The 66,465-nt window shown below is 48.7% G+C and overlaps 1 long non-coding RNA gene across 1 annotated transcript; it reads left to right on the forward strand.

Annotated features, from left to right (window-relative positions):
- The first annotated feature begins 16,150 nt into the window (after positions 1-16,150).
- LOC135977749 (uncharacterized) lies at positions 16,151-56,089 on the forward strand. Its single transcript, XR_010595196.1, has 9 exons — positions 16,151-16,274; positions 21,207-21,330; positions 22,716-22,834; positions 24,582-24,705; positions 30,096-30,219; positions 42,339-42,462; positions 43,962-44,084; positions 45,549-45,667; positions 55,776-56,089. It is a non-coding gene; the product is annotated as an uncharacterized LOC135977749 (long non-coding RNA).
- The last annotated feature ends 10,376 nt before the right edge of the window (positions 56,090-66,465 follow it).

Genomic DNA, 66,465 nt, shown 5'->3' on the forward strand with positions numbered 1-66,465 from the left:
TTCTCCCCATATTGTGCTGCCCAGTGCAGCAGTCTGGGAGCTGACCTTGTTCGTGAAGACAGAGGCAAAAAAAGCATTGAGTACATTAGCTTTTTCCACATCCTCGGTCACTAGGTTGCCTCCCTCATTCAGTAAGGGGCCCACACTTTCCTTGACTTTCTTCTTGTTGCTAACATACCTGAAGAAACCCTTCTTGTTACTCTTAACATCTCTTGCTAACTGCAACTCCAAGTGTGATTTGGCCTTCCTGATTTCACTCCTGCATGCCTGAGCAATATTTTTATACTCCTCCCTGGTCATTTCTCCAATCTTCCACTTCTTGTAAGCTTCTTTTTTGCGTTTAAGATCAGCAAGGATTTCACTGTTTAGCCAAGCTGGTCGCCTGCCATATTTACTATTCTTTCTACACATCGGGATGGTTTGTTCCTGCAACTGCAATAAGGATTCTTTAAAATACAGCCAGCTCTCCTGGACCCCTTTGCCCTTCATGTTATTCTCCCAGGGGATCCTGCCCATCTGTTCCCTGAGGAAGTCAAAGTCTGCTTTTCTGAAGTCCAGGGTCCGTATTCTGCTGCTCTCCTTTCTTCCTTGTGTCAGGATCCTGAACTCGACCATCTCATGGTCACTGCCTCCCAGATTCCCATCCACTTTTGCTTCCCCTACTAATTCTTCCCTGTTTGTGAGCAGCAGGTCAAGAAAAGCTCTGCCCCTAGTTGGTTCCTCCAGCACTTGCACCAGGAAATTGTGCCCTACACGTTCCAAAAACTTCCTGGATTGTCTGTTCACCGCTGTATTGCTCTCCTAGCAGATATCAGGGTGATTAAAGTCTCCCATGAGAACCAGGGCCTGCGATCTAGCAACTTCTGCTAGTTGCCAGAAGAAAGCCTCGTCCACCTCATCCCCCTGGTCTGGTGGTCTATACCAGACTCCAACCACGACATCCCCCTTGTTGCTCACACTTTTCAACTTTATCCAGAGACTCTCAGGTTTTTCTACAGTTTCATACCGGACCTCTGAGCACTCATACTCCTCTCTTACATACAATGCAACTCCCCCACCTTTTCTGCCCTGCCTGTCCTTCCTGAACAGTTTATATCCATCCATGACAGTACTCCAGTCATGTGAGTTATCCCACCAAGTCTCTGTTATTCCAATCACATCATAGTTCCCTGACTGTGCCAGGACTTCCAGTTCTCCCAGCTTGTTTCCCAGGCTTCTTGCATTTGTGTATAGGCACTTAAGATAACTCATCGATCGTCCCTCTTTCTCAGCATGAGACAGGAGTCCTCCCCCCTTACGCTCTCCTGCTTGTGCTTCCTCCCAGGATCCCATTTCCCCACTTACCTCAGGGCTTTGGTCTCCTTCCCCCGGTGAACCTAGTTTAAAGCCCTCCTCACTAGGTTAGCCAGCCTGCTGGCGAAGATGCTCTTCTCTCTCTTCGTTAGGTGGAGCCCGTCTCTGCCTAGCACTCCTCCTTCTTGGAACACCATCCCATGGTTGAAGAATCCAAAGCCTTCTCTCCAACACCACCTGTGTAGCCATTCGTTGACTTCCACGATTCGACGGTCTCTACCCCGGCCTTTTCCTTGCACAGGGAGGATGGACGAGAACACCACTTGCGCCTCAAACTCCTTTATCCTTCTTCCCAGAGCCACATAGTCTGCAGTGATCCGCTCAAGGTCATCTCTGATCGCTCACCTTCCACATCACCGTCTTCTTAAGAACTTCCTCAACTGTTGCAGGAACTACTCAGAGAAACCTGCAGATGTAAGCCTCAGTGAGCTCTCCCCAAGCGAACTCCCAGTCAAACTCCCGCTCTTAGCCTCTGCTGTTCGCCGCTCCTTCTCCAAGTCTCTCTTTGAGGACTGAGAGAGTATTAGGGTTCACGTATTTGAGTGCGAGCAGGAGCCTCTTTCGAGTTTTTTCCTTTCCTTTTACTGATTTTATTAGAAAACAGACGTCCCTGTTGAGAAGGTAAGAGCCTCCAAGAGGTTTTGGAACCTGCTCAGTCTGATCCATCTGGTGCCAGCTGAATTCTCGGCATGGAAAACAGTAGTTTAAGGTGGCAGAATTTTATTCCCTCCCTGGAATTTTGTCCCGTAGAATCACTGGGGACACTAGGGTTTGTCCTTTTCATTTTACCTTTTCCTCCATCCCTCCTTCCTTTCTCTTCATCTCTTACTTCTTTTGTCCTTTCTCTTGTTCCCCTCCCACCTACAGGAGTGGTGTGTGTGTTGCTGGGGGTGCTCTTCACCTCCCCTTGTGTGAAATTGATCCAAAACTGTCGGGTTCAAATAGTGCTTGGACTCCACTGACACTAGATGCTGCCATCCTGTAGCTTGGCATTAGTGTCTGGGATAACTTGGGGCAAGATCTCAACTTCCCCGCAACCCACTTCACTGCTGGCAGAATCCCTCCTGCCCCCCCTGCTAGGGCCGCCTCCCTGCGCAACCTGGGTTGGGGTGGAGAAGAGGGTTCTGATAAGTTGAGCTGTGGTTTGGAGGTAGAACAGCTGTCAAGGGTACTGAGGGGGAGGTAGCAGGAGCTCACCCTACAAGGTGGTGGGTTGGCACTGGAGGTTACTAGAAAGGACAAGAAGACTCCATTCTGGGGTTCAGGAGGTGAATTCATCCCTCAGTGGTGGGCAGGTAGTCAGTTTAAATACTGCTGGTTCCAGGTGCCCTTAATTCCCCCTGATTCCTCGGGGCGTTTGAGTCTCTGACAGGTTTTCGTTCCTTTGCAGGAGGAGGACGTCACGGCCAAAGTGATGCACCCGCATCATCCGCCACTTGCGCCATGTGCCTGAGACACTGCAGGGGCTGCGCCTCTGAGGCCTTCAGCAACTCCCGCTCCCTGCTGCAGGTACTGCTCTGTCTCCCTGTAAATGGCGAGCTAGTGGAAGGGGAAATGGAGCCCCCTGGCACTCACTAAAAGGGAAAGTGGTGGATTCTCCATCTCTTGATGTCATTGAATGAAGACTAGATGCCTTTCTGGAATGTGTGTGCCCAAAAAGTAACTATTGTACTATACAGGAGGCCTATGATATGCAGGGGCTTAGATGAGATGCTGTAAAGGTCTCTTGTGGCCATAAAGTCTACTAATTTTGGAAACACTGAGTGTAGTATTGGGAGCAGCGTCTGATGTTTTACTGTCTAGCTGGCTTGCTTCCTAGAATGAAGACGCATTGAGTGGGGTGATCCACAGAGAGTACCTGTGTCAAGGCTGTATCCCCACTTTGAAGTTTAGGGTACAAATGTAGGGGCCTGCATGAAAACTTGTAAGCTTAACCACCATCCCAAGGCTAATTTCCTCCCCTGGGTAGCCTTGAGAAACCTTTCACCAATTCCCTGGTGAATACAGATCCAAACCCCTTGGATCTTAAAACAAGGAGAAATTAACCATCCCCCCTCCTTCCTCCCACCAACTTCTGGTGAATACAGATCCAACCCCCTTGGATCTAAAAGAAGGAGAAATTAACCATTCCCCTCCTTCCTCCCACCAACTCCTGGTGAATCAAGATCCAAACTCCTTGGATCTTAAAACAAGGAAAAATCAATCAGTTTCTTAAAAATAAGGCTTTTAATTAAAGAAAAAGGTAAAAATCATCTCTGTAAAATCAGTATGGAAATTAACCTTACAGGGTAATCAAACTTAAAGAGCTCAGAGGACTCCCCTCTAGTCTTAGGTTCAAAGTACAGCAAACAAAGATAAACACTCTAGGAAAAGGTACATTTACAAGTTGAGAAAACAAAGGAAAACTAACACGCCTTGTTTGAAATAGGAGAGACTTGTTTAGAAAGATGTGGAGAACCTGGATTGATGTCTGGTCCCTCTCAGTCCCGAGGGCGAACACCCACACAAACAAAGAACACAAACAAAAGCCTTCCCCTCCCCAAGATTTGAAAGTATCTTGTCCCCTTATTGGTCCTTTAGGTCAGATGCCAGCCAGGTTACCTGAGCTTCTTAACCCTTTAGAGGGAAAAGGATTTTGGAGTCTCTGGCCAGGAGGATTTTATAGTACTGTACACAGGACAGCTGTTACCCTTCCCTTTATAGTTATGACAACCTCAAACCTTCAAAGTGTCAGGCCAGCAGCAGGACATTAGCACTTCAGGGTTTGGTTGGGTGTGGCAGTGACATCACAAAGGCCTTTTGCAGGATGTCAGCTTATTGGTCAAATGTGTTAGGGAGGTGGTGACCTCAGAGAGAGACGCTGACATCAGCCTGGCAGGACAGGAGCACAGGGCCAGGGAAACCTCAGAGACCCTGTGGCTTTGCTTCAGCAAGTCTCCTTCTCGAGGTCTTTCTTTGAGGACTGAGAGAGTATTAGGGTTCACGTACGTGAGTGCGTGCAGGAGCCTCTTTCGAGTTTTCTCCTTTCCTTTTACTGATTTTACTAGAAAACAGACGTCCCTGTTTAGAAGGTAAGAGCCTCCAAGAGGTTTTGGCAGCTGCTCAGTCTGATCCACGTGGTGCCAGCTGAATTCTAGGCATGGAAAACAGTAGTTTAAGATGGCAGAATTTTATTCCATCCCTTGGATTTTGTGCCGTAGAATCACTGGGGACATTAGGGTTTGTCCTTTTTGTTTTACCTTTTCCTCCATCCCTCCTTCCTTTCTCTTCATCTCTTACTTCTTTTGTCCTTTCTCCTGTTCCCCTCCCACCACCAGGAGTGGTGTGTGTGTGTGTGTTGCTGGGGGTGCTCATCACCTCCCCTTGTGGGAAGTTCATCGAAAACTGTGGGGTTGAAATAGTGTTTGGACTCCACTGACACTAGATGCTGCCATCCTGTATCTTAGCATTAGTGTCTGGGATGACTTGGGGCAAGATCTCAACTTCCCCGCAACCCACTTCACTGCTGCTAGAATCCCTCCTGCCCCCCCCTGCTAGAAAACCTGTCGTATGAAAAGAGATTAGAGGAGCTCGGGTTGTTTAGTCTGACAAAACGAAGGCTGAGGGGGGATATGATTGCTATCTTTAAATATATCAGAGGGATAAATACAAGGGAGGGAGAGGAATTATTTCAGCTGAGTACTAATGTGGACACGAGAACCAATGGATATAAACTGGCCGTGGGGAAGTTCAGGCTTGAAATCAGACGAAGGTTTCTGACCGTCAGAGGGGTGAAATATTGGAACGGCCTTCCGAGGGAAACGGTGGGGGCAACGGACCTGTCTGGTTTTAAGATTAAGTTGGATAAGTTTATGGAGGGAATGGTTTAATGGTAAAACATAGTAGCCGAGGAAAACCAAGCAATGGTACGTAAATAGCATAATGGCAAACAAGGGTCAGGCTAGAGACTCTTGCCTACATGCTCGGGGTATTACTGATCGCCATATTTGGGGTCGGGAAGGAATTTTCCTCCAGGGTAGATTGGCTGAGCCTCTGGAGGTTTTTCGCCTTCCTCCGCAGCATGGGGCAGGGATCACTAGCAGGAGGGTCCCTGCCGATTGAAGTCACTAAAACACAGGATTGGGGACTTCAACGGCACAGTCCAGGGAAGGGTCTTGTGGCCTGCAGCATGCAGGGGGTCAGACCAGATGATCATAATGGTCCCTTCTGACCTTAAAGTCTATGAGTCTATAAGACCAAATACCATCCCTGATAGACATTTATCTAACCTACTCTTAAATATCTCAAGAGATGGAGATTCCACAACCTCCCTCGGCAATTTATTCCAGTGTTTAACCACCCTGACAGTTAGGAACTTTTTCCTAATGTCCAACCTAGACCTCCCTTGCTGCACTTTAAACCCATTGCTTCTGGTTCTATCCTTAGAGGCTAAGGTGAACAAGTTTTCTCCCTCCTCCTTATGACACCCTTTTAAATACCTGAAAACTGCTATCATGTCTCCTCTCAGTCTTCTCTTTTCCAAACTAAACAAAGCCAATTCTTTCAGCCTTCCTTCATAGGTCATGTTCTCAAGACCTTTAATCATTCTTGTTGCTCTTCTCTGGACCCTTTCCAATTTCTCCACATCTTTTTTAAAATGCGGTGCCCAGAACTGGACACAATACTCCAGCTGAGGCCTAACCAGAGCAGAGTAGAGCGGAAGAATGACTTCTCGTGTCTTGCTCACAACACACCTGTTAATACATCCCAGAATCAGGTTTGCTTTTTTTGCAACAGCATCACACTGTTGACTCATATTTAGCTTGTGGTCCACTATAACCCCTAGATCCCTTTCTGCCGTACTCCTTCCTAGACAGTCTCTTCCCATTCTGTATGTGTGAAACTGATTGTTCCTTCCTAAGTGGAGCACTTTGCATTTGTCTTTGTTAAACTTCATCCTGTTTAACTCAGACCATTTCTCCAATTTGTCCAGATCATTTTGAATTATCTGTCACCCTGTCCTCCAAAGCAGTTGCAATCCCTCCCAGTTTGGTATCATCCGCAAACTTAATAAGCGTACTTTCTATGCCAATATCTAAGTCGTTGATGAAGATATTGAACAGCGCCGGTCCCAAAACAGACCCCTGCGATACCCCACTCGTTATGGCTTTCCAGCAGGATTGGGAACTATTAATAACAACTCTCTGAGTACGGTTATCCAGCCAGTTATGCACCCACCTTATAGTAGCCCCATCTAAATTGTATTTGCCTAGTTTATCAATAAGAATATCATGCGAGACCGTATCAAATGCCTTACTAAAGTCTAGGTATACCACATCCACAGCCTCACCCTTATCCACAAGGCTCGTTATCCTATCAAAGAAAGCTATCAGATTGGTTTGACATGATTTGTTCTTCACAAATCCATGCTGGCTGTTCCCTATCACCTTACCACCTTCCAAGTGTTTGCAGATGATTTCCTTAATTACTTGCTCCATTATCTTCCCTGGCACAGAAGTTAAACTCACTGGGGTCTGTAGTTTCCTGGGTTGTTTTTATTTCCCTTTTTATAGATGGGCACTATATTTGCCCTTTTCCAGTCTTCTGGAATCTCTCCCGTCTCCCATGATTTTCCAAAGATAATAGCTAGAGGCTCAGATACCTCCTCTATTAGCTCCTTGAGTATTCTAGGATGCATTTCATCAGGCCCGGGTGACTTGCAGGCATCTAACTTTTCTAAGTGATTTTTAACTTGTTCTTTTTTTATTTTATCTGCTAAACCTACCCCCTTCCCATTAGCATTCACTATGTTAGGCATTCCTTCAGACTTCTCGGTGAAGACCGAAACAAAGAAGTCATTAAGCATCTCCGCCATTTCCAAGTTTCCTGTTACTGTTTCTCCCTCTTCACTAAGCAGTGGGCCTACCCTGTCTTTGGTCTTCCTCTTGCTTCTAATGTATTGATAAAAAGTCTTCTTGTTTCCCTTTATTCCCGTAGCTAGTTTGAGCTCATTTTGTGCCTTTGCCTTTCTAATCTTGCCCCTGCATTCCTGTGTTGTTTGCCTATATTCATCCTTTGTAATCTGTCCCAGTTGCCATTTTTTATATGACTCCTTTTTATTTTTTAGATCATGCAAGATCTCATGGTTAAGCCAAGGTGGTCTTTTGCCACAGTTTCTATCTTTCCTAACCAGCGGAATAGCTTGCTTTTGGGCCCTTAATAGTGTCCCTTTGAAAAACTGCCAACTCTCCTCAGTTGTTTTTCCCCTCAGTCTTGATTCCCATGGGACCTTACCTATCAGCTCTCTGAGCTTACCAAAATCTGCCTTCCTGAAATCCATTGTCTCTATTTTGCTGTTCTCCCTTCTACCCTTCCTTAGAATTGCAAACTCTATGATTTCATGATCACTTTCACCCAGGCTGCCTTCTACTTTCAAATTCTCAACGAGTTCCTCCCTATTTGTTAAAATCAAGTCTAGAACAGCTTCCCCCCAGTAGCTTTTTCAACCTTCTGAAATAAAAAGTTGTCTCCAATGCAGTCCAGGAATTTGTTGGATAGTCTGTGCCCCGCTGTGTTATTTTCCCAACATATAGCCGGATAGTTGAAGTCCCCCATCACCACCAAATCTTGGGCTTTGGATGATTTTGTTAGTTGCTTAAAAAAAGCCTCATCCACCTCTTCCACCTGGTTAGGTGGCCTGTAGTAGACTCCTAGCATGACATCTCCCTTGTTTTTTACCCCTTTTAGCCTAACCCAGAGACTCTCAACGTCTCCTATGTCCATCTCTACCTCAGTCAAAGTGTGTACATTTTTAATATACAAGGCAACACCTCCTCCCTTTTTCCCCTGTCTATCCTTCCTGAGCAAGCTGTACCCATCCACACCAACATTCCAATCACGTGTATTATCCCACCAAGTTTCAGTGATGCCAACAATGTCATAGTTGTATTTATTTATTAGCACTTCCAGTTCTTCCTGCTTATTCCCCATACTTCTCGCATTTGTATATAGACATCTAAGATACTGGTTTGATCTTTCCTCCCAGTTTTGTCCTGACCCTCCTTTCTCTCTGACAATATAGCCCACACTCCCTCTCGTTTTTGACCCATCTCCCCGGTCTCCATGTTCCCCACTTACCTGTGGGCTTTGCTCACCTGTCCCCGTCGAACCTAGTTTAAAGCCCTCCTCACTAGGTTAGCCAGTCTGTGTCCAAAGGTACTAATAACTTGAGCTGTGGTTTGGAGGTGGAACAGCTGTCAAGGGCACTGAGGGGGAGATAGCAGGAGCTCATCCTTCAAGGAGGGGGGTTGGCACTGGAGGTTACTAGAAAGGAGAAGAAGACTCCATTCTGGGGTTCAGGAGGTGAATTTATCCCTCAGTGGTCGGCAGGTGCTGGGTGGAAATACTGCTGGTTCCAGGTGCCCTTAATTCCTCCAGATTCCTCGGGGCGTTTGAGTCTCTGACAGGTTCTCGTTCCCTTGCAGCAGGAGGACATCACGGCCAAAAGTGATGCACCAGCTCCGCATCATCCGGCACTTGCGCCAGATTCCTGAGACACTGCAGGGGCTGTGCCTCTGAGGCCATCAGCAACTCCCGCTCCCTGCTGCAGGTACTGCTCTGTCTCACTGTAAATGGGGAACTAGTGGAAGGGGAAATGGAGCCCCCTGGTACTCACTAAAAGGGAAAGTGGTGGATTCTCCATCTCTTGATGTCATTGCATGAAGACTAGATGCCGTTCTAGAATGTGTGTGCCCAAAAAGTAACTATTGTACTATACAGGAGGCCTATGATATGCAGGGGCTTAGATGAGATGCTCTAAAGGTCTCTTGTGGCCATAAAGTCTACAAATTTTGGAAACACTGAGTGTAGTATTGGGAGCAGCCTCTGATGTTTTACTGTCTAGCCGGCTTGCTTCCTAGAATGAAGATGCATTGAGTGGGGTGATCCACACAGAGTAGCTCAAACCTTCAAAGTGTCAGGCCAGCAGCAGGACATTAGCACTTCCGGGGATGGGTGGGTGTGGCAGTGACATCACAAAGGCCTTTTCAGGACCTCAGCCTATTGGTCAAAGGTGTTAGGGAGGTGGTAACCTCAGAGAGAGATGCTGACATCAGCCAGGCAGGACAGGGGCTTAGGGCCAGGGAAACCTCAGAGACCCCTGTGACTTTCATAGAATCATAGAATATCAGGGTTGGAAGGGACCTCAAGAGGTCATCTACTCCAACCCCGTCCTCAAAGCAGGACCAATTCCCAACTAAATCATCCCAGCCAGGGCTTTGTCAAGCCGGGCCTTAAAAACCTCCAAGGAAGGAGACTCCACCACCTCCCTAGTTAACGCATTCCAGTGCTTCACCACCCTCCTAGTGAAATAGTGTTTCCTAATATCCAACCTGGACCTCCCCCACTGCAACTTGAGACCATTGCTCCTTGTTCTGTCATCTGCCACCACTGAGAACAACCGAGCTCCATCCTCTTTGGAACCCCCCTTCACGTAGTTGAAGGCTGCTATCAAATCCCCCCTCATTCTTCTCTTCTGGAGACTAAACAATCCCAGTTCCCTCAGCCTCTCCTCATAAGTCATGTGCTCCAGACCCCTAATCATTTTTGTTGCTCTCCACTGGACTCTTTCCAATTTTTCCACATCCTTCTTGTAGTGTGGGGCCTGTCGGAGAAAAACAGAGTTCTCACTATTTGTTTAGGTACAGCAAGTCAGATGCTTTATTAACTTTCACAATTGCCCAGAGGGAGAGAGCTAAGCAGGTCTCTCCCAGGTAACTAATTACAGCAAGCATTTATACCTTTCATTACAGAAATAACGAGGGACAGCTGCGTTTTGTTTCTACATAGGCCATCTTGATATCTCATTTCTTCACTTGTTTTGACTCTTGCCAACATACAATATTTTCTATACCTTATCTACACAAGGTCTTCTACACCTTATCTATACCAGGTCATAATGACTTCTTACACAGTTCTTTCTCACCCGCCTCACACATTCCTCGCTTCTACAAATCTCGCGTTATTAGGGTTACAGTTAGCCTAACTCTTGCTAACGAACTGTCATGCATTGCATCCCCTTCCTGTGAGCTCTTTCTCTGCTTCCACAGGCCCAAAACTGGACACAGTATTCCAGATGAGGCCTCACCAATGTCGAATAAAGGGGAACGATCACGTTCCTCGATCTGCTGGCAATGCCCCTACTTATACAGCCCAAAATGCCGTTAGCCTTCTTGGCAACAAGAGCACACTGTTGACTCATATCCAGCTTCTCGTCCACTGTGACCCCTAGGTCCTTTTCTGCAGAACTGCTACCTAGCCATTCGGTCCCTAGTCTGTAGCAGTGCATGGGATTCTTCCGTCCTAAGTGCAGGACTCTGCACTTGTCCTTGTTGAACTTCATCAGGTTTTTTTTGGCCCAATCCTCTAATTTGTCTAGGTCCCTCTGTATCCGATCCCTACCCTCTAGCGTATCTACCACGCCTCCTAGTTTAGTGTCATCTGCAAACTTGCTGAGAGTGCAGTCCACACCATCCTCCAGATCATTAATAAAGATATTAAACAAAACCGGCCCCAGGACCGACCCTTGGGGCACTACTCCGCTTGAAACCGGCTGCCAACTAGACATGGAGCCATTGATCACTACCCGTTGAGCCCGACGATCCAGCCAGCTTTCTATCCACCTTACAGTCCATTCATCCAGCCCATACTTCTTTAACTTGGTGGCAAGAATACTGTGGGAGAGCGTATCAAAAGCTTTGCTAAAGTCAAGGAATAACACATCCACTGCTTTCCCCTCATCCACAGAGCCAGTTATCTCATCATAGAAGGCAATTAGGTTAGTCAGGCACGACTTCCCCTTGGTGAATCCATGCTGACTGTTCCTGATCACTTTCCTCTCCTCTAAGTGTTTCATCATTGATTCCTTGAGGACCTGCTCCATGATTTTTCCAGGGACTGAGGTGAGGCTGACTGGCCTGTAGTTCCCCGGATCCTCCTCCTTCCCTTTTTTAAAGATGGGCACTACATTAGCCTTTTTCCAGTCATCCGGGACCTCCCTCGATCGCCATGAGTTTTCAAAAATAATGGCTAATGGCTGTGCAATCTCATCCGCCAAGTCCTTTAGCACCTTCGGATGCAGCGCATCCAGCCCCATGGAGTTGTGCACGTCCAGTTTTTCTAAATAGTCCCGAACCACTTCTTTCTCCACAGAGGGCTGGTCACCTTCTCCCCATATTGTGCTGCCCAGTGCAGCAGTCTGGGAGCTGACCTTGTTCGTGAAGACAGAGGCAAAAAAAGCATTGAGTACATTAGCTTTTTCCACATCCTCAGTCACTAGGTTGCCTCCCTCATTCAGTAAGGGGCCCACACTTTCCTTGACTTTCTTCTTGTTGCTAACATACCTGAAGAAACCCTTCTTGTTACTCTTAACATCTCTTGCTAGCTGCAACTCCAAGTGTGATTTGGCCTTCCTGATTTCACTCCTGCATGCCTGAGCAATATTTTTATACTCCTCCCTGGTCATTTCTCCAATCTTCCACTTCTTGTAAGCTTCTTTTTTGCGTTTAAGATCAGCAAGGATTTCACTGTTTAGCCAAGCTGGTCGCCTGCCATATTTACTATTCTTTCTACACATCGGGATGGTTTGTTCCTGCAACCGCAATAAGGATTCTTTAAAATACAGCCAGCTCTCCTGGACCCCTTTGCCCTTCATGTTATTCTCCCAGGGGATCCTGCCCATCTGTTCCCTGAGGGAGTCAAAGTCTGCTTTTCTGAAGTCCAGGGTCCGTATTCTGCTGCTCTCCTTTCTTCCTTGTGTCAGGATCCTGAACTCGACCATCTCATGGTCACTGCCTCCCAGGTTCCCATCCACTTTTGCTTCCCCTACTAATTCTTCCCTGTTTGTGAGCAGCAGGTCGAGAAAAGCTCTGCCCCTAGTTGGTTCCTCCAGCACTTGCACCAGGAAATTGTGCCCTACACTTTCCAAAAACTTCCTGGATTGTCTGTGCACCGCTGTATTGCTCTCCTAGCAGATATCAGGGTGATTAAAGTCTCCCATGAGAACCAGGGCCTGCGATCTAGCAACTTCTGCAAGTTGCCAGAAGAAAGCCTCGTCCACCTCATCCCCCTGGTCTGGTGGTCTATACCAGACTCCAACCGTGACATCCCCCTTGTTGCTCACACTTCTCAACTTTATCCAGAGACTCTCAGGTTTTTCTACAGTTTCATACCGGACCTCTGAGCACTCATACTCCTCTCTTACATACAATGCAACTCCCCCACCTTTTCTGCCCTGCCTGTCCTTCCTGAACAGTTTATATCCATCCATGACAGTACTCCAGTCATGTGAGTTATCCCACCAAGTGTCTGTTATTGCTTCAGCAAGTCTCCTTCTCGAGGTCTCTCTTTGAGGACTGAGAGAGTATTAGTGTTCACATGTGTGAGTGCGAGCAGGAGCCTCTTTGGAGTTTTCTCCTTTCCTTTGACGGATTTTACTAGAAAACAGACGTCCCTATTTAGAAGGTAAGAGCCTCCAAGAGGTTTTGGAACCTGCTCAGTCTGATCCATCTGGTGCCAGCTGAATTCTAGGCATGGAAAACACTAGTTTAAGGTGGCAGAATTTTATTCCCTCTGTGGGATTTTGTCCCGTAGAATCACAGGGGACATTAGTGTTTGTCATTTTCGTTTTACCTTTTCCTCCATCCCTCCTTCCTTTCTCTTCATCTCTTACTTCTTTTGTCCTTTCTCCTGTTCACCTGCCACCACCAGGAGTGGTGTGTGTGTGTGTGTGTGTGTGTGTTGCTGGGGGTGCTCTTCACCTCCCCTTGTGGGAAGTTGATCCAAAACTGTGGGGTTGAAATAGTGCTTGAACTCCAATGACACTAGATGCTGCCATCCTGTGGCTTAGCATTAGTGTCTGGGATGATTGGGGCAAGATCTCAACCTCCCCGCAACCCACTTCACTGCTGGCAGAATCCCTCCTGCCCCCCCTGCTAGAGCCGCCTCCCTGCCCAACCTGGGTGGGGGTGGAGAAGAGGGTTCTGATAACTTGAGCTGTGGTTTGGAGGTAGAACAGCTGTCAAGGGTACTGAGGGGGAGGTAGCAGGAGCTCACCCTACAAGGTGGTGGGTTGGCACTGGAGGTTACTAGAAAGGACAAGAAGACTCCATTCTGGGGTTCAGGAGGTGAATTCATCCCTCAGTGGTGGGCAGGTAGTCAGTTTAAATACTGCTGGTTCCAGGTGCCCTTAATTCCCCCTGATTCCTCGGGGGGTTTGAGTCTTTGACAGGTTCTCGTTCCCTTGCAGCAGGAGGACGTCATGGCCAGAGTGATGCACCAGCTCCGCATCATCCGGCACTTGTGCCAGGTGCCTTAGACACTGCAGGGGCTGTGCCTCTGAGGCCATCAGCAACTCCCGCTCCCTGCTGCAGGTACTGCTCTGGCTCACTGTAAATGGGGTGCTAGTGGAAGGGGAAATGGAGCCCCCTGGCACTCAGTAAAAGGGAAAGTGGTGGATTCTCCATCTCTTGATGTCATTTCATGAAGACTAGATGCCTTTCTGGAATGTGTGTGCCCAAAAAGTACCTATTGTACTATACAGGAAGCCTATGATATGCAGGGGGTTAGATGAGATGTTCTAAAGGTCTCTTCTGGCCATAAAGTGTAGTAATTTTGGAAACACTGAGTGTAGTATTGGGAGCAGCCTCTGATGCTTTACTGTCTAGCCGGCTTGCTTCCTAGAATGAAGACGCATCGAGTGGGGTGATCCACAGAGAGTAGCTGAAACCTTCAAAGTGTCAGGCCAGCAGCAGGACATTAGCACTTCAGGGGATGGGTGGGTGTGGCAGTCCCTGCACAAAGGCCTTTTGCAGTGTAGTAGTTCCGGGGTGGGGCTCGTCCCTTCCTGGGGTACCTGGGAGCCAGGCCGCCCCGCTACAAAGCGAATAACAGTCTAGGTCCCAGACCTTTGGGTAGGGGCTGAGCACACAATTAGCAGTTCGGCGCTCAGGCCTTTGTGCAGGGACTGAGCACACAATCAACAGTTCAGAGCTCAGGCCCTTATGCAGGGACTGAGCACACAATCAACAGCTCCGGCCCTGGGTCAGGGCGGGGAACAAACCAGTAGTCAGTCAGCGGCCCAGGCCTTGTAGCAGGAGCTGGGTCAGTTTGGGTTAGCCCAGGCCCTAGGTCAGGGCGGGGCAGCAAACCAATCGTCAGTCAGAGGCCCAGGCCCCTTGGACAAGGAGGAGGAGAGACTGCCACCCAGCACGGGGTGGCAAGGGGGAACACAGGCCCACCCACTCCACTGTGTTCCAGCCCGGGGCCCTATCCGCAGCAGTCCGTCTGCCGCGCAGTCAGTGGGGATCCTGACCGCAACACACTGACATGGGTTCGGGGTCTGCTATCCCCGGGCCACTTCCCATCTCCTCCTCCATGGGTACCTGTTCCTCCTGAGTTCCGTCTGCTGGGTCGCAGATCATGGGCTGCTCCGGGCCCCGAGCAGCAGGTAGGTCTGTCACTCCCTCTGGGCCCTTGGCGGGGGGAAGCTCAGACCGTTCCTCAGGATACCGGGCTCTCGGCAGGCTCAGGTCCGCGGGAGCTCGGGCACCAGCGTCTGTCCTCTCCCGCTGCCGGCCAGCTACTGAGCGCTGTGGCTTGGCCTTTATACTTCCTGTCCCGCCCCTTGACTTCCGGGGGGTGGGGACAGGCCGCGGTGGCCTTGACTTCCTGGGGCGCCTGGGAGCCAGGCCGCCCCGCTACATGCAGTATCTCAGCGTATTGGTCAAAGGTGTTAGGGAGGTGGTGACCTCAGAGAGAGATGCTGACATCAGTCAGGGGCGCAGGGCCAGGGAAACCTCAGAGACCCCTGTGGCTTTGCTTTAGCAAGTCTCCTTCTCGAGGTCTCTCTTTGAGGACTGAGAGAGTATTAGGGTTCACGTATGTGAGTGAGAGCAGGAGCCTCTTTCGAGTTTTCTCCTTCCCTTTTACTGATTTTACTAGAAAACAGACGTCCCTGTTTAGAAGGTAAGAGCCTCCAAGAGGTTTTTGAACCTGCTCAGTCTGATCCACCTGGTGCCCGTTGAATTCTAGGCATGGAAAACACTAGTTCAAGGTGACAGAATTTTGTAGTCCACACGGGATTTTGTCCCGTGGAATCACTGGGGACATTAGGGTTTGTCCTTTTCGTTTTACCTTTTCCACCATCCCTCCTTCCTTTCTCTTCATCTCTTACTTCTTTTGTCCTTTCTCCTGTTCCCCTCCCACCACCAGGAGTGGTGTGTGTGTGTGTGTGTGTGTGTGTGTGTGTGTGTGTGTTGCTGGGGATGATCTTCACCTCCTCTTGTGGGAAGTTCATCCAAAACTGTGGGGTTGAAATAGTGCTTGGACTCCACAGACACTAGATGCTGCCATCCTGTGGCTTAGCGTTAGTGTCTTGGATGACTTGGGCAAGATCTCAACCTCCCCGCAACCCACTTCACTGCTGCCAGAATCCCTCCTGCCCCCACTGCTAGACCCGCCTCCCAGCCCAACCTTGGTGGGGGTCTAGAAGAGGTTTCTGATGACTTAAGCTGTGGTTTGGAGGTGGAACAGCTGTCAAGGACACTGAGGGGGAGGTAGCAGGAGCTCACCCTAGAAGGAGGGGGATTGGCACTGGAGGTTACTAGAAAGGACAAGAAGACTCCATTCTGGGATTCAGGAGGTGAATTCATCCCTCAGTGTTGGGCAGGTGCTGAGTGGAAATACTGCTGGTTCCAGGTGCCCTTAATTCCCCCTGATTCCTCGGGGCGTTTGAGTCTGACAGGTTCTCATTCCCTTGCAGCAGGAGGGCGTCACGGCCAAAGTTAGGCACCAGCTCCGCATCATCCATCACTTGCGCCAGGTGCCTGAGACACTGCAGGGGTTGTGCCTCTGAGGCCTTCAGCAACTCCCGCTCTCTGTTGCAGGTACTGCTCTGGCTCACTGTAAATGGGGAGCTAGTGGAAGGGGAAATGGAGCCCCCTGGCACTCAGTGAAAGGGAAAGTGGTGGATTCTCCATCTCTTGAAGTCATTGAATGAAACTAGATGCCTTTCTGGAATGTTTGTGCCCAAAAAGTAACTATTGTCCTATACAGGAAGCCTATGATATGCAGGGGGTTAGATGAGATGCTCTAAAGGTCTCTTCTGGCCATAAAGTGTATTAATTTTGGAAACACTGAGTGTAGCATTGGGAGCAGCCTCTAATGTTTTACTGTCTAACCGGCTTGCTTCCTAGAATGAAGACGCATTGAGTGGGGTGATCCACACAGAGTAGCTCAAACCTCCAAAGTGTCAGGCCAGCAGCAGGATATTAGCACTTCAGGGGATGGGTGGGTGTGGCAGTGACATCACAAAGGCCTTTTGCAGGAGCTCAGCCTATTGGTCAAAGTTGTTAGGGAGGTGGTGACCTCAGAGAGAGATGCTCACATCAGCCAGGCAAAACAGGGGCGCAGGGCCAGGGAAACCTCAGAGACCCCTGTGGCTTTGCTTCAGCAAGTCTCCTTCTCGAGCTCTCTTTGAGGACTGAGAGATTATTAGGGTTCACATATGTGAGTGTGAGCAGGAGCCTCTTTCGAGTTTTCTCCTTTCCTTTTACCCATTTTACTAGAAAACAGAAGTCCCTGTTGAGAAAGTAAGTGCCTCGGAGAGGTTTGTAACCTGTTCAGTCTGATCCACCTGGTGCCATCTGAATTCTAGGCATGGAAAACACTAGTTTAAGGTGGCAGAATTTTATTCCCTCCCTGGGATTTTGTCCCGTAGAATCACTGGGGATATTAGGAAAACAACAAGGAGTCTGGTGGCACCTTAAAGACTAACAGATTTATTTGGGCATAAGCTTTCGTGAGTAAAAACCTCACTTCTTCGGATGCATAGAGTGAAAGTTACAGATGCAGGCATTATATACTGACACATGGAGAGCAGGGAGTTACTTCACAAGTGGAGAACCAGTGTTGACAGGGCCAATTCAAAAATCAGGGTGGATGTAGTCCACTCCAAATAATAGATGAGGAGGTGTCAATTCCAGGAGAGGAAAAGCTGCTTCTGTAGTGAGCCAGCCACTCCCAGTCCCTATTCAAGCCCAGATTAATGGTGTTGAATTTGCAAATGAATTTTAGTTCTGCTGTTTCTCTTTGAAGTCTGTTTCTGAAGTTTTTTTGTTCAATGATAGTGACTTTTAAATCTGTAATAGAATGACCAGGGAGATTGAAGTGTTCACTTACTGGCTTATGTATGTTACCACTCCTGATGTCCGATTTGTGTCCATTTATTCTTTTGCGGAGGGACTGTCCGGTTTGGCCAATGTACATGGGAGAGGGGCATTGCTGGCACATGATGGCATATATGACATTAGTGGATTTGCAGGTGAATGAGTCCCTGATGGTGTGGCTGATGTGGTTGGGTCCTCTGATGCTGTTGCCAGAGTAGATATGGGGACAGAGTAGGCAACGAGGTTTGCTACGGGGATAGGTTCCTGGGTTGGTGTTTCTGTGGTGTGGTGTGTAGTTGCTGGTGAGTATTTGCTTCAGGTTGGGGGGTTGTCTGTAAGCGAGGACTGGCCTGCCTCCCAAGGTCTGTGAGAGTGAGGGATCATTTTCCAGGATAGGTTGTAGATCGTGGATAATGCGCTGGAGAGGTTTTAGCTGGGGGCTGTATGTGATGGCCAGTGGTGTTCTGTTATTGTCCTTGTTGGGCCTGTCCTGTAGTAGGTGATTTCTGGGTACCCGTCTTGCTCTGTCAATCTGTTTCCTCACTTCCCCAGGTGGGTATTGTAGTTTTACGAATGCTTGATAAAGATCTTGTAGGTGTTTGTCTCTGTCTGAGGGGTTGGAGCAAATTCGGTTGTATCTTAGGGCTTGGCTGTAGACAATGGATCGTGTGATGTGTCTTGGATGGAAGCCGGAGGCATGTAGGTACGTATAGCGGTCAGTAGGTTTCCGGTATAGGGTGGTGTTTATGTGACCATCACTTATTTGTACTGTAGTGTCCAGGAAGTGGATCTCTTGTGTGGACTGGTCCAGGCTGAGGTTGATGGTGGGATGGAAATTGTTGAAGTCCAGGTGGAATTCTTCAAGGGCCTCCTTTCCGTGGGTCCATATGATGAAGATGTCGTCAATGTAGGGCAAGTAGAGGAGGGGCACTAGGGGACGAGAGCTGAGGAAGCGTTGTTCTAAGTCAGCCATAAAAATGTTGGCATACTGTGGGGCCATGCGAGTACCCATAGCAGTGCCACTGACTTGAAGGTATAAGTTGTCCCCAAATCTGAAGTGGTTGTGGGTGAGGACAAAGTCACAAAGCTCAGCCACCAGGCTTGCTGTGGCCTCATCAGGGATACTGTTCCTGACAGCTTGTAGTCCATCCTCATGTAGAATATTGGTATAAAGTGCTTCTACATGCATGGTGGCCAGGATGGTGTTTCCAGGAAGAACATCAATGCATTGTAGTTTCCTCAGGAAGTTGGTGGTGTCTCGAAGATAGCTGGGAGTGCTGGTAGCATAGGGCCTGAGGAGAGAGGCCAAATAGCCAGATAATCCTGCCGTCAGAGTGCCAATGCCTGAGATGATGGGGCGTCCAGGGTTTCCGGGTTTATGGATCTTGGGTAGCAGATAGAATACCCCTGGTCGGGGTTCTGGGGGTGTGTCCATGTAGATTTGTTCCCGTACTATAGCTGGGAGTTTCTTGAGCAGATGGTGTAGTTTCTTTTGGTATTCCTCAGTGGGATCAGAGGATAGTGGCCTGTAGAATGTGGTCTTGGAGAGTTGCCTGGCAGCCTCCTGTTCATAATCTGACCTGTTCATTATGACTACAGCACCTCCTTTGTCAGCCCCTTTGATGATAATGTCAGAGTTGTTTCTGAGGCTGTGGATGGCATTGCGTTCTGTACGGCTGAGGTTATGGGACAAGTGATGTTGTTTGTCCACAATTTCAGCCTGTGCACGTCTGCGGAAACACTCTATGTAGAGGTCCAGTCTGTCATTTCGACCGTCAGGAGGAGTCCACGCAGAATTCTTCTTTTTGTAGTGTTGGTAGGAGGGTTCCTGTGGGTCAGTGCACTGTTCAGTGGTGCGTTGAAAATATTCCTTGAGTCGGAGACGAGGAAAGTAGGCTTCCAGATCACCGCAGAACTGTATCATGTTCGTGGGGACGGTGGGACAGAAAGAGAGTCCCCGAGATAGGACAGACTCTTCTGCTGGGCTAAGCGTGTGGTTGGAAAGATTGACAATGTTGTTAGATGAGTTGAGGGTACCATTGTTATAGCCCCTAGTGGCAGGTATTAGTTTAGATAACTTACAGTCCTTTTTCCTCTGTAGAGAAGTGAAGTGTGCATTGTAAATGGCTTGTCTCATTTTTGTAAAGTCCAGCCACGTGGAAGTTTGTGTAGAAGGCTGGTATTGTATGAGAGTCTCCAGTTCTGAGAGCTCATTCTTGATCTTCTCCTGTCTGCTGTACAGGATGCTGATCAGGTGGTTCCTCAGTTTCTTTGAGAGAGTGTGTGGCACAATCTCTCACCATACTCAGTGTAGTATGTTGATTGCAATGGATTTTTTACCTTCAGTCCTTTTGGTATGATGTCCATCTGTTTGCATTTGGAGAGGAAGATGATGTCTGTCTGTATCTGTGCAAGTTTTTTGTTGGGGTTGATGGATTTCCACTCCATACGGCTAAATTTAGTGCCTTGCATGGTGTCAAGTATCAGGGGGTAGCCATGTTAGTCTGTATCTACAAAAACAACAAGGAGTCTGGTGGCACCTTAAAGACTAACAGATTTATTTGGGCATAAGCTTTCGTGAGTAAAAACCTCACTTCTTCGGATGCATAGAGTGAAAGTTACAGATGCAGGCATTATATACTGACACATGGAGAGCAGGGAGTTACTTCACAAGTGGAGAACCAGTGTTGACAGGGCCAATTCAAAAATCAGGGTGGATGTAGTCCACTCCCAATAATAGATGAGGAGGTGTCAATTCCAGGAGAGGAAAAGCTGCTTCTGTAGTGAGCCAGCCACTCCCAGTCCCTATTCAAGCCCAGATTAATGGTGTTGAATTTGCAAATGAATTTTAGTTCTGCTGTTTCTCTTTGAAGTCTGTTTCTGAAGTTTTTTTTGTTCATGATAGTGACTTTTAAATCTGTAATAGAATGACCAGGGAGATTGAAGTGTTCACATACTGGCTTATGTATGTTACCATTCCTGATGTCCGACATGGGGACATTAGGGTTTGTCCTTTTCCTTTTCCTCCATCCCTCCTTCCTTTCTCTTCATCTCTTACTTCTTTTGTCCTTTCTCTTGTTCCCCTCACACCACCAGGAGTGGTGTGTGTGTGTGTGTGTGTGTGTGTGTGTGTGTGTGTGTGGTGCTGATGGTTCTCTTCTCCTCCCCTTCTGGGGAGTTGATCCAAAACTGTGGGGTTGAAATAGTGCTTGGACCCCACTGACAGTAGATGCTGCCATTGTGTGACTTAGCATTAGTGTCTGGGATGACTTGGGTCAAGATCTCAACCTCCCTGCAACCTACTTCACTGCTGTCAGAATCCCTCCTGCACACCCTGTTAGAGCCGCCTCCCAGCCCAACCTGTGTCGGGGTGGAGAAGAGGGTTCTGATGACTTGAGCTGTGGTTTGGAGGTGGAATATCTGTGAAGGGCACTGAGCAGGAGGTAGCAGGAGCTCACCCTACAAGGAGGGGGGTTGGCTCTGGAGGTTTCTAGAAAGGAGAAGAAGACTCCATTTTGGGGTTCAGGAGGTGAATTCATCTCTCATTGATGGGCAGGTGCTGGGTGGAAATACTGCTGGTTCCAGGTTCCCTTAATTCCCCCTGATTCCTCGGGGCGTTTGAGTCTCTGACAGGTTCTCGTTCCCTTGCAGCAGGAGGACGTCACGGCCAAAATGATGCACCAGATCCGCATCATCCTGCACTTACGCCACGTGCCTGAGACACTGCACGGGCTGCGCCTCTGAGGCCTTCAGGAACTCCCGCTCCCTGCTGCAGGTACTGCTCTGGCTCACTGTAAATGGGGAGCTAGTGGAAGGGGAAATGGAGCCCCCTGGCACTCACTAAAAGGGAAAGTGATGGATTCTCCATCTCTTAATGTCATTTAATTTAGACTAGATACCTTTCTGGAATGTTTGTACCCAAAAAGTAACTATTGTACTATACAGGAAGCCCATGATATGCAGGGGCTTAGATTAGATGCTCTAAAGGTCTCTTCTGGCCATAAAGTGTAGTAATTTTGGAAACACGGAGTGTAGCATTGGGAGCAGCCTCTGATGTTTTATTGTCTAGCCGGTTTGCTTCCTAGAATGAAGACCCATTGAGTGGGGTGATTCACAGAGAGTAGCTCAAACCTTCAAAGTGTCAGGCCAGCAGGAGGACATTAGCACTTCAGGGTTTGGTTGGGTGTGGCAGTGACATCACAAAGGCCTTTTGCAGGACGTCAGCTTATTGGTCAAATGTGTTAGGGAGGTGGTGACCTCAGAGAGAGATGCTGACATCAGAGAGAGATGCTGACATGAGGGCCAGGGAAACCTCAGAGACCCCTCTGGCTTTGCTTCAGCAAGTCTCCTCCTTGAGGTCTCTCTTTGAGGAAAGTAAGTGCCTCGGAGAGGTTTGTATCCTGTTCAGTCTGATCCACCTGGTGCCAGCTGAATTCTAAGCATGGAAAACACTAGTTCAAGGTGGCAGAATTTTATTCCCTCCCTGTGATTTTGTCCCGTAGAATCACTGGGGACATTTGTGTTTGTCCTTTTCGTTTTACCTTTTCCTCCCTCCCTCCTTCCTTTCTCTTCATCTCTTACTTCTTTTGTCCTTTCTCCTGTTCCCCTCCCACCACCGGGAGTGGTTTGTGTGTGTGTGTTTGTGTGTGTGTTGCTGGGGGTGCTCTTCACCTCCCCTTGTGGGGAGTTCATCCAAAACTGTATAGTTGAAATAGTGCTTGGACTTCACTGACACTAGATGCTGCCATCGTGTGGTTTAGCATTAGTGTCTGGGATGACTTGGGGCAAGATCTCAACCTCCCCGCAACCCACTTCACTGCTGCCAGAATCCCACCTGCCCCCCCTGCTAGAGCCGCATCCCTGCCCAACCTGGGTGGGGGTGGAGAAGAGGGTTCTGATAACTTGAGCTGTGGTTTGGAGGTGGAACAGCTGTCAAGGGCACTGAGGGGGAGGTAGCAGGAGCTCACCCTACAAGGACGGGGGTTGGCACTGGAGATTACTAGAAAGGACAAGAAGACTCCATTCTGGGGTTCAGGAGGTGAATTCATCCCTCAGTGGTGGGCAGGTGCAGGGTGTAAATACTGCTGGTTCCAGGTGTTCTTAATTGCCCCTGATTCCTCGGGGCATTTGAGTCTCTGACAGGTTCTCGTTCCCTTGCAGGAGGAGGACGTCACGGCCAAAGTGATGCACCCGCATCATCCGCCACTTGCGCCAGGTGCCTGAGACACTGCAGGGGCTGCGCCTCTGAGGCCTTCAGCAACTCCCGCTCTCTGTTGCAGGTACTGCTCTGTCTCCCTGTAAATGGCGAGCTAGTGGAAGGGGAAATGGAGCCCCCTGGCACTCACTAAAAGGGAAAGTGGTGGATTCTCCATCTCTTGATGTCATTGAATGAAGACTAGATGCCTTTCTGGAATGTGTGTGCCCAAAAAGTAACTATTGTACTATACAGGAGGCCTATGATATGGAGGGGGTTAGATGAGATGCTCTAAAAGTCTCTTCTGGCCATAAAGTGTAGTAATTTTGGAAACACTGAGTGTAGCATTGGGAGCAGCCTCTGATGCTTTACTGTCTAGCCGGCTTGCTTCCTAGAATGAAGACGCATCGAGTGGGGTGATCCTCAGAGAGTAGCTGAAACCTTCAAAGTGTCAGGCCAGCAGCAGGACATTAGCACTTCAGGGGATGAGTGGGTGTGGCAGTGACATCACAAAGGCCTTTTGCAGTGTAGTAGTTCCGGGGTGGGGCTCGTCCCTTCCGGCCAGTCCTCCTCAGGATACCGGGCTCTCGGCAGGCTCAGGTCCGCGGGAGCTCGGGCACCAGCGTCTGTCCTCTCCCGCTGCCGGCCAGCTACTGAGCGCTGTGGCTTGGCCTTTATACTTCCTGTCCCGCCCCTTGACTTCCGGGGGGTGGGGACAGGCCGCGGTGGCCTTGACTTCCTGGGGCACCTGGGAGCCAGGCCGCCCCGCTACATGCAGTATCTCAGCGTATTGGTCAAAGGTGTTAGGGAGGTGGTGACCTCAGAGAGAGATGCTGACATCAGTCAGGCAGGACAGGGGCGCAGGGCCAGGGAAACCTCAGAGACCCCTGTGGCTTTGCTTTAGCAAGTCTCCTTTTCGAGGTCTCTCTTTGAGGACTGAGAGAGTATTAGGGTTCACGTATGTGAGTGCGAGCAGGAGCCTCTTTCGAGTTTTCTCCTTTCCTTTTACTGATTTTACTCGAAAACAGACGTCCCTGTTTAGAAGGTAAGAGCCTCCGAGAGGTTTTTGAACCTTCTCAGTCTGATCCACCTGGTGCCCGTTGAATTCTAGGCATGGAAAACACTAGTTCAAGGTGACAGAATTTTGTAGTCCACACGGGATTTTGTCCCGTTGAATCACTGGGGACATTAGGGTTTGTCCTTTTCATTTTACCTTTTCCACCATCCCTCCTTCCTTTCTCTTCATCTCTTACTTCTTTTGTCCTTTCTCCTGTTCCCCTGCCACCACCAGGAGTGGTGTGTGTGTGTGTGTGTGTGTGTGCGTGTTGCTGGGGGTGATCTTCACCTCCTATTGTGGGAAGTTGATCCAAAACTGTGGGGTTGAAATAGTGCTTGGACTCCACTGACACAAGATGCTGCCATCCTGTGGCTTAGCATTAGTGTCTGGGATGACTTGGGGAAGATCTCAACCTCCCCTCAAACCACTTCACTTCTGGCAGAATCCCTCCTGCCCCCCTGCTAGAGCAGCCTCCCTGGCCAACCTGGGTGGGGGTGGAGAACAGGGTTCTGATAACTTGAGGTGTGGTTTGGAGGTGGAACAGCTGTCAAAAACACTGAGCGGGAGGTAGCAGGAGCTAATCCTACAAGGAGGGGGGTTGGCACTGCAGGATACTAGAAAGGACAAGAAGACTCCATTCTTGGGTTCAGGAGGTGAATTCATCCCTGAGCGGTGGGCAGGTGCTGGGTGGAAATACTACTGGTTCCAGGTGCCCTTAATTCCCCCTGATTCCTCGGGGCGTTTGAGTCTCTGACAGGTTCTCATTCCCTTGCAGCAGGAAGACGTCACGGCCAAAGGGATGCACCAGCTCGGAATCATCCGGCACTTGCGCCAGGTGCCTGAGACACTGAAGGGGCTGTTCCTCTGAGGCCTTCAGCAACTCCCGCTCCCTGCTGCAGGTACTGCTCTGGCTCACTGTAAATGGGGAGCTAGTGGAAGGGGAAATGGAGCCCCCTGGCATTCACTAAAAGGGAAAGTGTTGGATTCTCCATCTCTTAATGTCATTGAATGAAGACTAGATGCCTTTCTGGAATGTGTGTGCCCAAAAAGTAACTCTTGTACTATACAGTAGGCCTATGATATGCAGCGGGTTAGATTAGATGCTCTAAAGGTCTCTTCTGGCCATAAAGTCTACAAATTTTGGAAACACTGAGTGTAGTATTGGGAGCAGCCTCTGATGTTTTACTGTCTAGCCGGCTTGCTTCCTAGAATGAAGACGCATTGAGTGGGGTGATCCACAGAGAGTACCTGTGTCAAGGCTGTATCCCCACTTTGAAGTTTAGGGTACAAATGTAGGGGCCTGCATGAAAACTTCTAAGCTTAACCACCATCCCAAGGCTAATTTCCTCCCCTGGGTAGCCTTGAGAAACCTTTCAGCAATTCCCTGGTGAATACAGATCCAAACCCCTTGGATCTTAAAACAAGGAGAAATAAACCATCCCCCCTCCTTCCTCCCACCAACTTCTGGTGAATACAGATCCAACCCCCTTGGATCTAAAAGAAGGAGAAATTAACCATTCCCCTCCTTCCTCCCACCAACTCCTGGTGAATCAAGATCCAAACTCCTTGGATCTTAAAACAAGGAAAAATCAATCCGGTTCTTAAAAATAAGGCTTTTAATTAAAGAAAAAGGTAAAAATCATCTCTTTAAAATCAGTATGGAAATTAACCTTACAGGGTAATCAAACTTAAAGAGCTCAGAGGACTCCCCTCTAGTCTTAGGTTCAAAGTACAGCAAACAAAGATAAACACTCTAGGAAAAGGTACATTTACAAGTTGAGAAAACAAAGGAAAACTAACACGCCTTGTTTGAAATAGGAGAGACTTGTTTAGAAAGATGTGGAGAACCTGGATTGATGTCTGGTCCCTCTCAGTCCCGAGGGCGAACACCCACACAAACAAAGAACACAAACAAAAGCCTTCCCCTCCCCAAGATTTGAAAGTATCTTGTCCCCTTATTGGTCCTTTAGGTCAGATGCCAGCCAGGTTACCTGAGCTTCTTAACCCTTTACAGGGAAAAGGATTTTGGAGTCTCTGGCCAGGAGGGATTTTATAGTACTGTACACAGGACAGCTGTTACCCTTCCCTTTATAGTTATGACAACCTCAAACCTTCAAAGTGTCAGGCCAGCAGCAGGACATTAGCACTTCAGGGTTTGGTTGGGTGTGGCAGTGACATCACAAAGGCCTTTTGCAGGATGTCAGCTTATTGGTCAAATGTGTTAGGGAGGTGGTGACCTCAGAGAGAGATGCTGACATCAGCCTGGCAGGACAGGAGCACAGGGCCAGGGAAACCTCAGAGACCCTGTGGCTTTGCTTCAGCAAGTCTCCTTCTCGAGGTCTCTCTTTGAGGACTGAGAGAGTGTTAGGGTTGACGTACGTGAGTGCGTGCAGGAGCCTCTTTCGAGTTTTCTCCTTTCCTTTTACTGATTTTACTAGAAAACAGACGTTCCTGTTTAGAAGGTAAGAGCCTCCAAGAGGTTTTGGCAGCTGCTCAGTCTGATCCATCTGGTGCCAGCTGAATTCTAGGCATGGAAAACAGTAGTTTAAGATGGCAGAATTTTATTCCATCCCTTGGATTTTGTGCCGTAGAATCACTGGGGACATTAGGGTTTGTCCTTTTTGTTTTACCTTTTCCTCCATCCCTCCTTCCTTTCTCTTCATCTCTTATTTCTTTTGTCCTTTCTCCTGTTAGCCTCCCACCACCAGGAGTGGTGTGTGTGTGTGTGTTGCTGGGGGTGCTCTTCACTTCCCCTTGTGGGAAGTTGATCCAAAACTGTGGGGTTGAAATAGTGGTTGAACTCCAATGACACTAGATGCTGCCATCCTGTGGCTTAGCATTAGTGTCTGGGATGACTTGGGGCAAGATCTCAACTTCCCCGCAACCCACTTCACTGCTGCCAGAATCCCTCCTGCCCCCCCGCTAGAGCCGCCTCCCTGGCCAACCTTGGTGGGGGTGGAGAACAGTGTTTTTTTCATACATTCATAGATTATCGGACTGGAAGGGACCTCGAGAGGTCATCGAGTCCAGTCCCCTGCCCGCATAGCAGGACCAAATACCATCTAGACCATCCCTGATAGACATTTATCTAACCTACTCTTAAATATCTCAAGAGATGGAGATTCCACAACCTCCCTCGGCAATTTATTCCAGTGTTTAACCACCCTGACAGTTAGGAACTTTTTCCTAATGTCCAACCTAGACCTCCCTTGCTGTAGTTTAAACCCATTGCTTCTGGTTCTATCCTTAGAGGCTAAGGTGAACAAGTTTTCTCCCTCCTCCTTATGACACCCTTTGAAATACCTGAAAACTGCTATCATGTCTCCTCTCAGTCTTCTCTTTTCCAAACTAAACAAACCCAATTCTTTCAGCCTTCCTTCATAGGTCATGTTCTCAAGACCTTTAATCATTCTTGTTGCTCTTCTCTGGACCCTTTCCAATTTCTCCACATCTTTTTTAAAATGCGGTGCCCAGAACTGGACACAATACTCCAGCTGAGGCCTAACCAGAGCAGAGTAGAGCGGAAGAATGACTTCTCGTGTCTTGCTCACAACACACCTGTTAATACATCCCAGAATCAGGTTTGCTTTTTTTGCAACAGCATCACACTGTTGACTCATATTTAGCTTGTGGTCCACTATAACCCCTAGATCCCTTTCTGCCGTACTCCTTCCTAGACAGTCTCTTCCCATTCTGTATGTGTGAAACTGATTGTTCCTTCCTAAGTGGAGCACTTTGCATTTGTCTTTGTTAAACTTCATCCTGTTTAACTCAGACCATTTCTCCAATTTGTCCAGATCATTTTGAATTATGACCCTGTCCTCCAAAGCAGTTGCAATCCCTCCCAGTTTGGTATCATCCGCAAACTTAATAAGCGTACTTTCTATGCCAATATCTAAGTCGTTGATGAAGATATTGAACAGCGCCGGTCCCAAAACAGACCCCTGCGATACCCCACTCATTATGCCTTTCCAGCAGGATTGGGAACTATTAATAACAACTCCCTGAGTACGGTTATCCAGCCAGTTATGCACCCACCTTATAGCAGCCCCATCTAAATTGTATTTGCCTAGTTTATCAATAAGAATATCATGCGAGACCGTATCAAATGCCTTACTAAAGTCTAGGTATACCACATCCACAGCCTCACCCTTCTCTACAAGGCTCGTTATCCTATCAAAGAAAGCTATCAGATTGGTTTGACGTGATTTGTTCTTCACAAATCCATGCTGGCTGTTCCCTATCACCTTACCACCTTCCAAGTGTTTGCAGATGATTTCCTTAATTACTTGCTCCGTTATCTTCCCTGGCACAGAAGTTAAACTCACTGGTCTGTAGTTTCCTGGGTTGTTTTTATTTCCCTTTTTATAGATGGGCACTATACTTGCCCTTTTCCAGTCTTCTGGAATCTCTCCCGTCTCCCATGATTTTCCAAAGATAATAGCTAGAGGCTCAGATACCTCCTCTATTAGCTCCTTGAGTATTCTAGGATGCATTTCATCAGGCCCTGGTGACTTGCAGGCATCTAACTTTTCTAAGTGATTTTTAACTTGTTTTTTTTTTATTTTATCTGCTAAACCTACCCCCTTCCCATTAGCATTCACTATGTTAGGCATTCCTTCAGACTTCTCGGTGAAGACCGAAACAAAGAAGTCATTAAGCATCTCCGCCATTTCCAAGTTTCCTGTTACTGTTTCTCCCTCTTCACTAAGCAGTGGGCCTACCCTGTCTTTGGTCTTCCTCTTGCTTCTAACGTATTGATAAAAAGTCTTCTTGTTTCCCTTTATTCCCGTAGCTAGTTTGAGCTCATTTTGTGCCTTTGCCTTTCTAATCTTGCCCCTGCATTCCTGTGTTGTTTGCCTATATTCATCCTTTGTAATCTGTCCCAGTTTCCATTTTTTATATGACTCCTTTTTATTTTTTAGATCATGCAAGATCTCATGGTTAAGCCAAGGTGGTCTTTTGCCACAGTTTCTATCTTTCCTAACCAGCGGAATAGCTTGCTTTTTGGCCCTTAATAGTGTCCCTTTGAAAAACTGCCAACTCTCCTCAGTTGTTTTTCCCCTCAGTCTTGATTCCCATGGGACCTTACCTATCAGCTCTCTGGGCTTACCAAAATCTGCCTTCCTGAAATCCATTGTCTCTATTTTGCTGTTCTCCCTTCTACCCTTCCTTAGAATTGCAAACTCTATGATTTCATGATCACTTTCACCCAGGCTGCCTTCTACTTTCAAATTCTCAACGAGTTCCTCCCTATTTGTTAAAATCAAGTCTAGAACAGCTTCCCCCCTAGTAGCTTTTTCAACCTTCTGAAATAAAAAGTTGTCTCCAATGCAGTCCAGGAATTTGTTGGATAGTCTGTGCCCCGCTGTGTTATTTTCCCAACATATAGCCGGATAGTTGAAGTCCCCCATCACCACCAAATCTTGGGCTTTGGATGATTTTGTTAGTTGCTTAAAAAAAGCCTCATCCACCTCTTCCACCTGGTTAGGTGGCCTGTAGTAGACTCCTAGCATGACATCTCCCTTGTTTTTTACCCCTTTTAGCCTAACCCAGAGACTCTCAACACTTCCGTCTCCTATGTCCATCTCTACCTCAGTCCAAGTGTGTACATTTTTAATATACAAGGCAACACCTCCTCCCTTTTTCCCCTGTCTATCCTTCCTGAGCAAGCTGTACCCATCCACACCAACATTCCAATCATGTGTATTATCCCACCAAGTTTCAGTGATGCCAACAATGTCATAGTTGTATTTATTTATTAGCACTTCCAGTTCTTCCTGCTTATTCCCCATACTTCTCGCATTTGTATATAGGCATCTAAGATACTGGTTTGATCTTTCCTCCCAGTTTTGTCCTGACCCTCCTTTCCCTCTGACAATATAGCCCACACTCCCTCTCGTTTTTGACCCATCTCCCCGGTCTCCATGTTCCCCACTTACCTGTGGGCTTTGCTCACCTGTCCCGTTCGAACCTAGTTTAAAGCCCTCCTCACTAGGTTAGCCAGTCTGTGTCCAAAGGTACTAATAACTTGAGCTGTGGTTTGGAGGTGGAACAGCTGTCAAGGGCACTGAGGGGGAGATAGCAGGAGCTCATCCTTCAAGGAGGGGGGTTGGCACTGGAGGTTACTAGAAAGGACAAGAAGACTCCATTCTGGGGTTCAGGAGGTGAATTTATCCCTCAGTGGTGGGCAGGTGATGGGTGGAAGTAGTGCTGGTTCCAGGTGCCCTTAATTCCCGCTGATTCCTCGGGGCGTTTGAGTCTCTGACAGGTTCTCGTTCCCTTGCAGCAGGAGGACGTCACGTCCAAAGTGATGCACCAGCTCCGCATCATCCGGCACTTGCGCCAGATTCCTGAGACACTGCAGGGGCTGTGCCTCTGTGAACATCAGCAACTCCTGCTCCTTGCTGCAGGTACTGCTCTGGCTCACTGTAAATGGGGTGCTAGTGGAAGGGGAAATGGAGCCCCCTGGCACTCACTAAAAGGGAAAGTGGTGGACCCCTGTGGCTTTGCTTCAGCAAGTCTCCTTCTCGAGGTCTCTCTTTGAGGACTGAGAGAGTGTTAGGGTTGACGTATGTGAGTGCGAGCAGGAGCCTCTTTCGAGTTTTCTCCTTTCCTTTTACTGATTTTACTAGAAAACAGACGTCCCTGTTAGAATCATAGAATCATAGAATATCAGAGTTGGAACGGACCTCAAGAGGTCATCTAGTCCAACCCCCTGATCAAAGCAGGACCAATTCCCAGCTAAATCATCCCAGCCAGGGCTTTGTCAAGCCGGGCCTTAAAAACCTCCAAGGAAGGAGACTCCACCACCTCCCTAGGTAACGCATTCCAGTGTTTCACCACCCTCCTAGTGAAATAGTTTTTCCTGATATCCAACCTGGACCTCCCCCACTGCAACTTGAGACCATTCCTCCTTATTCTGTCATCTGCCACCACTGAGAACAGCCGAGCTCCATCCTCTTTGGAACCCCCCTTCACGTAGTTGAAGGCTGCTATCAAATCCCCCCTCATTCTTCTCTTCTGGAGACTAAACAATCCCAGTTCCCTCAGCCTCTCCTCATAAGTCATGTGCTCCAGACCCCTAATCATTTTTGTTGCCCTCCGCTGGACTCTTTCCAATTTTTCCTCATCCTTCTTGTAGTGTGGGTCCCCAAACTGGACACAGTATTCCAGATCAGGCCTCACCAATGTCGAATAAAGGGGAACGATCACGTTCCTCGATCTGCTGGCAATGCCCCTACTTATACAGCCCAAAATGCCGTTAGCCTTCTTGGCAACAAGAGCACACTGTTGACTCATATCCAGCTTCTCATCCACTGTGACCCCTAGGTCCTTTTCTGCAGAACTGCTACCTAGCCATTCGGTCCCTAGTCTGTAGCAGTGCATGGGATTCTTCCGTCCTAAGTGCAGGACTCTGCACTTGTCCTTGTTGAACCTCATCAGGTTTTTTTCGGCCCAATCCTCTAATGTGTCTAGGTCCCTCTGTATCCGATCCCTACCCTCGAGTGTATCTACCACGCCTCCTAGTTGAGTGTCACCTGCAAACTTGCTGAGAGTGCAGTCCACACCATCCTCCAGATCATTAATAAAGATATTAAACAAAACCGGCCCCAGGAGCGACCCTTGGGGCACTCCGCTTGAAACTGGCTGCCACCTAGACATGGAGCCATTGATCACTACCCGTTGAGCCCGACGATCCAGCCAGCTTTCTATCCAGCTTACAGTCCATTCATCCAGCCCATACTTCTTTAACTTGGCGGCAAGAATACTGTGGGAGACGTATGTGAGTGCGAGCAGGAGCCTCTTTCGAGTTTTCTCCTTTTATTGATTTTACTAGAAAACAGACATGCCTGTTGAGAAGGTAAGAGCCTTGGAGAGGTTTTTAACCTGCTCAGTCTGATCCATCTGGTGCCAGCTGAATTCTAGGCATGGAAAACACTAGTTCAAGGTGGCAGAATTTTATAGCCCACCTGGGATTTTGTGCCGTAGAATCACTGGGGATATTAGGGTTTGTCCTTTTCGTTTTACCTTTTCCTCCATCCCTCCTTCCTTTCTCTTGTTCCCCTCCCACCACCAAGAGTGGTGTGTGTGTGTGTGTTGCTGGGGGTGCTCTTCACCTCCCCTCGTGCGAAGTTGACACTGCAAGGGCTGTGCCTTTGTGAACATCAGCAACTCCTACTCCCTGCTGCAGGTACTGCTCTGGCTCACTGTAAATGGGGTGCTAGTGGAAGGGGAAATGGAGCCCCCTGGCACTCACTAAATGGGAAAGTGGTGGATTCTCCATCTCTTGATGTCATTGAATGAAGACTAAATGCCTTTGTGGAATGTTTCTGCCCAAAAAGTAACTATTGTCCTATACAGGAAGCCTATGATATGCAGGGGCTTAGATGAGATGCTCTAAAGGTCTCTTGTGGCCATAAAGTCTCCTAATTTTGGAAACACTGAGTGTAGCATTGGAAGCAGCCTCTGATGTTTTACCGTCTAGCCGGATTGCTTCCTAGAATGAAGACGCATTGAGTGGGGTGATCCACAGAGAGTAGCTCAAACCTTCAAAGTGTCAGGCCAGCAGCAGGACATTAGCACTTCCGGGGATGGGTGGGTGTGGCAGTGACATCACAAAGGCCTTTTCAGGACCTCAGCGTATTGGTCAAAGGTGTTAGGGAGGTGGTGATCTCCGTGAGAGATGCTGACATCAGCCAGGCAGGACAGGGGCGCATGGCCAGGGAAACCTCAGAGACCCCTGTGGCTTTGCTTCAGCAAGTCTCCTTCTCGAGGTTTCTCTTGAGGACTGTACACAGGACAGCTGTTACCCTTCCCTTTATAGTTATGACAACCTCAAACCTTCAAAGTGTCAGGCCAGCAGCAGGACATTAGCACTTCAGGGTTTGGTTGGGTGTGGCAGTGACATCACAAAGGCCTTTTGCAGGATGTCAGCTTATTGGTCAAATGTGTTAGGGAGGTGGTGACCTCAGAGAGAGATGCTGACATCAGCCTGGCAGGACAGGGGCGCATGGCCAGGGAAACCTCAGAGACCCCTGTGGCTTTGCTTCAGCAAGTCTCCTTCTCGAGGTTTCTCTTGAGGACTGAGAGAGTATTAGGATTCACGTATTTGAGTGAGAGCAGGAGCCTCTTTCGAGTTGTCTCCTTTCCTTTTACTGATTTTACTAGAAAACAGACATCCCTGTTTAGAAAGTAAGAGCCTCCAAGAGGTTTTGGAACCTGCTCAGTCTGATCCATCTGGTGCCAACTGAATTCTGGGCATGGAAAACACTAGTTCAAGGTGGCAGAATTTTAATCCCTCCCTGTGATTTTGTCTGGTAGAATCACTGGGGACATTAGGGTTTGTCCTTTTCGTTTTACCTTTTCCTCCATCCCTCCTTCCTTTCTCTTTATCTCTTACTTCTTTTGTCCTTTCTCTTGTTCCCCTCCCACCACCAGGAGTGGTATATGTGTGTGTGTGTGTGTGTGTGTGTGTTGCTGGCCAAACTAAAAGCAGAAGAAAATGAAAGAAAACATCAGAGACTGCATCAATTAACAAAACTCAAGACACAGCAGAGAAAAAGAGAAGAAAAAGCCATCCTCCAGATCATTAATAAAGATATTAAACAAAACCGGCCCCAGGACCGACCCTTGGGGCACTACTCCGCTTGAAACCGGCTGCCAACTAGACATGGAGCCATTGATCACTACCCGTTGAGCCCGACGATCCAGCCAGCTTTCTATCCACCTTACAGTCCATTCATCCATCCCATACTTCTTTAACTTGGTGGCAAGAATACTGTGGGAGAGCGTATCAAAAGCTTTGCTAAAGTCAAGGAATAACACATCCACTGCTTTCCCCTCATCCACAGAGCCAGTTATCTCATCATAGAAGGCAATTAGGTTAGTCAGGCACGACTTCCCCTTCGTGAATCCATGCTGACTGTTCCTGATCACTTTCCTCTCCTCTAAGTGTTTCATAATTGATTCCTTGAGGACCTGCTCCATGATTTTTCCAGGGACTGAGGTGAGGCTGACTGGCCTGTAGTTCCCTGGATCCTCCTCCTTCCCTTTTTTAAAGATGGGCACGACATTAGCCTTTTTCCAGTCATCCGGGACCTCCCTCGATCGCCATGAGTTTTCAAAAATAATGGCTAATGGCTGTGCAATCTCATCCGCCAAGTCCTTTAGCACCCTTGGATGCAGCGCATCCAGCCCCATGGAGTTGTGCACGTCCAGTTTTTCTAAATAGTCCCGAACCACTTCTTTCTCCACAGAGGGCTGGTCACCTTCTCCCCATATTGTGCTGCCCAGTGCAGCAGTCTGGGAGCTGACCTTGTTCGTGAAGACAGAGGCAAAAAAAGCATTGAGTACATTAGCTTTTTCCACATCCTCGGTCACTAGGTTGCCTCCCTCATTCAGTAAGGGGCCCACACTTTCCTTGACTTTCTTCTTGTTGCTAACATACCTGAAGAAACCCTTCTTGTTACTCTTAACATCTCTTGCTAGCTGCAACTCCAAGTGTGATTTGGCCTTCCTGATTTCACTCCTGCATGCCTGAGCAATATTTTTATACTCCTCCCTGGTCATTTGTCCAATCTTCCACTTCTTGTAAGCTTCTTTTTTGCGTTTAAGATCAGCAAGGATTTCACTGTCTAGCCAAGCTGGTCGCCTGCCATATTTACTATTCTTTCTACACATCGGGATGGTTTGTTCCTGCAACCGCAATAAGGATTCTTTAAAATACAGCCAGCTCTCCTGGACCCCTTTGCCCTTCATGTTATTCTCCCAGGGGATCCTGCCCATCTGTTCCCTGAGGGAGTCAAAGTCTGCTTTTCTGAAGTCCAGGGTCCGTATTCTGCTGCTCTCCTTTCTTCCTTGTGTCAGGATCCTGAACTCGACCATCTCATGGTCACTGCCTCCCAGATTCCCATCCACTTTTGCTTCCCCTACTAATTCTTCCCTGTTTGTGAGCAGCAGGTCAAGAAAAGCTCTGCCCCTAGTTGGTTCCTCCAGCACTTGCACCAGGAAATTGTGCCCTACACGTTCCAAAAACTTCCTGGATTGTCTGTGCACCGCTGTATTGCTCTCCTAGCAGATATCAGGGTGATTAAAGTCTCCCATGAGAACCAGGGCCTGCGATCTAGCAACTTCTGCTAGTTGCCAGAAGAAAGCCTCGTCCACCTCATCCCCCTGGTCTGGTGGTCTATAGCAGACTCCAACCATGACATCCCCCTTGTTGCTCACACTTCTCAACTTTATCCAGAGACTGTCAGGTTTTTCTACAGTTTCATACCGGACCTCTGAGCACTCATACTCCTCTCTTACATACAATGCAACTCCCCCACCTTTTCTGCCCTGCCTGTCCTTCCTGAACAGTTTATATCCATCCATGACAGTACTCCAGTCATGTGAGTTATCCCACCAAGTCTCTGTTGTTCCAATCACATCATAGTTCCCTGACTGTGCCAGGACTTCCAGTTCTCCCAGCTTGTTTCCCAGGCTTCTTGCATTTGTGTATAGGCACTTAAGATAACTCATCGATCGTCCCTCATTCTCAGCATGAGACAGGAGTCCTCCCCCCTTGCGCTCTCCTGCTTGTGCTTCCTCCCAGGATCCCATTTCCCCACTTACCTCAGGGCTTTGGTCTCCTTCCCCCGGTGAACCTAGTTTAAAGCCCTCCTCACTAGGTTAGCCAGCCTGCTGGCGAAGATGCTCTTCTCTCTCTTCGTTAGGTGGAGCCCGTCTCTGCCTAGCACTCCTCCTTCTTGGAACACCATCCCATGGTTGAAGAATCCAAAGCCTTCTCTCCAACACCACCTGTGTAGCCATTCGTTGACTTCCACGATTCGACGGTCTCTACCCCGGCCTTTTCCTTGCACAGGGAGGATGGACGAGAACACCACTTGCGCCTCAAACTCCTTTATCCTTCTTCCCAGAGCCACATAGTCTGCAGTGATCCGCTCAAGGTCATCTCTGATCGCTCACCTTCCACATCACCGTCTTCTTAAGAACTTCCTCAACTGTTGCAGGAACTACTCAGAGAAACCTGCAGATGTAAGCCTCAGTGAGCTCTCCCCAAGCGAACTCCCAGTCAAACTCCCGCTCTTAGCCTCTGCTGTTCGCCGCTCCTTCTCCAAGTCTCTCTTTGAGGACTGAGAGAGTATTAGGGTTCACGTATTTGAGTGCGAGCAGGAGCCTCTTTCGAGTTTTTTCCTTTCCTTTTACTGATTTTACTAGAAAACAGACGTCCCTGTTGAGAAGGTAAGAGCCTCCAAGAGGTTTTGGAACCTGCTCAGTCTGATCCATCTGGTGCCAGCTGAATTCTAGGCATGGAAAACACTAGTTTAAGGTGGCAGAATTTTATTCCCTCCCTGGGATTTTGTCCCGTAGAATCACTGGGGACATTAGGGTTTGTCCTTTTCGTTTTACCTTTTCCTCCATCCCTCCTTCCTTTCTCTTCATCTCTTACTTCTTTTGTCCTTTCTCCTGTTCCCCTCCCACCACCTATTAGAGGGGCGGATTATACCCATCAGTAGTATGTCCTGGATCTCCCTTTGTATAGCAGTTTTGTCATGAGGTGACTCCTGGTAGGGTGGGGTTCTAATTGGGTGAGCATTACCTGTGTTAATGGAGTGGTATGCCCGTTCGGTCCGTTTTGGAGTGGCTGAGAAAATTGGTGCAAAGCTTGTGCACAGCTCCTTGATCTGCTGTCGCTGCAGACGTCCAAGGGTCGTGGAGAGGTTCACCTCTTCTACGCCACCATCCTTTTTTTCTTCGTAATAGACACCTTTAGGCCACTTTGCGTTATTTGTTTTCTGGGCTGTAAACTGGCAAACGTTTAATTTTTTGGAATAAAAGGGCTTAAGAGAATTAACATGGTATACCTTGGGCTTTATGTTGGAGGTGGGGGAGGCTATGAGATAATTAACAGCTCCTAGGCGCTCCTGGACCGCGAATGGTCCTTTCCACGACGCTTCCATTTTATGGGCCTGGAGCGCCTTTAAGACCATGACTTGGTTTCCTACTTTGAAGGACCGTTCTCTGGAATGTTTATCATACCAGGCCTTTTGCTCTTTCTGAGCATTTTTTAGGTTTTCTTTAGCAAGGGCTAAAGAGTGTCGGAGGGTGCTTTGTAGGTTGCTTACAAAGTTTAGAATGTTAGTTCCTGGAGAAGGCGTAAGCCCCTCCCATTGCTGTTTCACCAACTGTAATGGCCCCTTAACCTCGCGGCCATACACAAGTTCAAATGGTGAAAACCCTAAAGTGGGATGTGGTACAGCCCTGTAGGCGAAAAGCAACTGCTGCAACACTAGGTCCCAATTATTGGAGTGTTCATTTATGAATTTACATATTATGGCCCCCAAAGTTTTATTAAACCTCTCCACCAGGCCATTGGTTTTATGGTTGTAAGGGGTGGCAACCAAGTGATTCACCCCATGAGCTTCCCACAGGTTTTTCATGGTCCCTGCCAGGAAATTAGTTCCCGAATCTGCAAGGATGTTGGAGGGCCAATCTACCCTGGCAAAAATGTCTGTTAATGCCTGGCACACACTTTTAGCCCTGGTGTTGCTTAAGGGTACTGCTTCCGGCCATCGGGTAACAAAATCCATGAAAGTCAGTACGTACTGCTTTCCTTTGGGTGTCTTTTTGGGAAAAGGACCCAGAATATTCACAGCTACGTGCTGAAATGGGACCTTAATTATGGGTAGTGGCTGGAGAGGGGCTTTAACCTGGTCTTGGGGCTTTTCCACTCGTTGGTACACCTCACAAGACCGGACATAATTAGCAACGTCCTTGCCCATTCCCTCCCAGTGGAAGGACTTCCCCAACCGGTCCTTGGTTCTGTTCACCCCAGAATGGCCACTGGGATGATCGTGGGCTAAGCTCAAGAGCTTTACCCGATACTTAGTGGGAACTACCAACTGTCTTTGAGGATGCCAGTTTTTCTGGTGCCCACCAGAAAGAGTCTCCTTGTATAAAAGTCCTTGTTCTATAACAAACCGGGATCGGTTAGAAGAGCTGAGAGGCGGTGGGGTGCTCCACGCCGCCGCCCAAACTTTCTGAAGGCTGTTATCTGCTTCCTGCTCGGCCTGGAACTGTTTCCTTGATGCTGGAGACATCAGTTCCTCCTTGGATTGTGGACTGGGGCTTGGTCCCTCTGGAAGTGATGCAGGTGCTGGGGCTGTTTCCATTGACTGTGATCCGCTGTCCACTGGTGCACTATGTGGTATCTCAGGCTCTGGCTGAGCCTCTTGGGTAGGGTTATCTGCTGCTTCCGCCAGGTCAGGCTCGCTGGTGCCCTCTGGCGTTGGAGTTGTAGACGGGTTTGCAAGCGCTGGACTCAGTGCTGGCAATGGTCCTGGTGCTGGTTGCGTTGCCAGTTCCGGTTCTGGGACTGGCTTTGGCTGGGTCTCTGGGATTGGATTCACTACGGCTGTTGCAGTCGTTGGCAGGGGATCCGGTTCCACCACCTTTGTCTGGGTCTCTGGTAACACAGCCGGGGCCCTGGTGGACGGCTCAGGAACAGGGATGGGGGTGAAAGCTTGCTTAGCCTTTGCTACTTCCAGTTCATGCTTCCTTTCTTTTTCTCTCTCCTCCATCTCTTTTTTTTTCAGCTCCATTTCTTTTTCTTTCAACTTCATCTCTCTCTTGTGGGCCTCCTCTTTGGCTTTTTCTTCTCTTTTTCTCTGCTGTGTCTTGAGTTTTGTTAATTGAAGCAGTCTCTGATGTTTTCTTTCATTTTCTTCTGCTTTTAGTTTGGCCAGTTCTATTTTTTTAGCTACTTCTTTGGTAGTCATTTTCCTGTTTTCTTGTGCTGGGTCACCCCCTCTGCAGTTGACTGAAACTGGGAAGCTCTCAGCTCTGGCTGCTGCTGAGTTAAGAGAGACTTTCTAACTAGCTACTCCCGAGGATGTAAAAAGAAAAAAAAACCAATTCAGCTTGTAAATTCCTTTTACCCTGTCGTTTGCTCATTTGAACACTTCTCTTAACAAAGGACCTTGTTAAAAAAACTTAACACCTCTGCCTTCAGGCAAGGAGAGAGAAGATATGCATCTATCTCCAGCTCTGCTTTTCAAGCAGCTAGAAAGAAAAAAAAATCTCACTGGCTTTGGGTTTAAAATGATCCCACCTCTACCACCATGTCAAGGCTGTATCCCCACTTTGAACTTTAGGGTACAAATGTAGGGGCCTGCATGAAAACTTCTAAGCTTAACTACCAGCTTAGCTCTGGTCCGCTGCCACCATCCCAAGGCTAATTTCCTTCCCTGGGTAGCCTTGAGAGACCTTCACCAATTCCCTGGTGAATACAGATCCAAACCCCTTGGATCTTAAAACAAGGAGAAATTAACCATTCCCACTTCTTTCTCCCACCAACTCCTGGTGAATACAGATCCAACCCCCTTGGATCTAAAACAAGGAAAAAATCGATCAGGTTCTTAAAAAGAAGGTTTTTAATTAAAGAAAAAGGTAAAAATCATCTCTGTAAAATCAGTATGGAAATAACCATACAGGGTAATCAAACTTAAAGAGCTCAGAGGACTCCCCTCTAGTTTTAGGTTCAAAGTACAGCAAACAAAGATAAACACTCTAGTAAAAGGTACATTTACATGTTGAGAAAACAAAGGAAAACTAACACGCCTTGCCTGGCTATTTACTTAGAAGTTAGAAATAGGAGAGACTTGTTTAGAAAGATGTGGAGAACCTGGATTGATGTCTGGTCCCCCTCAGTCCCGAGAGCGAACGCACAACCAAAACAAAGAACACAAACAAAAGCCTCCCCCCCCCACGGCCAAAGTGATGCACCAGCTCCGCATCATCTGGCACTTGTGCCAGGTGCCTGAGACACTGAAGGGGCTGTTCCTCTGAGGCCTTAGCAACTCCCACTCCCTGCTGCAGGTACTGCTCTGGCTCCCTGTAAATGGCAAGCTAGTGGAAGGGGAAATGGAGCCCCCTGGCACTCACTAAAAGGGAAAGTGGTGGATTCTCCATCTCTTGATGTCATTTAATCAAGACAAGATGCCTTTCTGGAATGTGTGTGCCCAAAAAGTAACTATTGTACTATACAGGAAGCCTATGATATGCAGGGGCTTAGATTAGATGCTCTAAAGGTCTCTTCTGCCCATCAAGTCTACTAATTTTGGAAACACTGAGTGTAGCATTGGGAGCAGCCTCTGATGTTTTACTGTTTGGCCGGCTTGCTTCGTAGAATGAAGACGCATGGAGTGGGGTGATCCCCAGAGAGTAGCTCAAACCTTCATAGTGTCAGGCCAGCAGCAGGACATTAGCACTTCAGGGGATGGTTGGGTGTGACAGTGACATCACAAAGGACTTTTGCAGGAGCTCAGCCTATTGGTCAAAGTTGTTAGGGAGGTGGTGACCTCAGAGAGAGATGCTGACATCAGCCAGGCATGACAGGAGCACAGGGCCAGGGAAACCTCAGAGACACCTGTGGCTTTGCTTCAGCAAGTCTCCTTCTCGAGGTCTCTCTTTGAGGACTGAGAGAGTATTAGGGCTGACGTACGTGAGTGCGAGCAGGAGCCTCTTTCGAGATTTCTCCTTTCTCTTTACTGATTTTACTAGAAAACAGACGTCCCTGTTAAGAAGGTAAGAGCTTCGGAGAGGTTTGTAACCTTTTCAGTCTGATCCACCTGGTGCCAGCTGAATTCTAGGCATGGAAAACACTAGCTCAAGGTGGCAGAATTTTATTCCCTCCCTGGGATTTTGTCCCGTGGAATCACTGGGGACATTAGGTTTTGTCCTTTTCGTTTTACCTTTTCCTCCATCCCTCCTTCCTTTCTCTTCAACTCTTACTTCTTTTGTCCTTTCTCCTGTTCCCCTCCCACCACCAGGAGTGGGGTGTGTGTGTGTTGCTGGGGGTGCGCTTCACCTCCCCTTGTGGAAAGTTGATCCAATACTGTGAGGTTGAAATAGTGCTTGGACTCCACTGACACTAGATGCTCCCATCCTGTGGCTTAACATTACTGTCTGGGATGACTTCGGGCAAGGTCTCAACCTCCCCGCAACGCACTTTTCTGCTTTCAGAATCCCTGCTGCCCCCCCTCCTAGATCCGCCTCCCTGCCCAACCTGGGTGGGGGTGGAGAAGAGGGTTCTGATAACTTGAGCTGTGGTTTGGAGGTGGAACAGCTGTCAAGGGCACTGAGCGGGAGGTAGCAGGAGCTCATCCTACAAGGAGTGGGGTTGGCACTGGAGGTTACTAGAAAGGTCAAGAAGATTCCATTCTGGGGTTGAGGAGGTGAATTGCTCAAAGGTGTTAGGGAGGTGGTGACCTCAGAGAGAGATGCTGACATGAGCCAAGCAGGACAGGGGGGCAGGGCCAGGGAAACCTCAGAGACCCCTGTGATTTTGCTTCAGCAAGTCTCCTTCTCGAGGTCTCTCTTTGAGGACTGACAGAGTATTAGGGTTCACGTATGTGAGTGGGAGCAGGAGCCTCTTTCGAGTTTTCTCCTTTCCTTTTACTGATTTTACTAGAAATCAGTTAGAAGCAACAAAGCACATTTGGTGATTTTTTGATGGTTGGGGTCTCTGGTGATTGGTTCCATATAAGATGGGGGAAAAAATGGAGTCTCCTTCCTTGGAGGTTTTTAAGGCCCGGCTTGACAAAGCCCTGACTGGGATGATTTAGCTGGGAATTGGTCCTGCTCTGAGCAGGGGGTTGGACTAGATGACCTCTTGAGGTCCCTTCCAACTCTGATATTGTATGATTTTATGATTCTATGAAAACAGACTTCCCTGTTGAGAAGGTAAGAGCCTCCAATAGGTTTTGCAACCTCCACAGTCTGATCCATCTGGTGCCAGCTGAATTCTAGGCATGGAAAACACTAGTTCAAGGTGGCAGAATTTTATTCCGTCCCTGGGATTTTATCCCGTAGAATCACTAGGGATATTAGCGTTTGTCCTTTTCATTTTACCTTTTCCTCCATCCCTCCTTCCTTTCTCTTCATCTCTTACTTCTTTTGTCCTTTCTCTTGTTCCCCTCCCACCACCAGGAGTGGTGTGTGTGTGTGTCTGTGTGTGTATTGCTGGGGGTTCTCTTCACCTCTCCCTGTGGGAAGTTCCTCTAAAACTGTGGGGTTGAAATAGTGCTTGGACTCCACTGACACAAGATGCTGCCATCCTGTGGCTTAGCATTAGTGTCTGGGATGACTTGGGGCAAGATCTCAACCTCCCCTCAACCCACTTCACTTCTGGCAGAATCCCTCTTGCCCCCCCGCTAGAGCCGCCTCCATGCCCAACCTGGTTGCGGGTGCAGAAGAGGGTTCTGATAACTTGAGGTTTGGTTTGGAGGTGGAACAGCTGTCAAGAACACTGAGTGGGAGGAAGCAGGAGCTCACCCTAGAAGGAGGGGGGTTGGCACTGGAGGTTACTAGAAAGGACAAGAAGACTCCATTCTGGGGTTCAGGAGGTGAATTTATCCCTCAGTGGTGGGCAGGTGATGGGTGGAAGTAGTGCTGGTTCCAGGTGCCCTTAATTCCCGCTGATTCCTCGGGGCGTTTGAGTCTCTGACAGGTTCTCGTTCCCTTGCAGCAGGAGGACGTCACGGCCAAAGTGATGCACCAGCTCCGCATCATCCGGCACTTGTGCCAGGTGCCTGAGACACTGCAGGGGCTGTGCCTCTGAGGCCATCAGCAACTCCCGCTCCCTGCTGCAGGTACTGCTCTGGCTCACTGTAAATGGGGAGCTAGTGGAAGGGGAAATGGAACCCCCTGGCACTCACTAAAAGGGAAAGTGGTGGATTCTCCATCTCTTGATGTCATTGAATGAAGACTAGATGCCTTTCTGGAATGTGTGTGCCCAAAGAGTAACTATTGTACTATACAGGAAGCCTATGACATGCAGGGGCTTAGATTAGATGCTCTAAAGGTCTCTTGTGGCCATAAAGTCTACTAATTTTGGAAACACCGAGTGTAGCATTGGGAGCAGCCTCTGATGTTTTACTGTCTAGCCCACTTGCTTCCTAGAATGAAGACGCATTGAGTGGGGTGATCCACAGAGAGTAGCCCAAACCTTCATAGTGTCAGGCCAGCAGCAGGACATTAGCACTTAAGGGTTTGATTGGTGGCAGTGATATCACAAAGGTCTTTTGCAGGACCTCAGCATATTGGTCAAAGGTGTTAGGGAGGTGGTAACCTCAGAGAGAGATGCTGCCATCAGCGAGGCAGGACAGGGGCGCATGGCCAGGGAAACCTCCGAGACCCCTGTGGCTTTGCTTCAGCAAGTCTCCTTCTCGAGGTTTCTCTTGAGGACTGAGAGAGTGTTAGGATTCACGTATTTGAGTGAGAGCAGGAGCCTCTTTCGAGTTGTCTCCTTTCCTTTTACTGATTTTACTAGAAAACAGACATCCCTGTTTAGAAAGTAAGAGCCTCCTAGAGGTTTTGGAACCTGCTCAGTCTGATCCATCTGGTGCCAGCTGAATTCTAGGCATGGAAAACACTAGTTCAAGGTGGCAGAATTTTAATCCCTCCCTGTGATTTTGTCTGGTAGAATCACTGGGGACATTAGGGTTTGTCCTTTTCGTTTTACCTTTTCCTCCATCCCTCCTTCCTTTCTCTTTATCTCTTACTTCTTTTGTCCTTTCTCTTGTTCCCCTCCCACCACCAGGAGTGGTATATATGTGTGTGTGTGTGTGTGTGTGTGTGTGTTGCTGGGGGTGCTCTTCACCTCCCCTTGTTGGGAGTTGATCCAAAACTGTATGGTTGAAATAGTGCTTGGACTCCACTGACACTAGATGCTGCCATCGTGTGGTTTAGCATTAGTGTCTGGGATGACTTGGGGCAAGATCTCAACCTCCCCGCAACCCACTTCACTGCTGCCAGAATCCCACCTGCCCCCCCTGCTAGAGCCGCCTCCCTGCCCAACCTGGGTCGGGGTGGAGAAGAGGGTTCTGATAACTTGAGCTGTGGTTTGGAGGTGGAACAGCTGTCAAGGGCACTGAGGGGGAGGTAGCAGGAGCTCACCCTACAAGGACGGGGGTTGGCACTGGAAATTACTAGAAAGGAGAAGACGACTCCATTCTGGGGTTCAGGAGGTGAATTCCTCCCTCAGTGGTGGGCAGGTGCTGGGTGTAAATACTGCTGGTTCCAGGTGTCCTTAATTGCCCCTGATTCCTCGGGGCATTTGAGTCTCTGACAGGTTCCTCTTCCCTTGCAGGAGGAGGACGTCTCGGCCAAAGGGATGCACCAGCTCCGCATCATCCGGCACTTACGCCATGTGCCTGAGACACTTCAGGGGCTGTTCCTCTGAGGCCTTAGCAACTCCCTCTCCCTGCTGCAGGTACTGCTCTGGCTCACTGTAAATGGGGAGGTAGTGGAAGGGGAAATGGAGCCCCCTGGCACTCACTAAAAGGGAAAGTGGTGGATTCTCCAACTCTTGGTGTCATTGATTGAAGACTAGATGCCTTTCTGGAACGTGTGTGCCCAAAAAGTAACTATTGTACTATACTGGAAGCCTATGATATGGAGGGGGTTAGATGAGATGCTGTAAAGGTCTCTTCTGGCCAGAAAGTCTCCTACTTTTGGAAACACTGAGTGTAGTATTGGGAGCAGCCTCTGATGTTTTACTGTCTAGCTAGCTTGCTTCCTAGAATGAAGACGAATTTTGTGGTGTGATCCACAGAGCGTAGCTCAAACCTTCAAAGTGTCAGGCCAGCAGCAGGACATGAGCACTTTAGGGTTTGGTTGGGTGTGGCAGTGATATCACAAAGGCTTTTTCAAGGACCTCAGCGTACTGGTCAAAGGTGTTAGGGAGGTGGTGACCTCAGAAAGAGATGCTGTCTTCAGCCAGAGAGGACAGGGGCTTACGACCAGGGAAACCTCAGAGACCCTTGTGGCTTTGCTTCAGCAAGTCTCCTTCTCGAAGTTTCTTTTTGAGGACTGAGAGAGTGTTAGGGTTGACGTATGTGAGTGCGAGCAGGAGCCTCTTTCGAGTTTTCTCCTTTCCTTTTACTGATTTTACTTGAAAATTAGAAGGTAAGAGCCTCCAAGAGGTTTTGGAACCTGCTCAGTCTGATCCATCTGGTGCCAGCTGAATTCTCGGCATGGAAAACAGTAGTTTAAGGTGGCAGAATTTTATTCCCTCCCTGGAATTTTGTCCCGTAGAATCACTGGGGACACTAGGGTTTGTCCGTTTCATTTTACCTTTTCCTCCATCCCTCCTTCCTTTCTCTTCATCTCTTACTTCTTTTGTCCTTTCTCTTGTTCCCCTCCCACCACCAGGAGTGGTGTGTGTGTTGCTGGGGGTGCTCTTCACCTCCCCTTGTGGGAAATTGATCCAAAACTGTCGGGTTCAAATAGTGCTTGGACTCCACTGACACTAGATGCTGCCATCCTGTGGCTTAGCATTAGTGTCTGGGATAACTTGGGGCAAGATCTCAACTTCCCCGCAACCCACTTCACTGCTGGCAGAATCCCTCCTGCCCCCCCTGCTAGGGCCGCCTCCCTGCACAACCTGGGTTGGGGTGGAGAAGAGGGTTCTGATAACTTGAGCTGTGGTTTGGAGGTAGAACAGCTGTCAAGGGTACTGAGGGGGAGGTAGCAGGAGCTCACCCTACAAGGTGGTGGGTTGGCACTGGAGGTTACTAGAAAGGACAAGAAGACTCCATTCTGGGGTTCAGGAGGTGAATTCATCCCTCAGTGGTGGGCAGGTAGTCAGTTTAAATACTGCTGGTTCCAGGTGCCCTTAATTCCCCCTGATTCCTCGGGGCGTTTGAGTCTCTGACAGGTTCTCGTTCCTTTGCAGGAGGAGGACGTCACGGCCAAAGTGATGCACCCGCATCATCCGCCACTTGCGCCAGGTGCCTGAGACACTGCAGGGGCTGCGCCTCTGAGGCCTTCAGCAACTCCCGCTCCCTGCTGCAGGTACTGCTCTGTCTCCCTGTAAATGGCGAGCTAGTGGAAGGGGAAATGGAGCCCCCTGGCACTCACTAAAAGGGAAAGTGGTGGATTCTCCATCTCTTGATGTCATTGAATGAAGACTAGATGCCTTTCTGGAATGTGTGTGCCCAAAAAGTAACTATTGTACTATACAGGAGGCCTATGATATGCAGGGGCTTAGATGAGATGCTGTAAAGGTCTCTTGTGGCCATAAAGTCTACTAATTTTGGAAACACTGAGTGTAGTATTGGGAGCAGCGTCTGATGTTTTACTGTCTAGCCGGCTTGCTTCCTAGAATGAAGACGCATTGAGTGGGGTGATCCACAGAGAGTACCTGTGTCAAGGCTGTATCCCCACTTTGAAGTTTAGGGTACAAATGTAGGGGCCTGCATGAAAACTTCTAAGTTTAACCACCATCCCAAGGCTAATTTCCTCCCCTGGGTAGCCTTGAGAAACCTTTCACCAATTCCCCGGTGAATACAGATCCAAACCCCTTGGATCTTAAAACAAGGAGAAATAAACCATCCCCCCTCCTTCCTCCCACCAACTTCTGGTGAATACAGATCCAACCCCCTTGGATCTAAAAGAAGGAGAAATTAACCATTCCCCTCCTTCCTCCCACCAACTCCTGGTGAATCAAGATTCAAACTCCTTGGATCTTAAAACAAGGAAAAATCAATCAGGTTCTTAAAAATAAGGCTTTTAATTAAAGAAAAAGGTAAAAATCATCTCTGTAAAATCAGTATGGAAATTAACCTTACAGGGTAATCAAACTTAAAGAGCTCAGAGGACTCCCCTCTAGTCTTAGGTTCAAAGTACAGCAAACAAAGATAAACACTCTAGGAAAAGGTACATTTACAAGTTGAGAAAACAAAGGAAAACTAACACGCCTTGTTTGAAATAGGAGAGACTTGTTTAGAAAGATGTGGAGAACCTGGATTGATGTCTGGTCCCTCTCAGTCCCGAGGGCGAACACCCACACAAACAAAGAACACAAACAAAAGCCTTCCCCTCCCCAAGATTTGAAAGTATCTTGTCCCCTTATTGGTCCTTTAGGTCAGATGCCAGCCAGGTTACCTGAGCTTCTTAACCCTTTACAGGGAAAAGGATTTTGGAGTCTCTGGCCAGGAGGATTTTATAGTACTGTACACAGGACAGCTGTTACCCTTCCCTTTATAGTTATGACAACCTCAAACCTTCAAAGTGTCAGGCCAGCAGCAGGACATTAGCACTTCAGGGTTTGGTTGGGTGTGGCAGTGACATCACAAAGGCCTTTTGCAGGATGTCAGCTTATTGGTCAAATGTGTTAGGGAGGTGGTGACCTCAGAGAGAGATGCTGACATCAGCCTGGCAGGACAGGAGCACAGGGCCAGGGAAACCTCAGAGACCCTGTGGCTTTGCTTCAGCAAGTCTCCTTCTCGAGGTCTTTCTTTGAGGACTGAGAGAGTATTAGGGTTCACGTACGTGAGTGCGTGCAGGAGCCTCTTTCGAGTTTTCTCCTTTCCTTTTACTGATTTTACTAGAAAACAGACGTCCCTGTTTAGAAGGTAAGAGCCTCCAAGAGGTTTTGGCAGCTGCTCAGTCTGATCCACGTGGTGCCAGCTGAATTCTAGGCATGGAAAACAGTAGTTTAAGATGGCAGAATTTTATTCCATCCCTTGGATTTTGTGCCGTAGAATCACTGGGGACATTAGGGTTTGTCCTTTTTGTTTTACCTTTTCCTCCATCCCTCCTTCCTTTCTCTTCATCTCTTACTTCTTTTGTCCTTTCTCCTGTTCCCCTCCCACCACCAGGAGTGGTGTGTGTGTGTGTGTTGCTGGGGGTGCTCATCACCTCCCCTTGTGGGAAGTTCATCGAAAACTGTGGGGTTGAAATAGTGTTCGGACTCCACTGACACTAGATGCTGCCATCCTGTGGCTTGGCATTAGTGTCTGGGATGACTTGGGGCAAGATCTCAACTTCCCCGCAACCCACTTCACTGGGTTGCGGGGCCATCAGCAACTCCCGCTCCCTGCTGCAGGTACTGCTCTGGCTCACTGTAAATGGGGAGCTAGTGGAAGTGGAAATGGAGCCCCCTGGCACTCACTAAATGGGAAAGTGGTGGATTCTCCATCTCTTGATGTCATTGATTGAAGACTAGATGCCTTTCTGGAATGTGTGTGCCCAAAAAGTAACTATTGTACTATACAGGAAGCCCATGATATGCAGGGGGTTAGATGCGATGCTCTAAAGGTCTTTTCTGGCCATAAAGTCTACTAATTTTGGAAACACTGAGTGTAGCATTGAGAGCAGCCTCTGATGTTTTACCGTCTAGCCGGCTTGCTTCCTAGAATGAAGACGCATTGAGTGGGGTGATCTGTAGAGAGTAGCTCAAACCTTCAAAGTGTCTGTTCAGCAGCAGGTGATTAGCACTTCACGGGATGGGTGGGTGTGGCAGTGACATCACAAAGGCCTTTTGCAGGACCTCAGCCTATTGGTCAAAGGTGTTAGGGAGGTGGTGACCTCAGAGAGAGATGCTGACATCAGCCAGGCAGGACAGGCGCGCAGGACCAGGGAAACCTCAGAGACCCCTGTGGCTTTGCTTCAGCAAGTCTCCTTCTCGAGGTCTCTCTTTGAGGCCTAAGAGAATATTAGGGTTCACGTATTTGAGTGCGAGCAGGAGCCTCTTTCGAGTTTTCTCCTTTCCTTTTACTGATTTTACTAGAAAACAGATGTCCCAGTTTACAAGGTAAGAGCCTCCAAGAGGTTTTGGAACCTACTCAGTCTGATCCATCTGGTTGGGGAGGGCGTTGGGGGGACAAGGAGAAGGATAGGTCAGGGATTCTGAGGGGGCAGTTGGGGGGCAGGAAGTGGGTGGGGGTCAGATAGGGGGCAGGGCCAGGCTGTTTGGGGAGGCACAGCCTTCCCTACCCTAAAGCTCATTCAGCAGTTGGAGGCTTGCAGACAGCTATTTAACACAATGAGTCAAGCTGTTTTTTTTCCCTTAGGGCTACCATCCCTTTCACTTCTCAAATGGTGTCCCTAGCCTCTGTTTGTCAGAGGGTGGAGATGGATGGCAGGAGAGAGATCACTTGATCATTACGTGTTAGGTTCACTTCCTCTGGGGCACTTGGCATTGGCCACTGTCGGTAGACAGGATACTGGGCTGGACGGACCTTTGGTCTGACCCAGTACGGCCTTTCTTATGTTCTAATCTAAATGAACCCAAAGTTCTGGAGACAGATATGAGTCAAGGAAGCCAGCAGAGTATCAGAAACCTGGAAGAATCTCTGACTGGATGGGCTCAGGCGTTTGGTCACAAGCTGAGGTGGTTCAAAAGTTTTAGATTTTTTTTAAGCAGAATTTTTTATTGTTTCTTTAAACAATCAAACACAGCAAGCAGCAAATATTTGGCCACACATTTCTGAAACCCCAAACCATGTTCAGGTTTTGGCAGACTAATTTCAGCTTTTCAATTAAAAAAAAACCACAACAAATTTTGAAGGAAAGCAGACATTGTCCGTGATTTTTTCTGCTTTTTAAAAACCCCTAAGTTTTCGATCCAAAAAAAGTTTTGACGGAAAATATTTTCCCAACCCTTTTAGTGCCTTTTAGCACTAGCTGATGCTGAGAACCAGTGATACCTTGTAAAGGTGACTTGAAAAGAAGTTTTCTCAAAACTGAGTTTGTGCTGAGATGTGGAAGGTTTTTAAATGTTTATTTTTCCCAGGGCCACCCGGGGGGTGGGGGGAGGCAAATGGGGCAATTTGCCCCATGGCCACAGGGGTCCCCACGAGAATATAGTATTCTATAGTATTGCAACTTTTTTTTATGGAAGGGGCCCCCAAAATTGCTTTGCCCCAGGCCCCCTGAATCCTCTGGGCGGCCCTGAACTTACCTTGGTGTCTTGTGGCTCTGCTCCTCCCTGAAACAAGGAGAAAGTGAGCGATGAGAACTCCCCTGAACATAGACACTCTGAATAGTATGCACTTTCAGTCTATATTAGGAATTAATGAGATTTACAAAATTTGGGCAGGATCGCGGTACAAACAAACAAGCAGAAATGAATAGACAGTAAATAACCTGGGAGCTTCTACTCTAACACTCAAATAAAGTCCTTAAAAATATGTTTCAGTCAATCTCTATTCAGAGCCTTCTCAAATTTAAATAGTGGGAGTTGGGTACCGAAGTGTCCCTTGTTCCCATGAAAATCCTTCCCTTCAAAGCATCTCAAACTGACAACTCTGTTAACTTTGTGTCAGGTTTAATATTAGAAAAAACACACACTAGACGAATGTGTTATATAAATATTAAACCAAACCAAACCACTAAATATCTGAAATTTCAACTAAATTTCCAATCCTATCCTTCCCCCAGCTGGTACATTCCTGACCCCTAATATGAACACGTATGGGTATGTTATAAATATTACAAGTCAAGAACATTCTCACAGTATGTAACACACACAGCTGCTTTCGACAGAACCCCCAACCTCAACACCTAACAAGAGGCAAGATAAATAAAAATCAGATAAACTGTATGGGTTTTATCTTGACCTGCATTCTGATTACCAAGAATCTTCACTCCCCAGGAATGAAGATTATTTAGATAGAATCAATAATACAGAATACGCCATATAAAGCAATTCAGAATCACCATTTACCCTGACTCAATACTTTAAGGAGAAGAACACTCTGATGGCTTGGATACCATCTGCCAAGACATTGTATCTTATCGGATTCAGTGTTGTTGAAAGCTATGACACTGATAGAAATAGAGCAGACATTTGTCTGACACTTCATCGAGAGGCCTTCGGGAGCCACTGAAGGAAGATCAGTCAATAGGCAGACAAATGTAACTGGGGCCGAGCTGTGCACCCAGCAGGCCAAACATGGTTCCCCACACACCTGGAAATGTGAGTTACGGGGAGGCAATGCGGGGTAATCACGATGGACAAGGAAGCTTTCCTCACCAAGTGAATGATGGACATCGTACTGGAAAAGGGGGAGGGAGGGATGCTGATGCTCTGTGTAATTCAAAACTGAGTAGGCTAATGTACATTCATGCCTGGCAATAACTGAGGGAACATTGTTAGGGGGCTTATTCCTTCACCCTCTCACTTCCCTGGTCCTTCTCGCATGAACAGAGAGTAACAATACCCAAAGTCCGAAGGTGCAAACAATTCGATGAACTTCCAGGAAGCATGATTCCAGTTTCCTTCTCAATCCAAGATACGCAACTTCAGCTACGTGAATAGCATAGCTGAAGTCGAAGTATCTTGGATCGAATTACCTGGGGTCCAGACAGCACGGGATCGGTGGCCGTCGCTCCCCCGTCAACTGCACTACCGCCGCTCACTCTGGTGGAGTTCCGGAGTCGACGGTGTGCACGTTCGGGGATCGATATATCGATCCCAGATAAATCGATTGCTACCCGCCGATACGGCGCGTAGTGAAGACGTACCCTAGTGTCCCCCTTCCCAGCTCTGACACCACAGAGCCTTGCCTGTGTCCCTGTTCCTGTTCCCATTCCCTGTTCCCATTCCTGCCCTTAGCAAAACATGATCCCAATTCCCCCACCCACAGTCTCTGTTCCCATTCCCCCCTACTTCCTGATTGACTGCAGACTATATAGTAAAACTTGAGTTCTGCTTAGCTAGGGTTACCATATTTCAGCAAGCAAAACAGAGGACGGGAGGAGCCCCGCCCCTGCCCCTCCCACCCCCCACCCCCCAGAACCCTCAACCCTCCCCCCGTTCCTTGTCCCCTGACTGCCCCCTCCTGGGACCCCTGCCCCTAACTGCCCCCCAGGACTCCACCCCCTATCTAAGCCTCCCTGCCTCTTGTCCCCTGACTGCCCCAACCCTTATCCACACCCCCACCCCCAGACAGACCCCTGGGACTCCCACGCCCCATCCAACCACTCCCCACCCCCTGACAGCCCCCCCCCAGAACTCCCAACCCATCTAAACCCCTCTGCTCCCTGTCCCCTGACTGCTCCGATCCCTCTCCCCACTCCTGCTCCCTGACAGCTCCCCCCCAGAACTCCCAACCCCCCACCCCTCCCGCTCCTTGTCCCCTGACTGCCCCCTCCTGGGACCCCTGCTCCTAACTGCCCTCCAGAACCCCACCTCCTACCTAAGCCTCCCTGTTCCTTATCCCCTAACTGCTCCTTCCTAAGACCCCCCCCCAACTGCCCCCCAGGACCCTACCCCCTACCTGTACCCTGACTGCCCAAAACTTTCTCCACTCCCCCCAAAAAGCCCCCCCCGAACTCCCGACCCCCCCCCCGTTTCTTGACTGCCCCCTCCAGAACCTCCCTGCCCCTTCTCCTGCCCCCCTGGCCCCCTTACCCTGCTGCTCAGAACAGGGTGTTGGGCTCTGCGCGAGCCGGAGATGTGGCTGCGCTCCCCAGCACAACACACAACACGGTCCCTGGCCCTGCACAGTGCTGCTGGAGCCGGGCGCGGGGCTGCCGGGGAGGAGCTGCCGGCTCAGAATGCAGGGAGGGAGGGAGGAGGAGGAGCTCTTCTACAGCTGCTCCGGAGTCCAGCCCGTGACTTTCCTGCAGCCCTCCCAGCCGCTCGCTCTGCTCTGCCGGGGGGGGAAATCCCGGACGTTTTGAGTGATTTACAAATTCCCCCCGGACGCTATTTTTAGCACAAAAAGGAGGACATGTCCGGGTAAATCCGGACGAATGGTAACCCTAGCCGACCCAGGCTGGAGACGCGCCTCCTCCCCCCACACCCTCCTTACCTGCTTCAGGCTTCCCGTGAATCAAATATTCGTGGGAAGCAGGGGAGGGGGCGGAGTTGGGGCGGGGACTTTGGGGAAGGGGCAGAGTTGGGGCGGGGGGGCATGGGCGGGGCCCCGTGGAGTGTCCTCCTTTTGGAGGCTCAAAATATGGTAACCCTAGGGTCGGCCCGCCCAGCACTGCCAGTCCCCGGCCCGGCCCCCAGCCGAGCACCTCCGGCCCGCCCAGCACTGCCGGCCCCCGGCCGAGCACCTCCGGCCCGCCCAGCACTGCCGGCCCCCGGCCGAGCACCCCCGGCCCAGCCTCGCCGACCGCCGTCCCCCGAGCCCCCGGCCCGGCCCGGCCGACCTCCGTCCCCCAAGCCCCCGGCCCGGCCTGGCCGACCTCCGTCCCCCGAGCCGCCGGCCCCCGAGCCCCCGGCCCGGCACCGCTGGCTCCCGAGCCCCCGGCCCGGCACCGCTGACCGCCGGCCGCCGGCCCGCATGTCCCGATTTTCCCGGACATGTCCGGCTTTTGGGAATTTCCCCCCGGACGGGGATTTGGAGCCCAAAAAGCCGGACATGTCCGGGAAAATCCAGACGTATGGTAACCCTACTCTATGCACGGTAAGAGAAGGGACAAAGGAAGCAGCCATTAAACAGAAGACTAGATCCTGGATGAAATTTGGCCAGTAAGACTGTTGAGAGCTTTGCTTTGAATGTAACACAATTTGTTAAGTTAGGCGCCAATTGTGTTTTATCGTCATTTTTCTTCTAACCATTTTGGACGTTTATGCCTCCTTACTTGTATTCACTTAAAATCACTCTCTTTGTAGTTAATAAACTTGTTTAATTGTTATATCTAATCGAGTGTGATTAAATTGAAGTGTCTGGGAAACTCAATTTGGTGTAACAAATTGTGCATATTATTTCTTTTAAAGAAATATGGACTTTTTATGAATTTGTCTTGTGCAGAGAGGGCTTGGCATTACAGGACAGATATTGCTGGGGGAACACCCTGAAATATAACCAAGGTGTGGCTGGCTGGTAGGATTGCCAAATTTCTAATCACACAAAACAGAACACCTCTGCCCTGTCCTCTCTCTTCTTCGAGGCCCCGCCTATGCCCTGCTCCTTCTCCGAGGCCCCGCCTCTGCTTGCTTCATGCCCCTCTCCAATCGTTGCTCACTCTTCTTCACCCTCATTCACTTTCACCGGGCTGGGGCAGAGGATTGGAGGGGGAGGCGAGGACTCTGGCCTGGGGGGTGCAGGCTCTGGGGTGGGGCCAGGGATGAGGGGTGCGGGGTTCCAGCTGCAGTTACTGCAGCTGCGAGGAAGCAGCTGCCAAGACCCTGCAGCCTCTGGGCACATGGGTGGTCCTGCAGCTCTACACATTGGTCACTGTACCCTCTACACATTGGAGCACTTAGGGGCCACAGGGACTTAGTGGCCACTTCTAGGAGCCACGTGGCGGTGGGGCAGGCAAGGAGCCTGCCTTAGTCCCAAGCCCCTGCTGCACCGCCGACTGGACTTTTAACAGTCCACCAGAGCCACCAGGGGCCCTTTTCGACCAGGCGTTCTGGTGGAAAACTGGATGCCTGGCAACCCTACTGGCTGGCTGCTGCACACACACAGACGTAGCTGGGAGGGACTTGCATGCTGGAGGCTGTTTGTGAGCAGTCCTGACTGGTGCGTACAGCAGCAAAGCAGTGAAAAGGGAACCCCAGGTTAGGGGGAAAGGGTGACACAGCTACGCACTAGTCTAGATTGTCCCCTGGGTATGTCACACCTGCCTTCTGCAGGGTTTTGTGACTCACAGTCTAAGGCGTCAGTCTCTCCCCCATTTGTTGTGCAGGAGCTCAGGCGCCTAACTCAGGCTTTGTGAATCCCAGTGATTTTTCTAGGTGCCTAGAAGTGAAGTGTTGTGACGCTCAGCATCACTGTGCCTAACTCCTGTTGTGTATTCAGACCGTCGGGCCAACGTCCCTTTGTGGAGCTGGGCCTAATCTCATTTTGTAATGGCAGCACAATATCATAATCTTGTGCTTAGAGTTTAGACATGGAGCCCTGGGTGAACTTGATTTTCTCTGTGAACTGCTGCATGTGAATCAGATTAAAGCAAAGTGGCAGCACATCACAAGTCAAATCAGCTTTAAGGAAACCCACGAAACCAAAAGAAGGGGTTACTCTCCTGTGCAGTAACTGTAGTTCTTCTAGAGGGTGTGTCCCTAGGGGTGCACCACACTGGGCCTGCGTGTGCCCCTTGTGCCCTGCATCTAGGCCAGTGGCTCTCAAACTTTTGTACTGGTGACCCCTTTCACATAGCAAGCTTCTGAGTGCGACCCCCTCCCCTATAAATTAAAATTTATTTTTTTTAAATTAACCATTATAAATGCTGGAGGCAAACCGGGATTTGGGGTGGAGGTTGACAGCTCACGACCTCCCATGTAATAACCTCGCGACTCCCTGAGGGGTCCTGACCCCAGTTTGAGAACCCCTGGTCTAGGCCATATCAGGCTGCATGGCCAAACAGTCCGCTGAGTTTCTTCTGCACCACCAAGTCTGAGCAGAAACTCTGAAGCAGAGGGGAGGCGGACGGGTAGTGGGGCATCCAGAGGGGGACACATCTCAAAGAACTACAGTTACTACACAGGGGGAGTAACCCCTTTTTCTTCTTCAAGTCCTATCCCTACTACCGCTCAGGGTGATTTCTGAGCAGTATCCCCAGTAGGAGGAAGAAGCTTTGGAATGGAGTCCAGAACAGAAGAGAAAATTGCGTTGCTGACTGCAGCATCAGACCTGGAGACATCGACTAATGCATAGTGTCTAGCGAAAATATCTACTGAAGACCACATATCGGTCCTGCAGCTGTCTGAAATGGGCACATTTTAAAGTAGATCTATAGATGTAGACTGTGATCTGGTTGAATGTGCCAAAATACTGATAGGGAGTGTGATGGCGACAGCTTGGTATCAAGTTGTGATTCAAAAGTCTCTGGATGGAAATGACAAATCCCTTAAATCTATCTGCAATCAAAATGAATAGTCTATTGGATTTGTGAAATGGTTTAGTTCTGTCGAGGTAGAAGGCTTCTGCCCTCCTGACATCTGGAGTGTGGAGAACTGTCTCCTGGTGGGAAGTATGTGGTTTTGGGAAGAAAACTGGCAGCTATATGGTCTGATTCAGGTGAAAATTGGAAGTCACGTTAGGGAGAAAGCTGGGATGCAGTCGGAAGGAGACCTTCTCCTTGTGAAACATTGAAAGGGGGTGTGGGGAGGGGCTGCCATGAATGCACCAATCTCGCTGACTCTGTGAGCTGAGGTATAAGTATGAAAGGGATTTTTGAGCCATTGGTGATCCACTGAATCTCTGTTTGTTTGCAGGAGTGTAGATGCCCAAAGTGCATAATATGGTCCTGGAATCTTTAAGGGGATTTAATGACTTGTCAGTGTTCTCTGCAAACAACTTTCATCTGCCAAATTGAAGAGCCTCAACTGTATTCTGAATTTCCCTGGGGAAGCCAGACAATATCAGCCAGGAAGCCCGGCACAGAACTGCCGCCACAGAGATGCAGTGTCTGTATCATCAAGAGCTGCCTGCAAAGACATTCTTGCCAACAACTGACCCTCAGCAACAATTGCCTGGAATTGTTCTCTTTGATCCGAGTGAAGGCATTCAATAAATGACTCAAATTATGTATAGTTGGTAAAGTATTTGGCCATAAATGCTGGGTAATTTGCATAGAGGAATTGCAGCATAGCTGATGAATAGGCCTTCCAGCCTAGTGGGGTCCAGATGCTTTTGGTCTCTGTCATATGGGGTGGATTTGTAATGGTGTTCACCACATCAACAAAGAGAGGTTGGAAAACAGCAATTCAGAGTCCTTGGAGGGGACATAGTATTATTTGTTAGCCCTCCTACAAGTGGGTGTCACCGTAGCTGGGATTTGCCAGATGGTTCTAGTGGGTTCCCATAGAGCCTCATTAATGGGAAAGGTGACTCCTGATGGCGTCACAGAGTGCAGAATATCCAGCAGCTTGTGTTGGAGTTCTCCAAGTTCTTCCAGTGGTATCTGCAGATTCTGGCACTGGCTTAATGTGGTCCTGGAACTGGCAAAAATCATGAACTAGCAGAAAGGCATCAGGGCCTCATCTGGGAAGGAGGTCTGAGATGTGGCTTCTTTGTCTGCCCTGGACTGCTGTTCCTGAAATGTTTCCTCTTGCTGCTGGGGAGGGGAAGTTTGGGTCTCCCTGTCATCCCAATGGGATGGGGCTGGGACCTAGAGAACTGCTGACAATAGGCAGTATAGGGATTCCAATATGTCCCTTGAGGCCATTACTGGGAAGGGGGTAGCATCCGGAGCTGCTCCCACCAGGATCGATGAGGTCCCAAAACATCTCCCCTGCCCCTTCGGGAAAGGGGTGTGTGTGTGTGAGGATGCTTTGGAGAACCTTGCACAAAAAGAGAGGAGGTAGACGGAAGGTCATCTGGAGCAGCTCCCAGAGAATGGGACTGGCGGGACAATGGCACCGGGGAGGCAAAGGGATCTGGAGATGGGGGATTCTCGATACCGAAAGGTGCTCTGTGGCTGCTACCAACAGAGACTGAGGTTCAGCACTCATCACCAATTCCTTTTGTAGTCTGACGTCCTGAGGTACCGAGAGCTTTTGTGGTACCGAGAGGTGTCTGTCCTTTTCTGATGGCAATGGAGTCCTGGGGTGCCACGGGGCTGGTGCAGATGAGGTTGAAGGCTTTCATGGTACCTCAGCAGTTGGTAAGGATATTGAGAGTGGAGTCTGAGATGACAGTACTGCTCCTTCTTGTTTGGTGCTACCAGGGTCTTCCCAGAGCTCTGGTTGGACTTAGAATCGTGGCATTTTCCCATGTCCACCATATTGGAGGAGCCTCTTCCACCTTGAGGAAAACCTCTCAGAGGCTGTAGATCTGGCTGGAGTGAATTCTTTTTGTGGAGGAACCCCTGGGAAGGGCACTAGATTTGCTCTTCTGGGAGACTTCAGAGGAAGGCTCTGAGAATTTCTCCTTCCCAGAAGAATGCTGAGCTGAGGTGGAAGGGCCCTATTTGCCCCTGGTAACTGACGTCCAGGGGTTTCCTGACCTGACTCAGGAGCAGGCTGGAGGGAATTCTCCATCATAAGGTGTCAAAGTTTGACTGCCTGGTTCTTCCCAGCCCTATAGTTCAGGCCTAGGCATACATTGCACTTCTGCAGCATGTATGATTCACCCAGGCATCTTTACAAGAGAGGCAGCATTTGAGCTGAATGAAGCGGACATGCCCCTTACAGGGGAGTCTGTGATGGATCCCGCACTTTCTCTTCTTGTGAGGGTGTTCAGGGCGCCATTTCTCACCCCGATCTGGGGTATTAACTGTCCCACTAGTATCCCAGAAAAGGGAGTGGAGAGGGAGGGACCCCAGCCCGACCTCTACTCCGGGTCCCAGCCCAGGGGCCCTTGGTATAGTGGCAAACCACTTGAACTAGTGATTCCTTCCCCTGGGCTACTTTCCTCTCTGGCCCTTCAGCTTGTGGAGCTTCCTGCCCTCTCTCTGCTTGGGCTAAGTTTCTCCCAACCCCTTGTGTCTGTGGAGTTCCTCTGCTCGGTACAAGCTGGGTTTCCCTTTACCAAGGGTCTTGGGCTTCTGGCCCGCCACTGCACTTTTCCAAACTCTCCTCTGCTTCCCTCCAAACTGCTCTCCTTCAAACTGCTCTCTGCTCCAGCAACAAAGCACTCTGCTTCAGTTCCTCCAACTGTCTGATTGAAGCAGGGGGGTTTTTATCAGGTGACTGGCTTCAGGTGCTCTAATTGGTCTAATTGGCTTCAGGTGCACTAATTAAACTGTAGCAGCGTCTCTTCCCTCTACAGGAAATATGGTTCTCAACATCCTGGGGCTTCCATATAGCCCATCTATCACTCTCCTGCTGCCATCTGGCCATGCTGTATCACAATATATATACCTTTATTTTCTATCAAATGGAGAACAAATACCTAACAAACTGACTAATAAAAAGATACAAGCTACTGTGGTAGATCAGAAGCAGATATACTTGGGGGATGGTTTGCACGCGCAACCTGATATTGCCTTGTCAAGGCTGATTCCCCATTCCGGCACTTTGAGTGCAGAGGGTGGGGGCCCGCAAGGATTTTAAAAGTTAATACTGGCCACTCCAGGCTTCTAAACTCCCAAGGTTACAGTTTCTCTCTGACCTTGGCTTGGTAAACACTGCCATCAACCAAATGCAAAACCCTTTTTGGAACCCAAGAAGACACCCTTGGGAATTCCTTCTGGTGAGGTACCCTCAAGCCCTTTCACCTCCGCCCCCTTTGGGGAAGAGCTGAGAAAGAAAACAAAGGAAATTAGCTGTTGCCACCAGTTAATTAAACATGTGCACAAATCTCTTAGGACACCAAAAATCCAATCATGTGTTATACAACAGCGCTTCTGGGATTATCCGTTTCAGTCTAACATCTCTTTCTACCTTCTTCAGACTCACTCTTTTCAGCCGCCTCTATGAATTTCTCTTTTCTAAAGTCTTTGTAGTCTTCTTTGATCTTCACACAAATTCCTTTGCACAGTGTTCTGTATTCTTTGCCCATTTTTCCTTCTAATTTCATGCGCACCGTCCTTGCCATCAGATTCACAATTTCCTCACTGATCCTCTGCTTGCATCCCAACATTTTCAATGCTTTTCCCTTCTTAGCTGCTGAGATTAGCTGTGAGATAAACTATTCAGAGGCCTCATCGATGTCCTTGTTGACCTTTATACTCAAGGTTCATTTCACTCACTTCCTGTACAAATGCCTCTTCGTTGAAGTGCCATTTTTGCTTCAGTTTCTGGCTATCTCTCAACTTCATAGACATTGTCAACACATATTTTGAGCGGAACATATTTTGAGCGGGCTGATCCTGTGAAAATGATTCGTTCTCGTATTGTCGCTACATCATTAAAGATTCTTCTGGTATCCGTCTTTATATAATCAATCTGATTCTGTGCGACTCCATCCAGATGTTTCCTTGTCCACTGCCGACAAGGTTCTTTTTCAAATATTGTGTTCATTATGTGGAGATGGTTTGCCTCTCCGAATGCAACCAGACAATCATTTCTTACACCTTTACTGAATTTTCTCACATACTTTTCTTTTTCAATCTTTTTTCCACTTACTATTGCATTGAAGTCCCCTTGGATAATTGTGTAGGTGGATCTTTTCTGCATTACCTCCTCCAGCTCTTCGTAGATATGGTCCATTTCTTCATCTTCCTCTTGCTGCGTGGGAGCATACACCTGAATAATTTGAATCGTTCTCCTTCATTTTATCTGAAGCGTGAGACCTGCTATTTGGGGTGACACGATGTTGCCGCTAACTATCCTTGGAACTGTTTCTTTCCTGACAATGACTCCTACACCGCCAATCCTTGCTCTATTGTCAAGTGATCTTCCTAGGAATACTTGCTCTCAGCTTTTCCATTGTGCAATGAGGTCTTTTATTCTTGTGTCAGAGGGGTAGCCGTGTTAGTCTGGATCTGTAAAAAGCAACAAAGAGTCCTGTGGCACCTTAAAGACTAACAGATGTAGTGGAGCATAAGCTTTTGTGGGTGAATGCCCACTTCATCAGATGCATGTCTTTTATTCTTGTTTCACATAACCCTATGACCTCGGCTTTTATTGATTTTCTGACTTCAATGTAAATGTCGATATATGAATCGGATGACAGTGTTCTTGTGTTGTGACTTGCAACAAATAGTTAGACTAGCCTCTGTTTTTCGTCCTGTGTTATCCCAGGTCAGGCTGACGCATGAGTCTGAGCTGTTTTCCAGTTTATTCTGCATTGTGTGGCTTGTTTGGCAGGAGAATCTTGCAGCAGTGCATTCGGGGTGCCAACCCTTGTGTCCTGTAGCTGCGGTACCCCCTCCACTTTGGCCAGGTTGCCCTAGCTTAATAGAGGTATGGTCAGACTACCTACTACCTTGGAGGCTAGCTCAACACCATCTCAGCTTGGTAAGACCTGCCACAGCATATGCTCTGCCGTACTTCAAACCCCTTTCACCCTCACACCAATGCTGAAGTAGGGAGGCAGGATTTTGGGGGGGGGGGGCCCTCATGCCCTTCCCAAATGGGAGAGTTTAATTCTCAGCACTCTACATTCAGCATTTTCTGCTTTGCTGTCAAGAGGACCCCTGCCCCCAACACAGACAGACAAACTTAACGGTGCCCCCTTCAATCCCTGCCCTCAGTGGTCCCTCAGGGAGATTGCATTACTTTACCCTCCCTCCACCTCTGCCAACCAGCATCAAGTATCTCCCAGCTCAATGGTGCTACTCAGGCACCGCCAGGGTCCATGGGATGTTATGAATGGGAGCACTGATCTGGAGCTCAGTAAGGCACAGAGACAAGGGCAGTTAGGTGGAGGAGCTGTGAGGTGCTGCCATATTCCCAGTTCCTATTGCCATCCTCACAGGGGCAGAATCGCTACTGGTCCCCCAGAATAGCTGTGTCTCATTTATGATGATAAACAGATATCTGCCTACACTATCCGCAAATCCTGAACCAGCAATCACAGTCCTCGGTAAACACCCACATCAGGAATGTGACAGAGCAATGAATATATGAGAGCAGGTGAGGGACTGAGATGTGGCACATTGAACAAACGGGAAATTGATGGAGAATACTTAGAAAATCGTGACAGTGACGCCACCTGCCAGTCCCAACCTTTTCCCAGCTGGTACAATCCTGTCCCAGCTGGGGACACATGTGGGTATGTTATAAATACTGCAGTAAGGAACATCCTCACAGTATGTAAGACACACGCCGCTGCTTTCACCAAACGCCAACCTCCTCCCCTGAGAAGAACCGACGTTCATCCAGAGCCAAAGGAATAAACTTGAAGGATGTTTTGCCCCTACCACAAAAGGAGATTGGATCTGACCTGGGTTTGGTGGTGTTGAAAACTGTTAGACAAGTGGGGAAATGCTTGGCCTAGACTGGGAGAGACTGGCCAGTTGTCTCACAGTTCATGGAAAGGCCTTCAAGGGCCCTAGTGCAGAGAGCCTTTAACAGGCAATAAATGTCATTGGGGCCCAGGGTGCGTATCATTCCTGGATCCCCACACGGGATGACAGACACCTGGAAATGTGAGTTACAGGAGATGGACTGGGAACAGTCACAGTCTAGACAGGGGAGTGCTCTGAAACAGACTGAACGATGGACCACCCCTTCATATGGGAAGAGGGAGGGATTCATTCTCTTCTGAACAGAGTGTAGCTGTGCAAATATTGTCTGGATGCCTTGAGTAACTCCATGGTCAATAGGCTAATGCAGATTCACTCCTGGCCAGAACTCAGAGGCATCCCAAACAAAGAGTGTAGAGACAGGGCCCTAGCCCAGAGAACTGGCTCAACTGCCAGTCCCTCAGAGAACTGACACAAGCTACTGAATCTCTTGGAGGCTAACGCTGAAGGCGCGAAGCTCTGAGATGAGGGCAGCTGTAATCCAGTATCTCCAAAGATGGGCTTTTATTCTTCAGCTTTCACCTCATTATCTAGTCCTCCTGGCCTCATTAGGCTGCTGTAGTGACTCTCCAGACTGAAGGTGTGTGAAGCACTTGGAGCTTCCTGTAATAATCTATGAATACTTAAGGCCCTTCGGTTTTAGTTTTTCAAATTTTTTTTAATTGCCTGGGTTTTACAAAAGCTGTTATTCAGTTTTTACTATTTTCATCCAATTTTTGGACCTCTCCAGTATATGAAAATACAGATTATGTTAAGAACAGCCAATACATTATATTAGATAAATGTGTTTATGTCAATAACAAATTAGCCTAAATGGAAAGGTGATGCTGTCTGTTAAAATAAGGCAATGTAGTGGAAGATCTACACACACACACGCATCCACATATGTAAGCAGGGTCTGAATGAATTCCCGACAGCTAGCTGGGAGTGGGAGAGAGTTCAGGAAAAAACTGTTTACATGAACACACCTAGGCTATGGCTACACTGGCGCTTTACAGCGCTGCAACTTTCTCGCTCAGGGGTGTGAAAAAACACCCCCCTGAGTGCAGCAAGTTACAGCGCTGTAAAATGCCAGTGTAAACAGTGCCCCATCACTGGGAGCCGCGCTCCCAGCGCTGTAAGCTAATCCCCTTGGGGAGGTGGAGTACCTGCAGCGGTGGGAGAGCTCTCTCCCAGTGCTGGCGCCGCGACCACACTCGCACCTCAAAGCGCTGCCGTGGGAGCGCTCCTGCAGCGGCGCCTTGGAGTTTCGAGTGTAGCCATGCCCCTACTCTGCCTAGATATACAGCAGATGGAGCTGTGTTGCTCAAATAAATCAACTTTGGCTGGTGCTGGGTTACAAATCACTCTAGTACTGAATGAAGGAGTAGTGAAATATTGTTTCAATGATGTCATTATTGTAGGAACAACGGGGAGCAGAACTGTGCTTAACCTGTCCCAAATGAGGGGGGTCACCATCAGCTGACCAGCTTGTTAAGCCAGGGCCTGGAATGCCAGAGGCCTATGAAAGTAAGGGGGGACAGATGTACCAATCAGGAAGTGTGGAGTCTTCTTAAGGGTCTCTGGTCTGGTTTAACCTGTTCCTCCCCACTGTTCAAAGAGAGAGCTAAATAGACTTCATTAGGAGCCCCTTCGTTATTTTAAAATCTCAGTTGGAGCTGAAATCAGTTGTGGTTGGGCAGTGTCTCTGCCCACCCTGCTAAGAGCTAAAAATCACTGAGAGCTAAAATTGCTTGTGGTGGGACCGTGTTTGTGCCCAGAGCTGAAAATCACTAAGAGACTGACCTGCAGACGTCACAGCATGAGAGGCAGGTGGCAGTAGAAGGTGACTGACAGTCAGCTGGCGAGGTGGCAATTGGCAGAGCCCGGAGGTGAGGCGCAGTGACGAAGAAGAGCGGGGCACCAATCGGCTGTCAATGCAGCTGGCAAAGAGGAGCGGCACGCAAGTGCTCGGGCAACAGAGCGAGTAATGTGCCTCTTTTACCCGCGCCCTCCACCCAGGGTGGGAGGTGAATTCTGCAGATGCACCTCTGGACTCTGGGTCTGCACTGTAAGGCCTGGTCCACATTGGGGGACGGGGGGTCGATCTAAGATACGGAACTTCAGCTACGAGAATAGTGTAGCTGAAGTCGACATATCCTAGATCAACTTAGAATTACTTCGCGTCCTTGCGGCGCGGGATCGATGGCCGCGGCTCCCCCGTCGACTTTGCTTCCGCCTCTCGCCAAGCTGGAGTTCAGCAGTCGACGGGAGAACAATCAGGGATCAATTTATCATGTCTATACTACACACGATAAATCAATCCCCGATACATCGATTGCTACCCGCTGAGCCGGCGGGTAGTGTGGTGTGCAGAAAAGGGACGGACACGTGAAAGGGACTTTTGGGTTGCTGGACTTAAGAACCTGAGGGAGAAGGACACAGCCCAACTTATTTGTAGGTGGGTCTTTTGCTCATGGTTTATGTTATGAACCCTCCATTTTCCCAAATTAATGCTGAGTTACTTCCCTCCTTTCATTAAAAGTTTGTCTGCTACACTCAGACTCTGTTTGTGAGAGGGGCAGTATTTCCTCTAGAGGTGCCCAGGTCACTGGGTGGAGGCTCAAACCAGTTTTGTGTTGTATTGACTGGCAGAAGGGTTCCACTTGCATACTTGTACATACTAGTTGCTTTAAGACTGAGCCGATCACAACACATCTTCTAATCTTCTCTTGCTCTGGCCATCCTTCGCCATGTTTGTCCATAGGTCCTTGTTAAGAAATCATCCCACCGGAGGCCAATCGCATGGCTGTTTCAGTTCTCGCGGATGCCACTCAGATATAGCTGCAGTCCATCTGTTGTCACTGAGTCAGGCCACATGTCCCGCCCACCGCATTTTGTGGAGCTTGCTTTTGACAACATCTCAGACTCCAGACTGCTGCCTAATTATTTCATTGGGGATGCGATTGCGGAGCGAAATGCCCAAAAATGTTCATTCCATTGCCCTCTGTGTGACAGACAGTTGATATTTTTCAGTCTTCATCAGCGACCGTGTTTCGCTGCCATATAGCATCGCTGGAAGCACGGTCAAGTTAAAAAGATTTGCACGAGTTGTTTTGCTGATCTTTCCTTGGAAGATGTCCCTGATGTCGTTGAATGTGCACCATCCAGCTTTTTTTCCTGCGCGACAGTTTGCCTTTCTGATCGTGGCGCATCTTGACTTCCTGGCCCAAATAAACGTATTTGTCAGCCTCTTGGATCTGCTCTTCTCCCTGAGTAATTTGGGTTCTTGGCAGAACATCTGATCTCATATATTTTGTTTTCGACTGGTTCATTTTTAATCCTATTTGACTACTTTTCGCAGTCAGTTCTTTAAGCATTCTCTCAAGCTGGACTGTATTTTCAGCTATCAGCTAAATACAGTTATTAAATACATTAAAGCATTAAACTGTTTTTACTTTCAATACTCTGACTTTTCTTCTGTCCTCCCGGCCCCCATTATTGTCCCAGGAAACTGTGAAGTTATTTTTTTTGCACCAATTTTCACCCACTTTTACATTAAATAAATTCCCAGGACATTTTAAAATAAAAACTGAAAATGAGAGGCCTTGTGAATACTGTGTTTTGGCCAGTGTACTGTGATTTTTACTGTGTGATGATATCGATTTAGTGTAAGAAGAAATTACTCATCTTGTGCAGTAACGATGGTTCTTCGAGATGTGTGTCCCTGTGGGTGCTCCACTCTAGGTGTCGGTGCGTCTGTGCGCTGGAGATCAGAGATTTCTCGCAGCAGTACTGGGTAGGGGGAAGGGCAGCCACTGGCACCTCCTATAGCGTGCGCCCCCCCTGACTGTCCCCTCAGTTCCTTCTCTACTGGAAGTAGATGAGAGGAGAGTGGGTAGTGGAATACCCACAGGGACACACAACTCAAAGAACCATAGTTATTGCACATGGTGAGTAACTTCTTCTTCTTCATCGAGTGGTGTCCCTGTGGGTGCGCCACTCAAGGTGCTTGTAAAGCAGTACCCCTCCAGGGTGGTAGGGGTTAGGAGTTATGTATAAGTGTGTTATGAGAGCATTGTAAGGCCAACAATAGAGTCTGAGACTAGGCCTTGGGTGATAGCGTAATGCTTTACAAAAGTGAGCTCCGATGTCCAGGTTGCAGCTCTACAAACATCTATTAAGGGGACATTGTTCAAGAGTGCAATCGATGTCACCGTGGCTCGCGTTGAGTGGGATCTGATGCCCACGGTGGGTTCTTTGTGATGCAGGTGGTAGCAAGTTTGAATACAGGTAGAGACCCATTTTAGACAGTCTCTGCGTCGATATTGTAGAGCCCTTGGAGCACTCTGCTGTAGAGACGAATAGTCTTGGTGACTTGCGAAATGGTTTAGTTCTGTCCAAGTAGAAGGCTACAGCCAGTCTGACATCCAGCATGTGCAATGTTGCTTCTCGGGAGTCATTATGTGGCTTGGGCTGGAAGGCAGGTAAGTGTATGGTTTGGGTAATATGAACATTTGTAGCCACTTTGGGCAAGAATTTTGGGTGAGGACATGACATGATTTTGTCTTTGGTAAATACAGTGTACAGTCATTCAGTCATCAATGCTCCTATTTTGCTGACACGTCTGGCAGACGTGATTGCCACTAGTAATACGACCTTCAGTGACACGTGAAGGAGCGAGTAGGTTGTTAGAGGCTCAAAGGGTGGTCTTGTGAAACATTTGAACACAAGATTGAGAGCCCATGGTGGTGCAGGTTGGTGTACTTCTGGGTACATGTTCTGTATACCTGCTAGAAAGCACCGTGTAATCGGGTGAATGAATATTGAAGCCCCTTCTCTCTGTTCATGGAGGGCCGTAATGGCAGCGAGGTGTACTTTAATAGAGCTTATGGCTAACCCCGTTTCCTTCATTTCTAGTAGGTAGCCTAGGATCATCGATAGAAGCGCCTTGGTTGCATCCAGCTGTCATTGGTGACACCAAAGGGAGAATCTTCTTCACTTGTGGCAGTAAGTATTGTTAGTGGTGAGGCAACTTTTTTTTACCTATTTTACTTTCTCCGAACAGTTCA

Source organism: Chrysemys picta, unplaced genomic scaffold, assembly GCF_011386835.1.
Source record: "Chrysemys picta bellii isolate R12L10 unplaced genomic scaffold, ASM1138683v2 scaf23, whole genome shotgun sequence".
NCBI lineage: Eukaryota > Metazoa > Chordata > Testudines > Emydidae > Chrysemys > Chrysemys picta.